Source organism: Lathyrus oleraceus, chromosome 7, assembly GCF_024323335.1.
Source record: "Lathyrus oleraceus cultivar Zhongwan6 chromosome 7, CAAS_Psat_ZW6_1.0, whole genome shotgun sequence".
Classification (NCBI taxonomy): domain Eukaryota; kingdom Viridiplantae; phylum Streptophyta; class Magnoliopsida; order Fabales; family Fabaceae; genus Lathyrus; species Lathyrus oleraceus.
In genome coordinates this window covers 493,094,312-493,166,400 of record NC_066585.1, presented here as the reverse complement: position 1 = coordinate 493,166,400, position 72,089 = coordinate 493,094,312, and the positions used below count along the sequence as shown (strand labels likewise).

Sequence of the window (72,089 nt, the reverse complement as noted above, 5' to 3'; positions counted from 1 at the left end):
TACGCATACACAAATAAGAAATACATCGGTAGCATTGTAATTAACGAGAAAATAAAAAAAATAAAAAAAATAAAAAACGTTGCACAAGTGTTGCCTTATTAAAAATATCAACAGTCCCCGACAACGGCGCCAAAAACTTAATGACTTCTCAACAAGTGTACCGATAATGTCGCAGTAATAAAATAAGATCGAATTTGCATGGAATGCTATTTAACAAGACAAATTTGTGCAATAAGTAGAAAATACTAAATGGAGGGTGGGGAGTTCGAGTTTTAATTGCGAAAAGAAAATAAGGTGTTCTGACAATAATACGAAAGCCGTCAAGTTGTGTATAGAATCTCCTATTTCTCCATTGTTGATGTTCGATGCATTACATGAATGATATTATCACTATAATTCAATGAATAATTAATAAAACCGCTATACCGAATCCCTTGTAATATAGCCCATTAATTTATACTCCGAGTTTTTTATCCCTAGTCCACCAGCATAAGCAAGATTAGAAGATGCAATAAAGTGTTAATTTCTAGGTCACAACTCAGAGTTTTATATTTGTAGTCCATCAGCGTAAGCACAATAATTGCCCTAGGTCCAACACATAGACTAATGGTCAGTATTTCATATGTGCCCAAAATCAAATTAAAATAGTATCTCACATAAAAAGCATTAAGAACAAGGTGCAATTGAATAGAATTATAGATCAAATTACTCATGCAATATCAAACCAAACATATGTCCCAACAATATCAAAATAGGTACATCATACACAACCTAACCTAGAGAGAATTATCTACTCATAATTCAAATTACAATACCAAAATAATATTAAGAGGTTTGCATAAGAATTCCCTTGAAGAATTGGCCTAAAATGGCTTCAAATGTTCTCAAAATATACCTTATGGTGTTGTAAATCATCATTTTTGGTGTAGAAATTTGTAACCCTAAAAAAAGTACCAAAATTCCCCTTAAAAAGCCTTAAGAATGGATCAGAACACGCCAAAAAAATCTCAGAAAAATGGATCATCGCGCGCGTGATGATCTGCGTCGCGTGCGCGATGCAACTTTTACTTCCCTATCGTGTGTGTGATTTTGCGCGTGATTATTCTAGTAATTGCACGTTTTTGCTCTCTTTTCACCCGATTTTCACTAAGTCCCTATATCTCCACACTTAGCTATTTTCCCCCTCTTTCTTTGGTCTTTATTCTTTATTTTTGCTCATCTTTAACTTGTTTTGATCCATTTCTTAGACCAAAGTCATGTAATGACGGAGTGTCATAAGTAGTCTTTGAAGAGTATTGTTGTCATTATGATTGGGTATTAGTTGTTAGGTCTGAGAGTTGACCCTTTTACATTTAGTTCTCTGGTCATAAATCATCTACATCACTAGAATAAATTAACATTTTGATAAAAGTCAAAATTCAACAATTTGACTGCATGGAATTTTCTTAGGACTTTATTTGCATTAGCATTCTCTTTTCTTTTAACTCAGCATTAATATTCGACTTTGACTTTTTATTATTGAGTTGACCTTTATCGCTTTATTCAAAATGCTTGATTCTTAAAAGGTTGAATTTCTTTTCTCTTGACATTCTTGGTTTTATTTACATTATTATCACAAGGATCAATTAGGCATTCATAAAGAATTTTTTAGCATGAAACGATTTTTAATTTTTTATACTAATGTTCATATTTTACAAAATATAACAAGAGTTAGATTAAAATAAAAAATTGTTTTTATTAATGTCAAGAAAAAATACAAAATTAGTGTACAAGTTTAATTATGTTTTTAAAAACAATACAAGATTTTAATAAAATTTGGAAAAATAAAAGGAAATGAGATTTTTTTCAGGTTCCTCTTCTCATGTGCAGTACACGAACAAACTCGGCACCACATCCTCATTCTCCATCATCATGTGTCAACCATGTATCATCAAGAGGTCATCTTACACAAATACCAATATCGCCAATTTATGCACATTCCAAACAGAAAAATGAAATGAAAATTCAAAGCAAAAGTTAAGAAAAATGTGAATCCATCCAAGTATCATACATACATACCACTGCTACAAATATACATGGGGACCACTTATAACAATTTCACTCAATTTGAATCCTTCCACCATCCCACCAAATCAGGGGACCAAAACCTTTTTAACAAAAATACAAATTGTCATTTAATCTTATCTCAAATATTTCCTCACTCTCACGCGTGACATTAACAAATTCTCAAAAAAATATCTCCCCTCACACGAGTTTGAATTCCCTCACACACTCATTACAATTACCTAAAATATTCACTCACTCATGCTATATAAAGGCCCTCACATTTTCTGAAAAAAGGAAGTAAGAAGAAGCACCCTTACTCTACAAAAATTTACCCAGAGTTTCATCTTTATGCTCTGACCTAGTCTGATCTAAACCCATCAACCCACGAACACTCATACACAAGCAAAAAAAGTAAAGAAGCACATAAGCAACACAACAATCACACTCAGAAGAAGAATAAAAAAGGAAAAGGGGAAGAAATGGAAATAGGAAGGAATCAGAACGTACCTTTTAGTAGTTTTTTTGCACTTGATCTTATTTCTGTTTGCTTGATTATTGTGATGTATGATATATTTTTCCCTTCCTGTTGATGTATCTTGTTGATGTAACCTGTGAAAATGATAAACATTATAGAATTTGGTTTAAGGTTTTGCTCGGATGCGGGTTTGTGTTGTTGTTTCAATCTGTTTGATTTGCTGGTTATATGGTGTTATTGTTGCTTATTTCATTTACAACTTAAGGTTTAAATGCGTTTTCATGTAGGGAGTTTCAATTTTTTGTTAATAGTTTATGTTAAGGTTTCGGTGAAGATCAAATCGAGAATTTGGTGGTGATTCAGGAAGATTTGAAGACAGATTTGGAACGAGAAGTGTTTTTTAGGTGGGGGTAGTCTTAGGGTTTTGTTAGTTTAGGGTGAGATCCGCCGGAGAAGATAATGGTACCACCCTTGGTCGTTGTCTGTCTCCTGCGATGTGGCTGGAGATGAAGGTTTAGGGGGGAAAGTAGGTTGCAGAGCAAGGGAGCATTTGAGAGGGTTATAGGTAAGAGAGAGTGAAGAGAGAGAATATGAATTTTCAAATAAACCATATCCCCCTTCTTTTGTTTGTTTAAGCTTTCCATTTGTTTCTTTTGGCTGCGACAATTGGTTATCCTTTCACCACTTGTCCTTCATGCAACCTCCTTTCTACCCTAAATCCCACGTGCATGCCCATTTTGAGTATACCTTGTACCACACGCTTTGACCATGTGATCTTCCTGTTTTTTTTGTATGATCATCAAGTGGCTAGCAGAGAGTCAATCCAATTAACTCTCAAGCCGAGCCTTTCCTCATGTAGACCTCGCCCATAGTGTGTTTTTCACCCTTTCCTTTATTATGATTGTGTTGAAAATTGTCTGTGTGCAGAGAAAAACCCCAAGAACCAAGGTTGGTACTGAAGGTGTCTAACTAAATATTGGCATTGAAGTTACTTTGGATGACCCGTTCATAGTTGCAGTAATTGAAGAAATGTTAGCCTATATGGAGGATCAATCATCTAAAGTCTAGAATCCAACACTTGCCATTGAACAAGTAACCTAAGAGGAGTAGCGATAGGTTGAAAACTCTCTGGAGGTCTAAAAACAATGTTATCCCATGATTAAGTGAATTTGCACCATTGGAGATTGTCGAATCTCATGGTCTCTAGTTTACTATTTTGTAGTAGCTTGTAATGCTTGTAATTCACAATGTTGTGCTAATTTTGGAACAACTTGCAATGCATAATGATGTCATATATTTGGCGCAGATGCATAATGATGTCATATATTTGGAACATATGCATAATATTGTCATATATTTGGAACACATGCACAATGTCTATTTTGTAAAAAAAAACTATTAAACATTTATTTATTGTCAAAGCTTGTAAATTTAATTTCAAAAGTTACATTACACATCTATTTTATAATATATATCTGCACACTTAAAACACTATGCAATTATGCAACATAATGTCAAAATCATGTGATCAAGTTTATGTCCATTTTTGTAACAAAGATACTGTATAGCATACCTGATATGTTTTGAAACATTAGTGTCTAGTTTTTGTCCAATTTTGTGACAATCTCAAATAACATAATTTTGAATTGAAACAAAATTTTGAACCAGAACAATATAATGCCACAATCTTGCTTTTCATTCATTAAAAAAAAATAATGTTACATCGATTTCCATTGTTACATCAACTTAAATTATTACATCAAGTTCTATTCTTACATGCTCCAACAAATATAACAAATTAAATTCAAGAACAAATAGTTACATCTATGAGAAACTTCATCTTCTTCCTTAGGCTCTCAACTCTTTTCTTCATCTCCTTAATTCCTTTTGAACACATATGAGTCCCAAATTCTCTTCCAAAATTCGTTCCCTAAATCCTTTTCAAATTTTCTCAAGTATTATATCACCATGTAACACCTATTGCATCCATAATCCTATTTTGGAGTTGTTTTTCTATCAGTTACACCAAAAAAAATCATCATCCCAGAGAAACAATTCACAACCTTCCTCTTTCTGCACAAAGAAATCAATTATGACATTTTGGAGAGGATAATAGTAAAGAAAACATGTAGAAGAATTAGAGAACTAACCCCCCAATACTTGCGTTTCCGGTATTTCCTCCCTAGATTTGCACTAAACTTTGAAACAAATAACTTCATAGAAAGACCATTCCTAAATTTGGGAGTGATTTTTCTATTTGAAGACATGCTTATGTTGGAACTTATTGCCATTTTCATTTTCGAAGGTGAAATGGTATGAAGCAACGAGAGATGGATTGTGAAGCTTCAACAACAATGGTGAGATAGAGCACACAAAAGAGTGTTGAACTTTCAAAAATTAGGGATTCCAATTGAGTGCGAAGAAAATTGAGTATGAAAAAGAGAGATGAACTTTCACAAATTAGATATTCCAATTTGAATATGGTTAATTAGTAAATAGTTTAAATTAACTTGTTTTATTTCCATGCAATTGATTAATCAATGTCCACGTGGCTTAAAATTAAATGAAAAATGCCAAAATATTACAACATGTCATTGCCACGTAATTATATTTGGTGACTGGATTTAATGATGGGGCAAAATAGAGGAATCTTCATAAGCCATAGGGGAATCTAAACTTTTTTTACAAATATTTTTCAAATAATTTTCATTCAATTAAATTATTTCTTCTATTATTTTTTTTTAATATTGTAAGTATTTATCAAGTGTTTGTTTAGTTTTATAGTCGGGATAATAAAATACTTTTAGATAAATAAAATTAATTTTTACGTTTGAGTGATTTTGAATAAATATGATTTTGTTTTTAACTTAAAAACTAGAATTTAATTTTTATATTTAAATTTACTAATTAATTCATATTTACATAAATATATTTCAACACAAAGCTTCACGTTCAATATACTTTAAATATAAATTAATTTTACAAAAAAATCAAATAAGTTAAAATTAGTTCATGTCAATATAAAAAACACATATTGAATCGGTGAATGTAACAATTTTTTTTGTTACATGAGATAAAAAACAAAAACGTAAAAAGAAAAAGAAACGACATCTTAATAAAAGAGACCCCTCCAACATATTTTATCAAGATTGAATAAAGACAAAACATTGACCCGTGCATATTACAAAAGCTCAATAATGATTAGTATCTAATTTGGCAAGGATATCGACACTAGAGTTTCATTATCTCGGAATATGGTGGATAAAAATGTTTCAATCTTGAACCAGATAACTTTGAATTAGCTCCAAAGGTTAGCTAACATAATGATGAAATTTAAGTGTTTCCTTGGCCACTAACTAAATGACTTATAAGGAGTCATAAAAGTACACAATTTTCCTGAAATCAGTGTCCCGATAAAGAGTAATACTTGTTAACTCAGCTTAAATCTCTACATGTAAGTTCACATTACCATAATAATCAAACTCGAACTAACAATATGAGTTGCCCACTAGACCATCATAACTTATTTGTCTCAGGTTATGTTGTGAAAATAATGTCAGAATTACAAAGTATAATTGGTTTCTTGATCGGTAAGAAACCCACAAGGATAGAAAAGAAGAAAACAATAAGAGCACAATGAAATTGATTATAAATTGCTATTCTTTACTTTCTCTTGATTACAAGTGTTATAGAATAATAAATAACCTCTCTCACCCTAATTAGAATTTGTGTTATTAAATGATGAGAGACTAATATGTTATTTATAAGAAAACTAACATATTAAACTAATGGGCTTTTACACACATGCTCATTACACAAGTTAACTTAAAGAGTTGGTCATAACAATCAGACCCAATTTGATATGCTAACAATCCTAGCATACTTTGACTACAACATGTGAAGACGACATGCTAAGGTCTTGTCGAATTATCGAACCAATAAGCTACCCTTCGACCATACTAGAGTTCGATCCAATATCTCACAAATCTCCATCTTGGAACACACTCTATAACATCAAGGGAACAAACTAGATTTTTTTTCTATGTCCGTTAACGTAACATCCATGACTTCGGCTCCCTTCAACACTTCTAAACAACCTTGCTGAACCAGTAGGGTTTTTATCTTCAAGCGCCACACATCGAAATCATTCACTCCGGTGAAGTTTTCAATCTCATACTTTATTGACGATATCTTCTTCATGCTCACCGCACCAATTTGTTGTGAAAACGGTGATAGAATTATAAAGTATAATTGGTTTCTTGACCGGTAAGAAATCCATAAGGGTAGAAAAGAAGAAAACAATAAGAACACAATAAAATTAGCTATAAACTGTCATTCTTTACTTTCTCTTTGAAACAATATTACAAGTGTTATAGAATAGCAAATAACCTCTCTCACCCTAATTAGGATTTGTATTATTCAATGATGAGATACTAGTATGCTATTTAAAAGAAAATTAACATACTAAACTAATGAACTTTTATACACAAGTCCATTACACAAGTTAACTTAGAGAACAAGCTAACTTAAACAATTGAGCATAACAAACATGCCCAATTCGACATGCTAACAATTCTAGCATACTTCGACTACAACATGTGAACAGACTTCGACGACATGCTAAGATCTTGTCGAATTATCGAACCAAGAAGCTATCCTTTGACCATACTAGAGTTCGATCCAATATCTCACAAGTTCGTTAGCACATTATTATCAAGATTTATTACCCAAATATCATTGTCACCATGTTTAAAACACAATTCTCTTGGACGTCAAAGAGAGGGGTATAATTTCGAGTTACCAAAGGCTTGTATGATATGTGATTCTATGAAAATAAACTGAAGCAATAGTAGACATAAGTGTTGAGTGTTCCTTCAAAGACAAGTTTATTTTTTGTACACTACATGTTCTACATAATCAAAGGAGGCATCTTACCGATCTCGGTAATCATATTTTATATATCATTTAAGATGTTCACATTATTAACTTCAAAATAATCTTATATGGATATATGAAAAACTACACGCATGTCAAATATGCATAACTCATTGGAAAAGTAGTAAGTAGTGGTAATAGTTTTGACATTTCAAACACAAAAAGAACAAGTGGATGAAATATTAACACTTTGATGTTGTAGAACAAACTTAGTTGAAAGAGAGTTATGCCAAATTTTCTAAATAAAAAAATTAAACACTCATTACAATATGTAACATCCACATTCAATTATAGTGATTATTAGAATTATTAGAATTATAAATCTTGATGTATAGTGGAAACTAATAAAACCCGCTTTTGGATAGTATATTTACTATTAAATCTTTTACTCAAGAATCACCAATCTTCAACATAAACAAGGTTGGTTGTAATCTCCAAATCAAATGTAGTAACTTTTGGAGCTAGCGAACGATTTAAGTCTGCAGTGGTATTTTTACTATCAATTCATAGGTATTTGATCTTCAATCCCATAAGTTAATACGAGATACATTGGATATTCTTAAAACGATGATGTTTTGTGAGCTATTGTTGAAATCAAAAATTGATATTTCCATCTCCTGTATTAAAAATAAAACGGTACTTTAACACACTAAGATTCTTGAGAATGGTTTTTCATGTAGGTGAGCAAACTTTTTTTATCAAGTAACATATTACCTTTAAAAAGATACTTATCTTAAAAAAAATAGGACTCAAGAAAAGATAGATATCTTAAAAAAGTTTCATGTTTGATTACAATTAGCTCCCAACAAATTTACCTGACAAAGCATTATTTTGCAAACAAGATAAATGAGTCCCTAAACCACTTAACTTTCCTAGCTTATGATAATCTTGTTCCAACCAATCATATGTATGAAACAATCTCTCGTACCATGGCAAATAAAACTCTTCACTATTTTATCCAAGACCTCGAAAACCTATAGAGGAATCCAATAATTTTTCATACTATATATAAGTAAAGAAGTAAGAATGATCTTGACAAAAGTGATACCGACTTGTTCAAGAATTTACCTTTCAAAAAACAAATTTTAAAACTACCTTATCATAAATTTTTAAAATAAACCCTTTTTCCCTGTGCATCCGTAGTTCATAAAAAATCTCAATTATTTTTTAATCGATCAACAAATCATATACTAATAGATTGCCCGACTTACATCTTTAGAGGTGTAAACTCTTGATTTACCTAAACTAGATCTAAAAATGATTATTGAAAAAATTAGAAATAAAATGTGTTTAAGAATTTTGGGCTTCATAAACATAAAGCCATTAAATATGATGAGGCTCATTTTTCTAATCTAACAATGATCTAAAATTGAAAGAATCTGTCTTGGATTCTCTTTCTCTTTCTCTCTCTAATGCGAAACAATGTAGCATTTTCTGACTCTCACTCGCTTTCTTCAACTTTTCTTCTTCTTCTTCTTCGATTCTTATCACAGATTCAATGAAATCAAAACAAGTTTCAACGATGATAAGACAGGGTTTCATATCAGACCCAACCATCTCTTCATTCTCACCTTCTAGAACCTTCTCTTCCCCATCTCCACCACCATCCACAACTCGCCCGAGTCAACCTCAAACTCAAACTCAAACTCAGTCACTCTTCGACATGATGTCAGACGATCAGAACCGCGACGCCAAACTCTCCGACGAAAAGCGCCGGAAAATGCAAGATCGGGTGAAGAAGCTGCTAGAAGAAGCTTCGTTTAGCGGCGGTGATGTGAAGCTGACGGTGGTCGGAAAGGAAGGGTTGAAGGTTTCGATGGATGTTCAGAAGAGCGTTTTGGCTGACAAGAGTAGATTCTTCGCGGAGAAGCTTCGTTGTGAAGGTGCCGATGGGAATGGGAATGGAATGACGCATTCGGTTGAGATCAGTGATTGCGACGACGTTGACGTTTATGTGGAAGCTGTCGTTTTGATGCATTGTGTGGATCTTAACAAGAGGTTGAGGTTCATTGCTGAAGATGGTGTTTCTAAAGTTTTGAACTTGCTCAAGGTATTTTTCATTTCCTAGCAAATTAGCAATGATGAATGATTAAACTAGGAACTTATTTTGTGTAGCAATGATGAATGATTAATGCTTAATTGGCCTTGTTGTCAATTACACTGAAATGTCTACACTAATAATAATTTGAAAAATATGATAAATTGAGCATAATCACAAGTGTTGGTATTGGTATCAGACACGCATTTTTTCAGAGATGTTGGTGCTACAGTCGTTCTACACCATAACCTTTGTAGAGTATTTTGCTTACCTTCTTTTGCAGGTATCAGCAGCTATCATGTTTGACCTAGGGGTTATGTCTTGTCTAGAATATTTAGAAGCGATTCCATGGACTGAGGATGAACAGGAGGAAGTTATATCTCAACTAGGTCATTTGCAGCTTCATGATTCTGCGACTGAAGTTCTTCTTAGAGTGTCGTCGTCAAGTCCATCTACTGCTGCGAGAGCCGATGACATTTTCACGAGCCTTCTAAGTGGTGTTCTACAAGCTAAAGACGACAAGGCGCGTCGGGAAATGAAATCCCTGTTATCGAAATTACTTAACGAGGATGCGTATAATGATGGCAACAAACTCGATGTTTCTAAAGACACACTCTATCATCTTTGCCAAAGATGTATTGGTTCTCTTGTCCTGTGCCTATCTGAAGCAAACGACTCGCCTGAGAGGCCAGACCGTGGGGTTTTAATGAGCGAAATAGCTCGCGAAGCTGACAACATACAATGGATTGTTGACATTTTGATTTGCAAAAGGATGGGGGATGAGTTTGTGAAAATATGGGCGGAACAGAAAGAACTCGCTGCACTTCATTCGAAAGTTCAAATCATTTATCGTTATGAAATCAGTAGAATCACAGCGCAACTGTGTATTGGGATTGGAAGGGGGCACATATTGGTGCCGAAAGAAATTCGATTTTCGTTGTTGTCGACATGGTTAGAAGCTCTGTATGAAGATTTTGGATGGATGAAGAGAGGTTCTAAATCGGTCGATAAGAAATTGGTTGAAGATGGACTGAGCCAAACTATACTAACATTGCCTTTACTTCAACAGCAAGTTTTGTTGCTTAATTGGTTTGATAGGTTTCTTAATAAAGGAGATGATTGTCCTAACATTCAGAAGGCTTTTGAGATTTGGTGGAGAAGGGCTTTCATCAGAAAGTATTCACCAGAGACTGATAGTTCTCAATTACAAATAACTCTCATGGATTATCCAAAATGAAAAGTATGAAAGGGACCTTTAGATAACAGAAGAGTGTAATTAATTAACATTTGTAAATAATAAGTGGCAATTTGCATTTCCACTTCTGCTTTTGTCAATTTTGGATTTTTTGGGGGGATGGATGAGGGGGAAATATTTATAAGGCTGAAATGTTTTTTATATCTTATTAAATAAATTGAGTTTTTTGTTTTGTTCATGACATTATCATTGTAGTAATTTTATTATTTATTTTATTTATATATTAAATTTTGACTGATTAAGTTTACCATGCATAGTCGGTATCAAGCGCATATAAAATGAGAGAGTTGGGTTAGACAGTCGACAATCAACATGAAATTTTGTCGAATCTTTATGATATGGATTAACTATGAAATAATGTGAATGCTCAATTGTTGATTGTAAGCAATGCGTTGTAGGACTCGAGTACAATACTAAAAGAGCAAGAGTTATTGCATTGTCGTTGAGATTTAGTTAAAAATAATGTCAAAAGAGCAAGGGTCGTTGCATCGTCGTCGGGATTCCGAAAGAGCAAGGTCCGTGAACGTGTGTGGGTAAAGAAGGTAGTTCATGAGAGTAGGATTCGTTTTTGGGCAAGCTTATTGAAAAATCTATGGAAATAGTGGTCATTATGGTTAGGAGGAAAATCAATTTCATGTACCTACAAGAAAACAAGTGGACAGGTGAAAAAACGAATTAGACAATTCGTGTGTGGATAAAGAAGGTAGTTCATGAGAGTAAGATTCGTTTTTGGGCAAGCTTATTGAAAAATCTATGGAAATAGTGGCCATTATGGTTAGGAGGAAAATCAATTTCATGTGCCTACAAGAAAACAAGTGGATAGGTGAAAAAACGAATTAGACAATTCGGGATTTAAGCTTTGGTATACCGAAAATGTTAGATCAAAAAATAAGGTGAAGATTATTGGACAATGAGTGGAAGGAGGATATTGTGGATGTAAAAAGAATAGAAGATCGAATCATAACCTTGAAATTTATAGTGGAACAAGACACACTTAATGTTATTAATTCATGCGCACCTCATGTGGATTAGTAAAATACTTAAAATTTTAGAAGAATTTAAAAGGCTTACTTCATGATATACTTAAAGGAGATAAACTTTTTTTTATGAGAGGATCTAAATGGACATATAGGGAGTATAACAAGAGGTTTTGAGAGTGTGCATGGGGTATGGTCTCGGGGAGGTAAATGTCGAGGGTAAATCAATATTGAAGTTTTTGTTGGCTTTTGATCTTATTATAGCTAATACCTGGTTTAGAAAAAGATATGAGCATCTTATCGCATATAAGAGTGTGTGTGGTGGGGGGGACATGTTCTCAAATAGATTTATTTGTTATTAGGAATTCATATAGGAAGATTTGCTTGGATTGTAAAGTTATTCTGGGAGAGAGCTTGAATATCCGACATAGATTATTGGTTATGGATGTAAGAATCAATAGGAGTCCAAAGAGAAGAAGTAACATGTGAACACCATAGATCAAATGATAGCATTTGAAGGGTGAAAATAAGAAAATTTTCAACACAAGATCTTGGAGGGAGGGATTGGACAACCACAAAGAAGTGCAAATGATATGTGGAATAAGATGGTCCAAAAGATTAGAAAAGTAGCTAAAGAGACGTTGAGAAAATCAAGAGGTTTTGGATTTATGGGTAAAGAATCATGGTGGTGGAAGTGTTAAGAGTAAAGTTAGAGTAAAAAAAATTATTTAGAGAATGATCTAGGTATAAAAATGTCAAAACTTGAGAAAAGTATAAGAAAACTAAGGACAAGACTAAGAAGGTGGTGAGTGAAGCAAGAAACCAAGATTTTATGGATTATACCAATTTTTAGGAATCAAGAAGGTAGAGAATTCTATATATAGACTTGATAAGAGAAGAGAAAGAAAGATAAGAGATTTAGATCAAATGAAGTGTATTAAAGATGAACAAGACAAAGTCTTAGTTTAGGAAAAAAAATATAAAGGATATGTGGAAGATATATTTCTAAAATTTATTTAATAAAGAATATGATATATCACTAGACTCTAGCAAGATCGGTATTAAAGAAGATGATCGAAACTATAACTATTACCGTCAGATTTAGAAACAAGAGGTAAAAGAAGTATTGAAAAGGATGAGTAACAGTAGGGTGGTTGGACCAGACAATGTTCCTATTGAAGTGTGAAAAATTCTTGGAGATAAAGGTATTGAGAGACTCACCAATCTCTTTAATGAAATTATGAGGTCAAAGCAAATGTTAGATGATAGGAGAACAAACATTTTAGTTCCAATCTATAAGAACAAGTGGGTATACAAAATTGTGTAAATTATATGGGATTAAACTTATGAGTCATACCAAGAAGTTATGAGAAAGAGTGATTGAGCGGAGACTAAGAAAAGAGACTCAAGTTGCTAAGAATAATTTTGGTTTTATGCATGGGAGATCTACCATGGAAGCGATCTATCTACTACAACGTATGGTGGAACAATATCAAATGGACCAACAAAACTTGCATATAATTTTTATTTACTTGGAAAAGGTGTACGATAGAGTGCTTATAGATATATTGTGGAAAACCCAAGAGAAAAAAGAGGTTATGATTACACATATTTGAGTTATCCATGATATGTATGAAAGGGCATCGACTAATGTACGAACACAGGGTGGAGGCATAACGATTTCCACATTACAATAAGTTTGCATCAAGATTCAACCCTAAGCCCTTGTATTTTTACTTTAATTTTGGATGTACTCACGAAACACATTCAAGAGCTAGGACTGAGATGCATATTTTTTTGCATATGATATAGTCCTACTTGGAGAGTGGAATGGGGAATTAAATGAGAGGTTGGATACATGGAGGCGAGTATTATAAATGCATGGTTTTTGGCTAAGCAGAAGTAAAACGGAGTATATGGAGTTAAAGTTCAACAAAAAGAAGAAGTGTTTCTAACCTAGAGGTAAAAGTAAAAGACTATATTCCACAAGTCACACTGTTTAAATATCATGAGTTTGTATTACAAAATGATGGAGAAATAAAAGAGGTTGAAAACTATAGAATTCAAGTTGGGCGGATGAAATCGAGAAGGGCTTCAGGAGTTTTATATGACACAAATGTACTTCTCAAGTTGAAGAGAAAATTTTATCATACTATGGTGAGACCTATGGTGTTGTACAATGCAAAATGTTGGGTGGTTAAGAATCAACACTAGAATAAAGTAAGTGCATAAGTGTTGTTCTTATTGAATTGATCCTTTGGATTAGCAGCATTTTAGAAAAACAAAAACTTGGAGAAATGTCCACGTGTTCAAGATTGGTCTAGCTTGCTAAAGCTGTAGAAAGGACATGTGTTGGGCGCGGTGCTTCACCATGTTGGTACGACATTTGAGCCTTGTGCAACAGGCGCCAAAATGTTGCATTTTGGAGTGTGTTTTATAAAATATTTGTTAAAGATTTTATTGTTATTTATTTAATAATATGATTAGGTGAATTGTTTGACAACTAGATGGAGTTTAATTTGGATTTAAATGAATAATTGATTTTAAATTTAAGTTAAAACAAATCATATCTTGTTGGATATATTCAATGAGAAAATCAAATATGCAATAGATTCTGCATTAATTATGGACAAATTTAAAGATATTATCCAAGGAGAAAAGCCCAGGGTTAGTTTTCTATATAAGGAACTCAAACCTACATTGGAAAGCAAGCACTCCAATTGAAGATCTTAGAGTTTTAGGTTTTGTGTAGTGTATTCACACTAATTCCCTAATAGGATTAGTGTTTAATCTTTATGTACACCTCTATGTTTCAGTAACTTGACATAGATGGTTTATCTAGTTGAGTTGTAATTAACATTGTTTATGTACACCTTTATGTTTCAGTAACTTGGCATATAAGGTTTTTCTAGTTGAGTTGTAATATCCAACATTCTTTATCTTGTGAAGATTGAAGTTGATCACTGGGGTTAGTGGTTGTTTGCCCCTGTCACTGGGATTATGGCAGAGAAGAAAGTGAGTAGGTTCCCATATTTAGAGGGAGACTCTAAATAGAAAGTCATTGGGTAGTATTAGGAAAAGACATTAAACAACATAGGGTTTGTTGTTGCTTGTAAGTCTAATTGTACTATACTACTAATAATGAATTTCCTTTCTTGGGTTGTGGACTTATCCCCCAGACGTATGTGTAGTTTCACCGAACTGGGTAAACAATTGATTGTGTTCTTTATTACTTTTCTGATCCATCATCTATTACTAGTTAGAGTATTGGTTCTGATGTGTATTATTGTACCTATTATCGGAGGATCATGTTCGACAATTTTCCTTGAGGAATATAATTTCAATTGGCATCAGAGCAGGCACCCTAGTCTGTTGAGTAAGCTCCAGGGAAGATAAGTTTTACTCAAATGGAGACAATCAAAGATGGATGATTTGTTAATAAACCATCTATTTTGGATGACATAAACTATGACTATTGGAAGGTGGTAATGGTTGCTTTTCTCAAATCCTTAGGAAATAAAGCATGGAAAGTTGTGCCTAAAGGGTGGAAACAACCTATAATTATTACTGAAGATGGCATAACCAGTCGGAAATCAGAAGCAGATTAGACTATTGATGAAGATGAGGAAGCTCTTGGAAATTCCAAGGCCTTGAATGTTATTTTTAATGGTGTGGACAAGAACATATTTAGGTTGATCAACACATGTTCAAAAGCTAAAGAAGCATGGGAGATTCTAAAAATTGCACACAAAGGCACATCAAAAGTTTGAATGTCAAGGCTGCAGCTTTTTACCACCAAGTTTGAGAATTTGAGGATGAATGAATAAGAATCTATATGTGACTTCCACATTAGACTGTGTGATATTGGCAACAATTTTTTGCCTTAGGAGAAAAGATGTTTAAGGAAAAGCTTTCCAGGAAAATTCTCAGGTCATTACCTAAGAGGTTTGATATGAAAATAACAACTATTGAATAAACTCGGGACTTAAGCAGTATAAAGGTTGATAATCGGTTTTCTACAAATCTTTGAGATGGCCTTTAATGATAGATCAGAAAAGAAGAACAAAAACATAACTTTTGTGTCCAACACTGAAGAGGATGGAGATCAAGGTGGAGAAATATTTTCAAAGGCTATAGCCCGTGTTGAAAGAAAATTCAATGATGATTTGAAAAGGTTGGACAGAAAATGAAGGATAAATGTCCCAGACAAGAGATCAGACACCAGTCAACTGAACAAGAACAAAGATGATTTCAAAGATAACAAAGGCAAATGAGCTCAATGTTATGAATGTGAAGGGTTTGGCCACACTATAGCTGCATGTCCCATTTGTATACAGAAATAGAAAAAGTAATTTCCAATCAATCATTTTGAGTCTAATGATGAAACAACTAATAAAGTGATGGATTTTATTGGGAAATATGAATTTTACAGTAAGTATAGTGATGAAGAGATGTCAGCAGAAGATCTTGTTGAAACTTATAGAGAGTTGATCACTGAATGGAATGCATCTTTCTTGAGAGAAGAGAAACAAAATAAAACCATAAGTGTTATACTCCTAGAAAAAGAGAAGCTTGGTTTAACCATTATAATACTGGAAGAAGAAGTCACATTGTTAAAATCCAAACTTGACAACTTGAAAATATATGTTTTGTGTTGAACAGTGGTCCTGATATGTTAGATGAGATATTGGAGATTAGGGATAAGAAGACTATAAGGTTTGACTATAGTTACATGAACAAAAAGGTCGAATTTCCCACTAAGAAGAAGACTAGTTTTCAAATGTTGGACCACATGTCTCAGCATCGTGCTCAACATGTGTACCCTCAACACATGGATTACAAGAACTCTGCAAAGAGATGTCACCAATGTGGTAGATATATGGTCATATAAGACAATTTTGATATAAAATTTATAGATATCCTCAGTATTAAAGTTAGCCAAATTCCAAAGGAAATAAAGGGAAGAAAAATCAAGCTAAGAAAATGTGGAATCCCAAGGAAACTGTCAAATGTCTCTTAGCTCATGTTCCTCTTAGAGTTTCTTCTATAAAGGATTGATATTTTGATAATGAATGTTCACAACATATGGGTGGGGAAAGGAGCTATATTGAAGAGTTAAATCCCTATTCTAATAGGTCTGTCACATTTAGTGATGGAACTAGAGGAAAAATCAAGGGAATAAGCAAGTTGGTGAGTCTAGATTTACCATGTCTTGATGATGTGCTGCTAGTTGAAGGATTAACTACTAACTTGATCGGCATAAGTCAATCATGTGATCAAGGTCTGGATGTTAGCTATAATAAGTCATAATCTATTGTCTCTAGAAAGGATCACGTTGTGTTAATGAAGGGCTTAAGATCCAAAGACAACTGTATATGTGAATTTCTCAGCCCGAATCCAAGATTAAGATCATGTAGGATATCATATCTGAAGATGATGTCAAAGGGTTACCAAAAGTAAATATTGAAGAAGAAATACCACTTATGGGATTTATTAGACTCATGCAAGGAGTTGTCATTGAAAGGAAGGGTAATGGTCATGCTGATGGTCCTCCCAACATTGAACAACCAATAGTGGTTCAGAACAAGGACTGAGATGAGAAGAGAAATTTTGGCATTCATTCTCATATGACTAGAGTTCTGATTAACCAAAATTATGATAATGAATTTGGTGAAGCATGAATTTGTGTTTCTCGTAGTATCTTAGAGTCCAGTCTTAGGTTGTATATCAAGAAATATGTTTCAAATATTGCTCTTCATAACATTCTATTTGTTGAAAAATCTGATATAGCTACTGGTGTAATTGTGATTAATGTCCCTCACATGTTTGAGCCTATGAAGAATCGTCATCTCATTCATATGTCTTTTCATGAAGAAACCCAGAAATCCAATATGGGAATTTAGAATGATGATAATGATGTGCTAGACATCATGTACAACATGTTAACACAGTCTCAAGTACATAAGGAGAATGATGATCATGAAGCTATTGAGGTTGATATTATTGTATCCAATGGAGATGTCATTAATAATCATGAGCATAAAGTAAAATATGTGAAGACATGGGGTGAAGAAGGGAGAAATAAGGATGAAAGTGTACCTCTGGATTGTGATGTTAACAACAAGGAGTATGTATTGTTTACCAATGACACTCAAATTGTAAATGATATGTCTCCCCATAATATCGAAGATGTTGATCTCACGGGTATTGCTATGAAGCAGGTTGTTATTGACAAATCAGGTAACCTGTTGCTACCTACTAGAGAAGATGGGAGTATATGTGATGTTAATACTTTTTGAGCCATCTGTTTGAGACCCAGACTCTCATGTATGAAGCTTAAACTTAACCAGATGGATGATCAAAGTACCTTCCTTAATATGAACTTGAATGTGAAAGTTAAAGACTTACCTTTTGTCATCATGGTGAAAAAGATCATGAAAATCTTGTCCAAGTCTTGTAACGAGGCTAATCATGAAAAGAATCATAAATGGAATGAACATATTGATGATGTTGTAATATGAAAAAGGAAGTTAGTGATAGGTCTTAACCTGACAATGAAGCCCTTGATAGGATGATGTAAAGATAAGCTTTGACATTTAAAGAGGGGGTTCAGTTGCTGGAGGAAGTCATTGTGAAATACAATGAGAGGCTGGAGAGAGATCTCATGTGTGTTGATGTCCTGTCAGACATCATGGTGGAGCATGTGGTTCATCAAATGTAGTTTGACCTTGAGTTGAGCTTGGAAGAAGATGTAAGTTACTTTCCTGTTTCTCATGTGAAGAATTATTCTTGTGGTTCTCAAGGTACGTATGCTAAAATAAGTTGCACTCGACTATTTTAGAGCAACCAAATGATCAATGATGGAGATGTCAAACTGGATGAGCCAGACAACTTGTGTGACATGTTGTTGACTGAGGAGCAAGGTTCCCTGGTTAAGTATAATGTGGATAGAAATTTTGTTCAAACAAGGGATTATGAAGGAAATGTTGAAGCTAAGGTCCAAGATATTGTGTCCACCTTAAGGAGAAAGGTTGAAGCGAAGAGATTTCTTGTGGATGTATACTATGCTCACTTGGATAATGTGTTGTTGCATTCTGGAAAAAAAATCATAAGTGGAAATATGTTCTTCAAAGAAATATTGATGTTGAAGAGAATCTAGGAGAAGAAGCTCTTAATTGGAAAGAAAGCATGAAAGTTGATGTACTAATGAACACTATTATTTATTATAGTCCTATCAATGACAAGTTAATTAAGGAATTTAGAAAGGTTCAAGATAGAAGAAAGTTTATGAAACTTTCATCCAAAACTCTTAATTTACTAGGAAGAATCAAGGTTACCTCTATTTACAAAGGAAATGGGAACTAAGGAAGAAGAAAGATCTGCAAATAAGAATGCATGAGATTTCTTTTGAAACACTGGCGTACAATGAGCTTTTGGTAAGTTTTTGAAGATAGTTGTTCTTTCCATGCCTTTGCTAAATTATGGTAAAAGGGGGGAGTAATGTGGGTTGCTTAGGAAAAATGTTTTTGTTTAGTACTACCCATATGGGAAAGTACTAATGTTGTGCTCAATGCTGGAGCATCAGGCAGAACATTTGGTCCCAGTCCTTGTATTTGTGAAAACAAATTTGTTTGTGTTAGTAGTATTCATTGTATATTGTGATATCAATTACTAACTGATTTTGTGTGCATGATTAAGTATGTGAATGATTGTATAGTGATATATGTTAGTTAGTAGGATTGTATGCTACTAACTATGTGATATTAGATTCATGCATGACTAAGTCTGTGAATGATTACATGATTGTCAGTTTAGTTTGGAGCAACTGAATGGATTATATGTAAACATCTGAATGTTGATGCTTCTGACTTTTGTTGTTGTTGGTTCTTAACTCTTATACATGGAACTTGTCGCTGCTTAAATGCTCTGAAGATCCAGTACATCTACTAGTTGCCACTTGTTCTCATGGAAGAAGTGTTATTTATCTTGAAGAGTTGTTTTGCCATAATTTTCTAAAAGGGTAAGTTGTTGTTCCTATTAGATTGGCCATTTGGATTGATTGTATTTTAGAAAAACAACAACTTGGAGAAGTGTCTAAGTGTTCAAGATTGATATAGATTGCTAAAGGTGTATGAAGTTGCAGAAAGGACATGTGTTGGACATGATGCTTCAGCATGTTGATACAACATATGGCCCTTGTACAATAGGCGCCAAAATGTTGCATTTCAGAGTGTGTTCTGCAGAAGATTTGTTAAAGATTTGATTGTTATTGATTTAATAATATGATTACGTGATTTTTTTGAGAGCTGGATGGAGTTTAATTCGGATTTAAATGAAGATTTAAATTTAAATTTAAATTAAAATAAATCATATCTTATTGGAGATATTAAATGAGCAAATCAAATATCAAATAAATTATGCATTAATTCTAGACGAATTCAAAGATATTATCCAAGGAGAAAAGCTCAGAGTTACTTTGTTATATAAGGAGCTCAAATCTACATTGAAAAGCAAGCACTCCCACTGAAGAGCTTAGTGTGTTAGGTTTTGTGTCGTGTGTTCATGTTAATTCCCTAATAGGATTAGTGTTGAACCTTAATGTACACCTATATGTTTATGTAACTTGACATTGATGGTTTGTCTAGTTGAGTTTTAATCAACATTGTTTAGGTACACCTTTATCTTTCAGTAACTTAGTTTACAATGTTTGTCTAATTGAGTTGTGATATTCAATATTCTTTATCTTGTGAAGATTGAAGTTGATCACTAGGGTTTAATGGTTGTTTGTCTCTGTCACCGGGATTGTGGCAGAGAAGAAAGTGAGTAGGTTCTCATATTTATGGGGAAACTTTAAATAGAAACTTATTGGGTAGTATTAGGAAGAGACATTAAACAACATGGGGGTTTGTTGTTGCTTATAAGTCTAATTATACTATACTACTAATAGTGAATTTTCTTTCTTGGATTGTGGACTCAACCCAACAGACGTACATGTAGTTTCACCAAACTGGATAAATAATTGATTGTGTTCTTTATTGCTTTTATGCTCCATCATTTATTACTAGTTAGCGTATTGGTTGTGGTGTCTATTGTCATACCTATTGTCGTAGCATCGCATTCAACATCTATTCCTTGAGGAATATAATTTCAAGCAGATATAAAGATGTTGCGTTAGATGTATAGTAAGACTAGACATGATAAAATTAGAAATGACAATATTAGAAAAAGTGTTGGGATAACAACTATAAAAGAAAATATGGTGGAAATAGACTTACGTGGTTTTGACATACAGATATAATTGTTAGAACTTGGAACCACAATATTAACGAATAATGGAGAAATTGAGTGTGGAGAGGGAGAGAAAAATTAAGAGAGAAATTGAGGGTTAGAATTATCATTAACATTGAAAAAAATAGCTCCAACCAGTTACACAAAACATGTAAACAATTAAAAATGAAACAAGTTCTAAAAATACAATAGTCGTAACCAGTTACTGCAAATACGTAATCCGTTACACCAACGAGAATTTTCCTTTTAAGCTTTCATGTTACTTTATTTCACACAGCTGTAAACGGTTACACCCTCGTGATAACCGGTTACAACACTTGAATTATGGATTTTCTTATAATAATAATAATAATACCGGTGATTTTATGATAAAGATAGTAGATCGGGTAAAGAGAAGTCAAACAACTAGAAATAAAGAGAGGCCTAGAAAAACTATAATAAAAATCATTTAAAAAGATTTCAAAATTAACAATTTGAACACAAGTTGATCTTATAGCCGACTAGTTATTGTTGTTGTTGTTTATTTATAGATTAAAAATGAATTTAAAAACAAAAAGAACTCCCTTCATCATCAGTACCATTCATACATTAACATTATCTTTTAATTTGATGAACAAAACCTTAAAAAATGTTATTAGAGATAACTCTCACTACCTCAAATAGAACCCTTGAGTTTCCTCGAATATTTGTGATATCTACATTAACTCATCAAAGAACAACAATTAAATTCAAGAGCTCACGCAAATGACCCGTTTGTTTTGATTTTTAAAAAAAATAATTTTTATAGTATTATATAGAGTTTGCTTGTTTTAATTTTTTAAAAAGATGATTTTTATAGTATAACATAATTTTGTATACCAACAATTACAAATAAATTTTCATAAAAGATTCAAATAAAAATTGTGTACAAAAAATTACAAAGAAATTTTTCATAAAAGATTCAAATAATTTTTTTTTTGAATAGTTATTCTTAAAATGTTATTTTAGATATTTCAGAAAAAAAATTTAGACATCAAAATTTTAAAAAATTACTTAATTTTGAAGTTATTTCAAATAATTTTTAATAAAAATCATTTTTAAAATACAACTTTTTTAAAAAATTGTGATTTTAATTATACTTTAATCTTTAATAATATTTATCTATATTATAGAATATTTAATTTTTAATTAATAGAAAAAAGATTTAAAAAATTTATAATATTTAAAAAAACATTTTCACAGAATTCATTTTCAAAAATATAAAGAAAAAAAACCATTTTTTTTAAAACAAAAACTTAACAAAATCCCTATCAACCCTATTACATCTAATATCACCTCAATTTCACATAGCACCGTCTGTATTGATGTTGTTTTGGATATTGACTCTGGAGCATATGACTACATATACAAAAAGTCTCACCAAACGCATTTCGGTTGATCTATACATCTTTTCATCAAAACTTTATCTTAAACATAGTCTTGTATTACTGATACAACTTTTATATTTCATTATCCTACTAATTTTGTTCCTCATACCCATTATGTTAATCCTATACAAATTTATCTAACCATGATTCTCTAGCTAATATTGAACCTGGTAATGCAAGTTTTCCTCTTGTTAATTTTCCTAATTCAAATATCATTGGACTTACAACTCATCATTTTGGAGGTGCCAATGTTCCTAACAATGATGAAAAGGCTAGAGCATATAATGAATCTCACATCATTAACATAACAAATTCTAACATTGTGGTGATTTTACAACTAGTACAAGGAAACTGGCTTAGAAAATATGACTGAATGAATAAATTAAATTCAAATAGGATGGTAGTATAGATCTATATGAGGCTTATTGAATGAACTAAGATGCGCTGAGAAAAATATAGCACAAGATCTTCTTGTGTTTATTAAATTTAGTTCATTATACGCAAGCTATAAAATTGGTTACATGGCAAAGAATTAGTTATTCTAACTAACTACCTTAACCACTTTTTACCGTCATACCATGTCCTTGGAGTCTGTTTTAGGCCATAGATTTCCTTCTTTAACTTGCACAAAAGGGCTGAGTTTGTGTTGTCAAAGCTAGGTGGTTGTTGCATATACATTTATTCTTAGAGATCACCATTGAAAAATGCATTATTGATATCAATTTTGTATGTGAGAGTCAAAGACAAGATGACTCTACTAGTGATAGGCTTTACTACATGTGATACATTTTCATAGGAATCAAAGTCATGTTGTTGGTGAAATACTCTTGCTTCTTGCAGTCTATAGGCTTTTTCTAGAAAGGTTGTGATTATAATTTATAACTAGATGTACTTGTGGCAAATTGAGTACCGATTGGAACATTTGGTGGTTCAAGATTTTGTTCAGTTGGTAAGACATAGTTTGAAGTAGTTGGTTCAATTTTGGATTGGTTTGGACTAGATAACTCAGAAAATGGCATTTGGATGATCAGGTTATTGACTATGTCAATGTGGGAAGTAGGATGAGTTTGTTCAGAAACTATTATGAGACTTTCATGAGCTTTTTGAAGGAGAATTATGAGACATAGAATGTAGGTCATGATAAGGAAACACAGTTTCATTGAATATTACATGTTTTGAGATGAAACTGCTTCCTTCCCAGTTCATGCATTTATAATCATATGTGTAGGAGATACCCAAAAACCTATATTTTGAGCTTCTAAACTCTAATTTATGTTGATTGTGAGGCCTTATAAGTGAAAAGCAGGCACGTCTAAATATCTTGAGTGACTTATAATCAAGTATATTTTTGTGCAAGGAAAAGAAAAGTGAATAGATGTTGTGAAGCTATGATCCCAAAATTCGATTTGTAAATATGTATGAGCAAGTAAGATGAGTGTAGTTGCATGTCTCTAATACATTCAGGGGGAGCACTCCAATACAGGTATTTTGTTGTTTGTCTTATTGTTTTCATTTTGATTTATTTTCGATTATTTGAGTCTCCTTCATGATTGCACCTCTTTGGATCAAGTTTTGAAATGATTCGTTTATTAGTATGCATAAACCATTGGTTAGGTTAGAACTTGATCATGATACTTTTAATCAATTGCATGAGTCAATGGGATAAGAGTCATATATGTTATTGATTCAAGTTAGTTGGAAAGAAAAATCTCAAAGTCTTTTAAAAAAAATTAAAAAATTGGAATTTTGGATGTTTGATTTGAATCAAACACAAATCCTGATTCGAATCATTTTAGACAAAAACAAACTCAAAATTTTCAGACAATTTAATTCAAACCAAATTTAACACATGTTTCGAATCATCAAATTATGGGTCACCTCTGCCATAATTGATTCGAATCAAACTTTGCACATGATTTGAATCATACAATTCTTTACATTTTTTCAATTGACTTAGCTTGTTTGATTCGAATCGAAATTAACACATGATTCGAATCACATGGTCTTTGATTCGAATCATACTTTTCTCTTCGAATCAACTGAAAAATGGGTCAAAACTCTATTTTTCCTTTATTCCAGTTCACTTATTCATTTGATTCAAATCATGAAATGCTCTTGATTTGATCATAACTAACTTTTTAATCCATTTTTAGTGATTAATCTCAAGCACATATAGAATATTTTCGTCATCATATCTCAAGTAACGAATCAACAAATTGATATTCATTTTTGTGCGATTCTGTGAGAAAAATCAATACCCTCTATTTTTTAAAGTTCAAGTTCTTACAACAAAACTCTTACATCTTCAATTTCAATTTGATTCAAATCTTGATAACAGAGATTTATAATTGATTGAAAGAGACACACTCTTGAAGTTAATCGTGTTTGAAGATTTGGTTGAGATTTTCATGTAGTTTGCAAGATTGAGGTGATTGTCAATGGTGTTGACAAATTCCATTAAAAAATAGGTAATTCTCTCCCGATTTTCTTGGTAGTGGATTTGTGGAAGGCTACAGATAAGACGGAGTTCTTTTCAAATATCCGGGCAATTCATCTCTCAAAGAATCGGTAGGATCAAAAGATTGATTGCTACACACGAAGACTTTGAGCAGATTAGTGATATTAGAATATTCAAGAAGCGTTAATCGAGTACGTTGTATGCAAGTCAAGATCCAGATGAGAGATTTTATTATTCTCAGCATTATTGTGGATTGGTGATTGTATGAACTCTTGCAAATATTTGTCAAATAAAAAGGAAAAATACATGTTCCAATGAGAAATCATTGAAGAGTGGATGTAGGAAAAGCATGGACGAACGCCGAAGCAATATAAATCTTAGTGGCGTCTCTCTCTTACTCTTGCATTTAATTTTTGTAATATTTGCATGCTTAGGTATTTCAATTCTAGTGTAGATTATTGTTTATTCAATTCATAGTGATTTATTACGTAAGTTTAGATTTTGTTAGAATTTGATACTTTATTAAGTTGAATTGGTGATTAAATTATGAGAAACAATTGAGGTAATTCACTATATTGAATCGTATAAACACGCCTCATGGATTATACAACTGAATCAATTGAAAATCTTGTGTATCATCATATTCATTATTGGTGTTTGTGAGTTGATTTAGTGTTAACATGATCAAATTTCAAAAAGTATCATTTTCATATTTTCGCAAACCTTCCACCCGCATCTTTTAAAAACTCTCTGATAACTTTTTTTTAAAAGCGGTTGTTTTTTAACAAATATCTATTCACCCTCTTCTAGATAGTTTTTCTACTTTCATATTCGCACTCAACAATTGACATCAAGAGATGGTATTTTGATTATGTCTAATCGATATTCATAATTTGTGAATATGACAAACGATGACGATTCTAAAGAAGAGTATAATATAGCACATATTTTCAAAGGCGAAAATTATATTTAATAAAAAGTGAACATGTATGTACACTTCTTATCGGTTAACAATGGTGTCAATGATGATTTATCCCTACAAGTGATAGCGATGTTGTTAAACATCCTAAGGATGAGACGATTGATGAAACTAAAAAGGTTTCATATGATTTGAAAGTGAAACATACTTATCTCCGCTTTAAGCGCGGAAGTATTCTACTCAATTTCACACCATACGAGTGCTAAAGGTATGTGAGACGCTTTCCAAACACTATGAGAGAAAGAATGACGTCAAGAATTCTAAAATCAATATGTTTACATAGAAGATTGAACTATTTCGTATGGAACCCGGAGAATCCGTGGATTCCATGTAAACTAGATTCCTTCATTTAATCAACAAACTAAATAACTTGGGTAGAAAAGTTTATAACAAAGATTGTACTAACAAAATATTGAAATCGATGCACAGGAAGTGACAACCAAAGATTACCGCTATAAGATGTTAGTACTTTGAATATTTTATTGCAATGATAAAGTACTTTGGATATATAATAAAAAATAAAAAGAAAATTAAACATTCTAAAAGTGGCTAATATATTTATTGCAATAATGAAGTAAATTTTAACAAATACATATTAAAATAAAAAGAATGGGAAGAAGGAGAAGAAAAGCTATATGTTTTTATTTATAAAACTTACTTTTTGCAATTGAGTATAACTTAAACTTGATAAATATTTACTTTTTACAATAGAAGGGATGCATATGGTGTGAATATAGTAAAGAGAGTGAGTAAGGGAGAAAACCACTTAAACATGGAAACACCTGAACCAAAGACTCAACCTATTACTACTACTTCTTCTTTATCGCTTCCTAAACTCTGTAAAAAGACAAATTCTCATAAAATAGAAAATCTTATTGAGTATTATCATGTTCTAGAAGATGCTCAAATTTCTGAAACAATACCTCCTCTATTAAGCTCGTACAACATCTTCAAAAGACAAAGAAGTGTTACTAGATCCATCTGAAACCTTATCTCTGCAAAACGTCCTCATATGAAAGAATACGTCCAGTCGTTTGGACTAGACCAGTGTAGCTTAAGAGCTACGAACCAGGAGCAGTACGTAGATTTGGAGATTCCCTAGTATCTCATAAGTCACTGGAAGACTGAAGGATATACAGCCTTACACTTTGGGGTTGTGAGGCTCATACTTTCCCTACACGAAAGGAAGAACCAACCTGTCTTTTGCAAAATAGCTCTACTGGACTCGAGCTACCTCCACTATGAAAACATTGTGATAGGAATTGTTCTCACCATACTGCATGCAGGGAGTGTCGTCCTCATCATTTTTCCTAATTATAACGTGAGTCTCAATGATAATACTTTATCCACGAGACTAAAAGTACATGTTCAAATAAATGGAACTGACCAAGTACCAGAAGCTATGTCAGCTACACTCCATCACCAGATAATATACCGCTTGTAGAATCACTCGATAGATCTCCCTCTCTCAGGTTGCTCTTCTGATTCACTATTGGTTGTCACCAATAGAGAAGGCATACCCTATATAGTCCAAATTCCGAGAAGAATTACAAGGGAAGAGTTAACTCAGCTAATTCCCCTTGAATGGATAACCAACTACAATAGACTCCATGTTGATAGAAGACCTATCCAATCCCAAGAGGCTACTTTCAGAAGATCTATTGACAAGACGGTCAAGACGATTTCCAAAAAGCTAAACGAAGGGTCGACCTCAATGTCTCCAATCTTCCAGACAATGATGATCAAACTAGTTTTAAAAGAAGACTGGTGTCCTGTCCATACTGTTACAACAGAAGGAAAACTCATCTACACTGATAAAATAGATGGTCACTTCATCTGGGATGTTGATCCTACAAGATGTGACCCAGATTATGACTGTTGGACGCACGACAATGATATTGACCGAGATATCATTCTTTCCAAAACAAAGAAAAAGGGAGGTGTAAACCCTCTCCACCTCCTCAAATAAGATTTGATCCAGACAATGGTACATGGGCAGGAATCCATGGGAAAAAGAAACCCCTCTCTATCTATGAGGAAGGACTAAAAATCCTCAGGAAAGAAGGATTGTTATCACCTGATGATCCAACTCTTATTACATGGTCACGAACAGACCATTGTAAGGCACTACATCCTCCAGCTATTGTCCAACCAATTCCTTGTTTTACGTACTCAGCTGCAACTCTAGAGTACGAGCGAAAATTTCCTTCCCTGGAAAGGAAAATGGATCCAATCATAGGAAGAACATCTAAACCCTTCATTCATCCCAGTGAAGTCCAGCCCGGTGGGAAACTTAAGCCTTTAACTCAAGCTGAAGAAGTGCTAAACTGGAAATCTGAAAACATGGTTTCTCAAAATGAGATTCTCCAAAGCCTTGACAAAAGGGTGGATAAGATTGTTGAGAAAATTGATGAGACGGATGACAATCTCAAGGTTTTATCCCAAAAAATGCAGAAGCATTACAGGAGCTTAAAAGCCCAAGTATCTCAGCTGGATCGTGATTTGCGGCAGATGTTAGAAGAGAGAACTTTTGGCAAAACTTTTGACCAAAAGGAAAGAGAAATCATAAATCTACAAGGTCAGGTAAAAGAGATAAATGATTTCTTAAGAGCCTCTCATGAAAGAAAGCCCAAGCCTGTTGAAAACTCTTTCTTTGACCCTCATGCTTTTCCTACATATTTCAAACAACCATAAAGGTATTCTCCTTTCTACCCTACCTATGTTTCATCACCACCAGATCAGGTTAGATACATACCTATAACTTATAGGCCAAAATCTACTAGAACTGCAACTCCCTCGACCTCCAAGACAAAAGGCAAAGCTTCCTGCCTAAGCGCCTCATCCTCAGACTCTCGGGATATCCCTTAGACACCTCCTCCAAAAATCCAAAAGGAAGAAGAAACTCCTGATAAAGGTTTCCAGGCCATGGCGATCACTAGAAAGTATGAATCTTCCCAGGAAAATCACCATTTTGCTGAAACATCGACACACAAGAAAGATGAGTCCTCGACAGATAGTGACAATAACTCTGATCAGGAAACATCTACTGATGAAACACCAGGATATGTTTCCTCAAAATCAGAATCTGAAGATAACTATATCCCAAGACTCTTCATGGAAAATATAAAAGAGGAAGATTCTTTTTTTGAGGAAGAGTCCGCTGAAGAAACTCTGATCCCTGAAAGGATTAAACCAAATGGCGGTCCTTGGTTCACCGTTGATGATATTCCACCCAGCCTCCGGAGAAAAAGACTACTTGAATTTGGAGCTTGGCTTGACACCCAGATGATGAAAACAAGTGAAAATAACTATAAGATCATTGAAGAATTTTGTTGTAGGATGACAGGCACGATGAAAGAATGGTATCACAATCTTGGAACCTTCAAACAAGATGAGTTACACCGTCTAGAAACTACAGCTAATATTCTTGGTGTGCTTCACCGTGAATTTGTCGGTGATATGGAGATATTTGATAGAAAAAACAGACAAGAATTCTTTGAGATGAAGTGATGTTCCCTCAAAACAAAGGACCTCGACAGACATTATCACATGATGGCACAGAGATATTATGTCCTTAATGGATACAATGACCCTAGTCTCAAGAATACCTATGTCTCCTCTTTACCACAAGAACTCCAGCCAAAAATCCAAGGATGTTAGCCACAACTCAAAGGGATATAAAAACCATGAGTCTTGGACAAATTCACCAGGTGACAATAGAAGCACTTGAAAAGCTTTGCAGTTTTCATCACCAATTTTCGAAAGTTATAGATAAAAAGTCAAAATTCTCCCACGCCTATAGAAAGCCCTACCTGGAGATTAATTGTAAAGACAAAAGTTGTAGCTGTGCAACAAAAAAGAAACACCATCAACAAAAATACACCAAATCTCATAGGACCTTCAAGGGAAAGAAAAGGAAGAATATGAAGTTCTTCAGAAGAAAACCTTTCAGAGGAAAAGAGAAAAATCAGAGATGCTTCATTTGTGGGAAGAAGGGACATTTCTCTAAATAATGTCCTAATAATACTCATAAATCCGCAAAACTGATCAACTCTCTTCAACCTCTAGAAGGAGACTTAGAATCTTTGTATTATGAGCAAAGCTCTGCTGACGAAGAAACGATTTTTGCCCTCCAAGACTCTTCGCCTGATGAAGCATCATCTTCAGAGTCGGAAGATGGCAGATATCTCCCTATTTACTCCTTCAAAGAGATATGAAGTTATCTTCCTACTCCACCTCTCCCTTGTGTTGAAGTTCATGTCCTCGCAACAAAGTTTTCACGTCCAAAGAAAGTTATAGCTTATATGGACACTGGAGCCCAGATCACAATGATGAACCCTATCATTCTCCCAGCAGAATCGTGGGTAACACATGCTCCATACTTTGTAGCAGCAGATGAGAAGGTTTTTAAGACAAATCTAATGACCAAAGAGAAAATAGGAATTAAATTCTTCTCGGACTGCATCGTCTGGACCAAGGTCATTGGCATGAATCTTCCAAACAAAGATGTTGTAGTAGGAATGGATGTCTATTCAGCAGCAAGCAGACTTCAAATTCTCCCCACAAGAATCAAATTCAAAAGAGAATTCAAGCCTTATTCCGGAATATTGAAACTATATTCCTTGTCTAAGATCCCTGTTGGTTATGAAGAAATCAAGTCCAACCTACTCAAACGCTGCGTAAACAACCATGAAGAACTCCGGCATCTGAAACCCCTATGGAAAAATAAGGACTTTTTTGTTCAACTTCCTTTTAAGCTAAATGAAGATATTAATCCAACCAAAGCCACTCATCCAGGAATGAGTCCATCATATTATTCATTGGCTAGGGAGGAATGCAACCAGTTGCTCAAGCAAGGTCTGATAGAGCCCACCAAATCAGAATGGGCTTGTCAAGCATTTTATGTGGAGAAAAGATCTGAAAAGTTAAGAGGGAAAACGAGGCTAGTAATTGATTACAAACCTCTAAATTATTTTCTCAAAGATGATAAATTTCCCATTCCAAAGGCCTCGTCCTTAAATGTTTTCATCAAAGATGCCCAGATATATTCTAAGTTTGATCTTAAGTTAGGATTTTGGCAATTGGGTATCAACCCAGAGGATCGTTACAAAACAGCATTTTGTATTCCTAACGCCCAGTACCAATGGACTGTGTTACCATTTGGGCTTAAAGTTGCTCCGTCACTCTTTCAAAAGGCCATGACAAGAATTTTTGAACTCATTCTCAATAGTATCCTCATCTATATTGATGATGTGTTATTGTTCTCAAAAGATGAAAAGACCCATAAACAATTATTGGATCGATTCCTTCAAATAGCCCAACAACATGGAATGATGCTCTCTAAAAAGAAAAGTCAATTGGGCCAAACAGAGATTGAGTTTTTAGGGATGCATTTCTCCCAAGGGAAATATCAACCCCAACCTCATATTGCCTAAGAACTGTTAAACTTTTCTGATGAAAATCTCACTGCCAAACAAATCCAACAATTTCTTGGTATAATTAATTATGTCAGAGATTTCCTTCCAAGACTGGCGAAATACACAAGCCCTCTATCACAAATGTTAAAGAAAAAAACCACACTATGAGGAACAATGCAAACTGAAGCAGTAAAAGCCTTGAAGAAGATAGCACAAACTCCACCTGCCCTAAAAATCCCTGGAAATGGGAAAAGAATCCTGCAGAGCTATGTCAGTGATCACTATTGGGGAGCAGTTTTGATAGAGGAACTTGAAGGGAAAAGATACTATTGTGGTCATGCCAGCGGCCAATTTAAATAAGTTGAAAAACACTACCACACCACTTACAAAGAAGCTCTCGCTGTAAAATTGGGAATTCAAAAGTTTGACTTCCACCTAAGAGGCTACCAGTTTGAAGTCCAGATGGATAATTCATCTTTTCCCAAGATCCTTGAATTCAAAAATAAGATGTCACCCGATCCTCAAACCCTTCGCCTCAAAGATTGGTTTTCCAGGTATGATTTCTCGATAAAACATATCAAAGGAACCCAAAATGTGATTCCGGATCTACTATCCCGACCTATGAAACTTGTCCAGATCATCACAGTCAAACACACTTTCCCTTTGATTCTTATGGTCAGACCATTACCAGCTCATGCATCCACAACCATAAATCTTCCTCCAGGAATAACAGTCTCCTCTTCACCATCTCAGCTCAAACAGTATGTCAGGAACAATCTCTTTTATTACATGACAAAAATCATAAGGAATAAACTCTCGGATCATACTCCTTATTTCCCTGACACGCCTTTCCTCCTACCAATTTTAATAAACCCAAATGTCAAATTCACAAAAAACCATTTATGGTATATCTGGTGTGCCACAGTATTATATTTTATGCCTGTTCTTATTCCCACTGAAGCCATGTATCAACACCTGATGAATCCCGAAAATCACAAGTCCTTGATTTGGACTACTCTTGAATGGTATTCTCCATTACAATGGTGGAGGAATCAATTAAAATCAGTCATAGACGTGGTCAAAGAGAGAAGATTAGCCTTAGAAGCTATTAACAAGCTCAAGTCTGTTTTCTTTCTACACATGCCTTATCAGATAGATCCCGAGACAAAGTTACTAGATTGTAAGAGTTATGTTCACTTATGGGAAACAATTGATGATTATCCTCCCAGTCTAAAAATCACAAGGGAATTAATGGAATATGTCAACTGCATCAATCTTTATGACCCAAAGAACCTTGATGATAGTACAACTTGTATAAGTCATGGAAAATTCAGAAGACCAGAAGTTGGAGAAAGCTCAGCTCAAACCACACAACAGAATCCAGATTCTCCAATGGAAGCTGAATTCTCAGAAGGACAAGTGGAAGAAGCTAATAGAAAAATGATGGATCACACTTACATGATGGATGACATCTGGCAACATGAGTCATCACGATATAGAGATTGCTTTTCTGATGAGAACTTATCCGATCAGAACATGTCCCCATCTCATGAACACATTTTCAAAGACTAGATGACAAGTGTCCCTTATAAGTCATTAGCATGCTTATGAATAGTATTTTCTCGTCTTTCTGTGTAAAAGTAATTCCATTATGTATGCTTTAGAGATAAGGGTGTCGGACTTTTGAAAAAGGCATTTCTATAATGACATGCTTGTAAATAGTGTTTCTTTTGTCCTTTATGCTCCTCCTTGCCTATAAAAGGAGAGCTCTTGTAAAACTCTTTGTGTGTTCAAGGACAACTATGTTCTAAATATCCTTTCTCTCTCCCTAAAAGCTTTAGTTACTGTATTCATATCATAATTCCCCACATAGATGCAAGTATGCTCTGCCTCAAATGAGGATTTTGTGTATCATAAAACATCTGACATTCGATCCATACTACGGTCCTCACTATTATGGAATATCAATTTTAATTGATAGTCTATGTTATGCCTATGATTGGTTGTTTGATGACGATTCAGTTGAGACTAGTTCCATGGTATGTGAGGCTCCCAGCCAGTATGGTATCAGAGCCTCGTTAAGAAGAAAGGGTGCATATGGTGTGAATATAGTTTAAGTTTTTGCAATGTGATTTTATGAAAACATCATATGTCAAAGTTGTAATTGATATTATGTTTAATATATTTTCATATTTGTCAAAGTTTGAACATGTGACCTCCAATAAAAAAAATAAACATAAAATTTTAACCTTTGAATGTGTTGTAGAAGTATGGGTGACTTGACACAATGAAGTAACTGAGAATGAGAATATGTGTTTTTGATTTAATTATATCATAAATAGAATAAATGTAGAGTGACATGTATGAAACCGTACTCGAGGTGAAAAACAATGATCAAATTCTTTTGAAACAAAAACCGAATACGGCAGAGGTGGCTAAATAAAGTCAGATCTAAGTAAATTTAACAATCTCCAATGCAATCCTTGCTGTATGAATCACACTCTTGCTGCTAATACCATCCATCTTCAAACTCCAGATAGAATAGGAACAGCTCCCCGAGGCAACACAGGAGGTTCCAACCTATGAAAGAGGGGTTAGCTTAAGTCTGATGTAATGACAATAATAATCAAAGAAAAGAGGTAAAGGCCTATTGGTGTATGATGCATGTTAAACAAATGGCCCTACCTTGAAAATGCAATTCTATAACTTTACATAAACATAGATTGTATTTTATTCTAACCTTTGTTGGACCTCGATCATTCCGGTGCCTATATGAATCGGTTTACCCATGATTATGCAATCACTCACTCCATCAATTGGGTCACCCTTCCCACGTAAGGCTGCGTCGAAAAGATAGTCCGTTGAACTCTCAAATGATGCAAGCATCAGTGCACTTCTGCCCATCTTCTGAATTCCGTGTCTTGTCATTCCGAGGACTTGACCCTAGTTTGATAAATCACATAAATTAGTAGAAACCTACATATTTATCACAAACACATATGGGACGTTTTGTTTAAACTTTTTTGCTTAGTAATAATTTCCAAATAACTCACCCTGACAGTCATCATATCTGCTAGAAGCATAATATGACGAACGTCTATACTCATTCCATGATTTTTCATCGTATACTGTATCTGTTCAATGATGCAATATCTGGCAGCTTCAATTCCCAGAATGTTCATCATTTCAATGATATGATTACTGACCGTTCTATGTCCATTAACCCCTTCAATTCCCATAACCTCTTTAAGGCCCTTGCTGATAGGAAAAAATGAATACACGAGGTTAGAAAACGATGTTTAATGCTGTTGCCAATTATCAAGCAGCAATACAAAGGAATACTGTGAAAGCAAAATACTACTTCAGAGCAACAACAGTTTACTATGTTCATTGCTATTCATTGAAAGCATACACAGAAAACTACATAATAATTAGAAGTCCTCCTGGTTTTCACTAACCCCAGTCCACCTAACTTTTACAACACCAGACTGTCCCCTGTGATGCTTTTTTTTGGGTCCAGCAGGATATTCTCTATGATCAATTCCTGATTGAATATATGGTGATTTTCTTACTTCTGCTGGCCACCCATCACTTTATATTATGAATGAAAATGAAGTTCTTCATACACATTTAATGAAAGCTAAAACAGAAACAGTGATGAAGCAACAATAACATTCCCAGTCAATATCATTCTGCATATCAAGCACACTTCTGCATTCCTTACATGCAACGCTAATTCCCTCAATTAAGAGAAACTAATGCAATAATATAGTCCAATAATAAGGTATATACGGGGTATTGGAGGAAACGCATGCCACCGTGAAAATTAAAAGTATATAACAAAATACAGAGGATGTACTAACCCTTCCACCAGCAAATTGTAAGTCTCAGCTTTTTCATCTTTTTTTATTTCTAGGACAGCCCTTTCGACAGTTTTAACTCCCTGCAAAGAGAAAAAAATAGGTGTTTTCACATCTGAATATAAAATACAAAGCCAGACAAAACCAACACTGTATCAACTATCAAGAAAGTAAAACATATCATACATACACATAAATATACCTTCACTACAACTGATGGAAGCAAATTTTTGAGATTGTTAAGTTGAAAAAGGATTTCACTTCGGTTAGCAACACGGGCATCCACTTGAAGCTTTTTCATATCCAAAACCTTAATATTCTGCATAACAAAAGTCTTGAATATTAGAGGCATGAATGGGAAAAAAAATCCTTATACAATATTTAATTTTCACCTCTGACTTTAACTTCAGATTTCCAGATCGCAAAATTGATTGTTTTACAGTATTAGCATCTATATTCAGATGTGCATCTTCGATTATTTTCATGTCCAGCGAGATTAAAATTGCCGCTGATCTTGAAGTGTAAACAACTTGAATATTCTTTGCAACCTGTATAGATTGGAACAAAGTGGTAGAGTTTGAGATTAGATATTTCAAGAATATACTAGAAGATGGTTGGTCCAGCACTGGGGCCTAACAAAGGCGTTGTTTTATAACCAAAGTTGGCATGTCAAAGCATCATTAGACACCCTGCTATGTTGGCACCTCAACATGATTAACAAAAGGATAGGAATAATAGTTTAACAATAATATATATGCATATGCATGATTGATAACTAATATTTTGTTGGAAAAATAATGGTTGATAACTGAAAGATATGATTAAGTTAGCAAACTGATTACAATGCTTAAGAAAATTTACCTGATAAAAGAATCCAATAAAAGAAACATAAACTTAATTATAAAGAATGAAGTTGGAAAAGTACACTAATTATCAAACAGTTTTTTCTAGCATTTGTTTTGGGAAAAGTCCATTTTTAGAGGCATAACTTCACTTGTTTCATCTTCCTACCAAGCAGTTTCACATTAGCCACTTTTATACTGCTTGGATCTCAACCTCAAAAGTTAGTTCAAAAGGTGAGGTTTCCCTTACATATTTATACACCCAACAACCTGAGAACCTATGTAATGTAGAACTTCAAACAAACTCCAACATCACAACTATCAACTTCAACACCCATCCTCACGCATAGTGTGGGCCTGGGGTCAATTGCCCACATTGCAATCCTTAATCTGGCTCTGATACCACGTTAAACATGTTTGGATCTCAACACTAAAAGCTAACACAAAGGGTGAGGTTGCCCTTACATATTTATACACCCAAAAGCCCGGGAACCTATGCAATGTGAGACTTCAAACAAACTCCAACATCACAACTACCAACTTCAACATATACAATTCATGATCGTGCTTAGAATTTAAAACAGCTCTTTCATTTACTAGATATCAATGAAAGAGAAAGTGGTGCATAATCATTACCTTATGATGACGGTTATGATTTAGGCCCAACCTAAATTTGAAGATGAAATCAAAATCTATCCTAGATATGTGGGGTTACCCATTACCGAGCCACCAAGATCATACTCCAGACACAAGTGTGGGGAGAGTGGAGTGTTGAAAGTACCACATTGGATAATGATGCTTTGAATAGTGGTCATAATTGGTGGACATCTCTTAACTTAAACTATTTTGGGAGGGAGAAGTTGGGCCCGTCGTTTTACTAATTTGTGGCGTGATCTTGATACTCTAACGGATCTATGACAAACTTTGTTATCATATTGGAATTTGGGTTTAGCTAACTCAACCCCCCAAAATCAACATGTAAGAACTTCCACTTATGAGCACTCTTTCATACCATATCACATTCAATGTGAGACTCAACAAACTCCAACACACGCAGAGTTGGACATCTTATTAAAGTAGTAGTTTAGTTATTCTAGCTCAAGCTCATGACAGCTTGCAATAGGCCTTCCTTCATGTTAGCAAATCCCTATAACTAACTGTCTAAGACAGTTATAACAGTTGTAATTGCTGTAACAAACTAAATGACATGTTTAGTTCAGATTTCACTTAGTATCCTGCTAGCAATGTCAATAGACTTGGTAACCTGCAGTCTATCTATCTCTTTCTAATATGGTATCAGAGCTTGAACAATCTTCAACCATGTCTGAAGGCGATTCGACGCAAACTGCGCTCAGCATCAACTCGAAGAACATCTTCAAGACGTTCACACAACAAATCACACTCAAACTCGATGAAGACAACTTCCTTTTTTTTGTGGCTCACTGGAATAACTATTGCTTCCTTTTTTGGCACCGCTCAATTCAATGTTTTTCATTGACAAATTTTAGCTCAACTCTATTAAAACTATTAGGTTGTTCTAGTTCTTCTCACCTCTCTTAGCAAGCCTTCTAAATATTGTTATCGGGGAATGAGTGGTAAAAAGTCTTGTTTCCGATCCTTTAGTGCTGCTGATATTTTCCATCAAAAAGCATGTATTCTTGACTCAAGTGCCACTGATCACATAACATTCCACACAAAGTTTTTTCTTCTTATGCATCCCCTTCCAATATTCATCATATTACCCTTGTTGATGGTTCTCATGCTCATGTTGGTTGAGAATATTGACTTTCAACATTCATTTAAATTGAAAATTGTGCTGCATGTTCCAAAACTTCAAATTCATAAAAGCATACTCGAGACCAGGGCTATGCAGTAAAAATGTTCCCTTATAATTGTGTAAAGCTCTTGACTACACTATACACTATCAAATTGGCCTAAATAAAGCTCTGAATATAATCGCTACTAGTGATAAAATATATGGCTCATAACTACATATACAAAAATATTACACAACACTACCAAAATAAGAACAATATATACAGTAATTTTTGGAGGAAAAAACACCTCGTGAAATCTGAACAAATGAATTGAATAATTGGGTAGAATTGATAAGCATCGAAATAAACATATAACTGACAAATAATATGGGGATAGCTTAGTGAGACTTTTTTGCTACAGCTGCATACCTGGCCTAAATTTGTTTTTTCTATGCGACCTTTCACCACCCTTGCAATATTTGCATTATCATCCCTCTCAAGTATCGCAGTGATGATCGGTGTTTTTATATTTGGTGCTCCGTTTATTATTTCTATGATGCGAGGAACTCCAAGAGTAACATCTAATGACAGGTTAAGGAACAACATTCAAAACCAATCAGCATACAACAGAATGCCAAAATTCCAGCAAAACGTTTTTTCAAAACTCGATCTCCTGCCTAAAGACAGATTGATCTTGGGGGACCAATCACACTGTTAGTGGGGGACCCACTTATAGTCAGATAAAACCCTGTATAGACTGGCCCAACACATGAATTGTTGGCATTTGAGGGATTTGAACCTGAAAGGTTTAGAGAGGAGCACACTCTTAGGTCCCAAGCTTTCATCATCAGGCCAATCCTTGGGTTTTCCAGTAACGCATTTGACAGAACATTAATGATTAACATAGTAGACAACAAAGTCAAATAAAGGATACTCATGCTTGCAACCCCAGCAAAGTGAAAAGTTTTCAAAGTCATCTGAGTCCCAGGTTCTCCAATACTATGAGCCCCAATTGCACCAATTGGAGTTCCAGCCTCAATTTTTTTGAAACGATAACGTGATAGACAAATATCTAGAAAAACCTGAATATAAAGAGCATATGTGAGGGAATTTTAACCAGACCAATAAAAACAAACAAGTGAAACTTTAGGAAAATATGGAGGCAAAACCTTAAATTCAATTGTATTTGTTGTGACCAAACAACTACATCGGTGCACAAGAATTGCCAATGAGACCAACAGCTTACAACACAAAACAATAAGTCCCACCCCTTTAGCTTCTCCAAACCATTTGCAAATAAGAATGTTAACAGCCCCATCAACAAGACCAAAATTAACAAAAAAAAACATGTTTTCCCGTTGAGAAGCAAAAAAAGTAAGTTCACCTGACTAATTTCTTAACTTTCTAACCCTTTGTTCACTATGTTTTAATGAATTTTTCTATAAAAAATTAAAGTCTATTTTTTTAACTATTATTGGTTATACTAACCTGGGCTACATTATCATATTAGTTTCAGTATAAATATTTTACTAAAATCGGAATTGCCAAATTCTTGCTAACTGTCCATCATTGAAACAAAAACAAATTAGAACTCTTTAAACTGTTTAGATATTCCTTTCAATTCTTAAAACACTTCCACAATATAGAGAACGCAGTATCAAAAGGAAAATAACAAATATATTTAGCATACGCAAATCAGATTGCTAAGACTTGCCCATGAAACAGCAATACTAAAATGACCAAATGAAAGCAAAAATGAATAACCAAGAAGAAATATTATTCCAAGACCATATATACCTCTAGTTGTCTGCGACTGATACCAGATATTTTCGGAATAAAGTTACTCAGGTTCTTTAGATTTGTAGAATCGCCCTCGGTGATAGTTTCTGTTAATTTTGTATTTTTTTCAACAAAGGATTGTAGAGATTTAATGAAATCCGCCGAGAAGCCCACCTCTGACATTATATCATTTTCTGAAGCATCCTTCTCCACTAAATTAGACATACCAACTTCAGAAAGCTTCTCTTGAAGTAGTTTACTCACATCTGAAGAAGATAAGATTACATCTCCCTCAGGAGGACATATGGCCTACAATTAATAGACAGTAGAATTCAGAGAGAAATAGAAGAATTTAACAAGAACCAGTTTTTTCAGGAAATTGCAAACGCCATGAAAATCTTAAAGAAACTCAATAAAACAACAAAGGAAGCTTTTAAACCTTGCTTCTGAGAAATAACCGATCAAAATTTAATGGTTTTCCATTTTTTCCTTCCATGCCTGCTGGATCCATGCCATCATCTCCATAACAAAACTGAACAATACTACCATTGGTATCTCTTACAGTGTAATCATAATGTAAAAATAAGTCCTCTAGAGCTTTCATTAATCTACGAGACATATATCCAGTGTCTGCAGTTTTGACCTACAAAACCACAAGCAGCAAAGAAACTATAAAATTGACTCCAATGTTTTTTCATCCCAGGAAATGATTAAAAAAATTAACTAAAATGCCCAACAACCCAAGTTGAATGCACCCTGCTTTACCACTATCAGTGGCTGTTGAAATCCATAATATCTGACTTAATCATTTTTGTTAGAATCGAAGAGTCAAAGCCAAATAAATCTTAGCATTAGAAGTAGCAAGTAATATCAATTAGTATTATTACTATTATATTCAAAATATGAACCCTACCGCTGTATCAACGAGCCCCTCTCTCCCTCCCATTGTATGGAAGAAAAACTCAGTAGCTGACAATCCAGAGTAGAAGGAATTACGAACAAAACCTTTAGCCTGCATCAAAAGGAATATAACAGTTTAAAAAGTGTAGGAAAGAGCAACAAACAGTAATGCATAATGAAGAAAACAACCAAAAACAACTGGTGAATAAATACCAACTATGTTGGCACCCCTTCAAGCTGGTGAATAAACACCTATCATTCCCAGCTTGGAAACAAATTCTTTCAAAATTATTGTTGTTCAGTCACTTATTTAGAAATTCTGCAAGGTTGTCTTGGGACGAGACATATGGAGTACAAATAAGACCGCTATCTTGATAATAGGTTTTCTAATATTTGGCTTAGTCACAAATCAAAATCCTCTCACCACTTCTCTCTGTGAAATCCCAAACCCTCTCTTTGTCAAACCACTGCTCTCTACAAGCTCATGCCTCACCTTCATCCTCTCTCTAGTGTGACTGCAAACTCTAGTGCTCTCTATTGACACCCTAATCTCTATTAGTGCGAAGCCGAAGCACTAACTCTTAGTATGCAGCCCTCTCCTTCTGTAGTTGTTTTGATGATGAAGGAATTCCCAAACCCTTTTTATTATTGTGTATCCTTATTTTGTATTTACGTAAGATCTTATCATCCTTGTTATCTGGCAACATCAGTGACATTTGGTCGAACCATTTTTCACATAACATATCACAACTTTCAACAAAAAAAATTAAAAATTAAAAATTGTAAGAGAACTAAGCAGTCTTTCTAGATAGATATGATGTCTAAGAAATATTTTCTTCCCGTTAGCTACCTATTATTTGTCAAGTTACTGATGATATTATATACCTATTAAATGCAATATGGAAAAGGTATAGAAGTTGATGAGGATAATAAGCAATAAAGAATGAGTTGGGATTGGGTTTTACATAAACATTAAATAATAGAGTTGCAAAATCACAAGAACTAAACATACAGCAGGGGTTTTTGCTTTTTTAGGGAAATGTGGAAGACTCCGATCTAAGAACCCATTAGCAGCACGACAACCTCCAACTGACTGTTGACCAACACAGGCAACCATTTGACAGATGTTGATAGGAGATCCTTTGGAGCCACACTGTGACATGATCAATGGACTATTTCTCCAGTGTAATGTTTGCATGCAAACCTGAGAAATATAGGAAATTATAGACAAGGAGAATCAAAATAAAGTTGTTTTTCTGCCCACAGGGCTCAGAGGGTCCTCAAACAAATAAAATAGACATGTCATAATAAAAGACATCATACTTAATGAAAAATAATGGATACCTTTCCTGTTGCCTCACGTAAATTATTTAATGTACGAAATATACTAGACTCTAATGTTTGAGCAGCATCACAACCAGCTGCTAGTTTTAGCTTTCCTTTATCGAAATCTTCTATGAAACGATCACAGTCATCATAACCCTTGTCAATCGTTTCATTTTTCCGGTGGATCAGTATCACTTTAGGTTGCACGTCATCAATGCCTATGGAGAACCCATGGTTACCTATCCACCGAGCACTGCATCAGAGCAAAATTGATCATATACTTTATGAAACTTGTAAATCAATCCATCTAACAGATTCCAACTGCAACATCAAAAGGTGTAGACTGGCAGCTGTTTATCAACAGATATTATACTTAAATAGCATTGTTTTTGGTCTCATAAATTCAGCTATATTTAATACCTTTATTTCAAAAATACCTTTTCTTTCAAATTCAACTAACATATAATAGTCATATTCTAATACACTTCTAGTTGGACAATAGAGTTTTGGGCCCATTTGTTTTGACTTTTTTTTAAATGATTTTTATAGTGTAACATAATTTTGTGTAAAAAAAACTTATAAAGAAACTTTTCATAAAAATTTCAAATGAAAATTTGGTTTGAATAGTTATTCTTAAAATGTTATTTTAGATATTTCATTATTTTATTGAAAATTCTTTTGGATATCATATTTTCAAAAAATCACTTAATTTTGAAACTATTTCAAATAGCTTTTCATTAAAATCATTTTTAAAATACAACTTTTTGAAAAAATTACAATTTCGACTATGTATTGATCTTCAATAATATATGTTTATGTTATAGGATGTCAAATTTAGTCTTTTAATTTAGAAAAAACGAATATAAAAAAACTTGTAATATTAAACGGTTTTATAAAATCCATTTTTAAAAATACAAAGAAAAAATCAATTTTATTAAAGCTAATACAAGGGCCCTTTGTCTCCCGAGAATAATCAACAATTCGCATATGAATCAATCTCTATTTTTTTTCTTCTGCTTTTTCTTCTGACCAATGTTGTTTCAATTTTGCTCAATTAGCTTGTAAACAATTATAAAAATTAAAACACAAAGAAAAGTTGGTTGTTTTATTAATAGATTTCGGTGTTGATTTTGATCTTAAATTTATAGATAAATTGGTTATTTTATTTTCAAATTTTGGTATTGGCTATAATTTTAGAACTATTGAAGAATAAGAAGAGAACATGAAACTAAAACCAAGAAATATCATCATTTAAAATTCTCAATTTCAAAATGTGAATTATCACCCAAATTTCATAAAAATATGTAAAGTCATAACAAAATTGCAAGAGTACTAGTGTTTAGCTCTTAATCTCAATGCCAAAATTTAAATAGGATACGGATGAAATTTCAAATTAAATTAATAAATATTGAATCTCATATTAAATGCTAGAAGCATTTCTTGCCTGAATAATATTGATTAGCAAAAATAACATGTGTAAGTGCAATTCCTACTTTTAATTGGTATTTCATTTAATACTGATAATTGGAGTGATATGTATGACCTTTCAATTACAAAGGGTGGTGGTTTGGGGTATTTTAGTACATGCCACTAAACTTTTTCATAAAATTAGGCTTTCTTAATAAGTGTGAAAATAGAGAAAGTTGCTTATAAATCAGGCCGGAGGGAGTACCATTCCTTTGTATTTAAACTATCATTTTCTAATTAACTCAAACATAATTACCTTAATTTAGCAAGACGATTCATGCTAGAAGCAGCAGCATCAGATTTATAGTCTCTTAGTAACACAGAGAAAAGTCCATCCTTATTGCCATTTCCTGCATCCATGCAAAAGAATGAATCCATCAAGGGTAAAAAGAATTTGAACAATTAAAACTACAACAACTTATTATAACAACCTAAGTTTGCATAAGTATAAAAAATTAGCTAGATCACTCAATCGGACTCATTTTAAAAAAATAATTAAAGTAAATTAATGGTTAGTTGACAAATCACAAAACTCAGGGAAATTTATTGTTAGGAGACCTACATTGGGTGAAATCTGACCTGAACATGTTTTTAGGTATAGAAGCTGCTTTAAGCTTAAAAGAATCCTTTAAAAGGTGTTCGACAATATATTCTAAACCAAGTCACATAAAAGCTTAGGCAAGTCGGACAAAGCATGTATCAAAGAAATGAGAGACTCAAATTAGTAATTGTTCAAAAGCTTTAAGTTCATACTCCATCCATCCTAAAATGAGTGACCCAGTTGACTTTTTCACACAAATTAAAAAAAAATTAAATGAAAGAGAGAAAATGATATTTTTAATAAAGTACCCCTTGTCAAGTATTGAGAATGATGAAAGTAATATTACTTACAGGATAGAATTGGAAAAGATGCATTGAAAATTGAAAAAGATCATTCATTTTGGAATACACTTTTATTCCAAATGGATCACTCATTGTGGAACGGATGGAGTAGTATGTGGTGCATCAAAATCATTTTAAAAAGGGAACATGTAAAGTGGCCAATACTACACAGAATAACAGAATTTCGAGAGATGTGGAAATATTTGCGAAAACACTTGAAGAAGCTTCAGCTTTACAATACTGAAAACAGGGACTAAAACATGGAAACTAAAATCCTATCTGGAAAAATATGTAAGTATAATTATTAATTAAACATATGCATATATGCATTTAAAATAAGATAGATAAAAAAACATGACCTTAAAACATCCTCGGAAAATTTAACAACTCAATATATAAAGGCATAACCCTGATGCCTGATGTTAGAATCATTAACCCCACTTGCATTAGCAACTCCAAACCAAGTCAAGTAAGTCCTCTAGAGACCAAGAAAAGTAGCCACGTGGCCACTAATGGTTAAATAACAATAAAAAATGCTCCAATTATTATTTTACCTAATTGTTGAAACTTTCACCAATCCACTCATTTAAGGAAAGCTCAAGCGTGTTTAGTAGATTGTTTCTTGACAAATATATACTAGTAATATAAGTTAATCATGTATATTTGAGTTCATTGATATTCATTCAGTCTTCTTGAGAATACAAATATGAAATAGCAAAAGGTTAAAAGTAAATTTAGAATGACCAACCTAAAGTCACCTTTCCAAGTTGCCCGGAGATTAACTCACTATTGCGAAAGTAAACAAATCCATCATTCGGGCACATTGTTTTCATTTCTCTTTTCCTGTCATCTAGCTTTGAGCTGTGTGTTTTCTCCTTTACAGTGAGGTTCACATACACCCTCACATTCGCATGTGGGCGCAATAAAATGCTAAATAACTGCTTACCACTCCAGAGTTCAACTGGCTGCAAAAAAGTAATTTGCATGCGTAAAGATCCTGACAAATATATGCATACTCTGTATAAACTAGCAAAATATAAAGTCTTTATAATAAATTACTAATAAGATTACTACTAAACATTCTTATTACTTAGACATCCTACGATTACTAAAAACACCTCACTAGTAACTTAGTCACTAGCAGTCTCTTTGAATCCGACTTCTCATCTTGGGTCCTATTAGTATCTAACTATCCTCCACTTGTTCTACCCTCCTTACAAATACTTAGGCAGGTGATTGATAGGGACATGGGTATTATGGGCTTCCCAAATCCCACATCAAGTAGTATGGAACGCTCGGTGGAGTACTTTAAGTGGCTTGGTTCTTCCTCCTTGATAGCTAGCTTTTAAGGGATGGTTCCCTAAATATTAAGATACTTACTAGTAGACTCCACACATATTATTCAACAACTGTTATTAGTCAAATTTGCATGTTACAAACAAGTTTTAAAAATAATATCATATTTATAATATAAGATTCTCACCTTAATAATTGCAGGAGTTGGCAAATCGATAAGATCCATGCCGTCCCCCATGTATGAACAAATAAGTGAAAATGTTGAACGGTCATAAAAAGTATCTTTCCTAGTTATGAGAAAGGAAGAGGTTAAGAAGTCTTGTGTAGAGGCAACCAGAATTTCCCCATTTTTTGGGGTACACAAATTGTTTTGCACCTGAAATTAAGCAAAATATCAGTATCGCCTACTTGAAATTTACAAAATCAAGAACTGAATAAGACTTGGTCAAATATCTACAATTACTGAGCATCAAAATCTTTATTGAACAAATCACAGAATATATGAAGATGTAAATAATGTTAGTTATAGAATATTTTACAAAATTCTTCTAACGATAGTACATCTTGGGATTTGCTTAGTTTGTTCAAAGAAACTTTCAATCAAAAAGTTGGAGAGGAAGCAGTTAGCTGAAAAGGTTATTTTGGATAAGCAAAATCAAATGGAACTGTAGTTAGATCTATAAATATGCAGTAAAAATAGGACCTATAAGCATTAAAAATAGCAAATCTTGCAATCCATATAATACGGGATCCATAGATTTTACCGTCATCAATAAAAGAGCCTCTGTTCGAGCCTCCTCGGTCTGTGGAACGTGTAGGTTCATCTCATCGCCATCAAAATCAGCATTATATGGATTACATACTGATTCATTAAATCTCAAAGTTCTCCATGGCATGATCCTTGCCTGCATATGCAAAAAGAGATTAACATAATGCGATCCAAATTAACAGGTATCTAGATTCATTTTTTGATAAATTACCCTATGAGACATCATAGACATCCGATGCAAGCTTGGCTGTCTGTTGAAAAGAACAATGTCTCCATCTTCTAAATGGCGATCAACAATATCACCAAATTTCAGTTCATCGGCAAGGCGCTTCCTAGAAGAAAGTTTTAAATTCCTGCAAGAAAAAAAAAACAATTGGATCTGAGTAAAAGATAATTGGCAAAATAGATAAGTCTCGCTTGACATAAGTTTGTATAGGGGAAAACGGAACAACACAAACCATGAGGTACCACCGGCTTTTTTAAGAAGCCTTGCACCAGGATACTTATCAGGACCATTTCTCATGCATTGTCTCAACTTCTCTATGTTGTGATGTGTAACACGTTCGGGATAAGTCAAAATGCAAGCCATATGGATGGGTATTGCAACCTAAAGAGAATAAGTTAGGAGGCATAAACTTGATCCTTGAAAGATATTTATATTCTATTACTTATAGGCTAGTGCTTCATACAAGGACAGAAATTACATTTGGCAACAATTTAAATGTCTAACCTCGGTAATCTTTAGATTAGGATCGGGTGAAATAACTGTCCTACCAGTATATTCAGCACGTTTTCCAGACAAATTGCTACGGAAACGTCCCTGCTTCCCTTTAATGCGTTGAATAAAACCGGTTAAAGGCTTGCTCGTTTGATTTAAGTTTGGCCCACCTTTAACATCACTATTTATGTATTGAGCAACATGGAACTGAAGCATAAGCCAATTCTCCTAAAACAAAACCACCAACAGAAAAGAAACAAAACAAATTACAACCTAGAAAAACTGAAAAGAGAGCAGATAAATATACAACTCCAAGAAAACTGCAAAAGCAGTGTTTAAACAGTATATAATAGGAATAAATTCTATAGTTCAATAATTTAACAGTAACAATCAAAGCCTTTTCCTTCTATATGGGGTCGGGAACATGAATCAAACATCAGCAATATGTCCAGTCAAAGTTATTAATAGAAGCCCCAATTGTGGTGTTGCATAGCAGAGGCTCTGCATTATGGACATGGTCATTGGTGTTGCTGTCAAATCAACTTCGCAAACAATACTTTTTTTCACAAAAATTGATTTGACAGCATAGCATTCCATTTGTGTGAGATAACATGTTCCTCCAACCTCCTAAAGCAAGTGTTAGCTATAAATCAATTGAAAGGCTAGAGCAAAATCCAAACTGATTTTACCCGGTATTTGCTTTCATATACTGTACCCTTAACACACCCCATATCCCCTCTAAAAGACTTCCCAGATGACCTTTGAGACTCCCTTCTAAGAAAACATTCTTACTTAAGGTATTTATTGAACTAGACCTACAAATTCGCCCCATAACATTACCACATGGTATTCTTCCGCACTTGCTTGTGGTGCATATATTTACCGACAACATTAAATGTTTCCCTTCCTCTACAAACTTTTACACAAGAAAAGTATCCCTAACTTCTTGACATCAACAATGTTGTTCCTTCAATGTTTATCTTCAAAGAAGCCTACAATTAAATAATTAGTTTATAGTAGTATCTAGCAAGTAAGCTCATGTGAGCTTACTGTAGATGCATTGTATAATACCCTAGCCCTGTAACTAACTGCAAATAACTGTCTCACACAGTTAGAAGTGGTTGCAACAGGTATAACAAACTAACTGACACGTGCCAATCAATCTTAGGAATTAGCTGCTACCGCAGGTCATCAAAAGGATCTACAAATAGATCCAATTAAGTGTAATCACAATCAATTTAATAAAAATTCAGACTCACTCTCAGATTCCAAAGAGAATCGTGGCTAATATTCAACATTCTAACAACTACGCCATTTCTAAATCTATCACCTCATGTTTACCAAAGCTTGAATCCTGAAGTACTGATATCCTTAACATTTTCCACTACCTACTTAGTTTATTCAAGGCACATAAAATTCATCTTCTTCCTGATTATAGTATCTAGTGTCTACTATTTTCATTTATTTTAAATTCAAAAGTAAATCTTAAACTAATGTGCTAGCTCCTTACCACACTAGTTAACCAAAATATGTGAACCCTTGCTTATTGTTCAAAACTAACTGGCATTGATGCCATAGGTCTTGTCACTTGACACAATACTCGAGACATTAAGTGCTTTGCCCACAGGCAAACAACTTGGTAGCAAACAACTTGCTTATTGTTCAAAACTAACTAGCATTGGTGTCATGAAGGTTCGAGATAATTTTACATTGTTGATGATTGTTTAACATGACAATCCTCTTCTAATCCAGCGTTGGGATTGGTTATGTGATGCACATATGCAAAGTTATATTCAGAAAAATGATAAAATGGAAACATCAAGGAATCAATCACCACGAGGCTCAATCAGTAATTTGAGTGTTGTGTCAGTTGACTGAAATTGGGTGCATGGTTCCAAATTTCACCAAACGTGGCGCCTTTTGGTCAAGGAAGAGATGTCCAATGTCCATGCCAAACAAAAACTAGTCCCACAACTTCCTTATGTGACACAACCAAGATAAGTATAAATTCCAAAAAGCTAAAATATATCCATGTAGTGATAATGTGATTTCAATAACCAAAGGGAAGCCAGGGGAAGTATTGTTATGTTTAGAGTACAACCGGAATCAGTAACTACATTATAAAATTTAAAATCTATTATGATTATGATTATGATTATGTTGTATACATAGTTAGACAGTAACTCTTAAATCTCACCAACTGATTCTGCCAATATAGACAGTTGTCAGTTTAGAGATGAGATGTAACAGAAACAATCTGAGGGCAGAGACACATGTTCTACTGAACAGCCATACTCACTCATTCTAACCTAAATTGTAATATTAAAATACTAATGAAAAAGGTTGCAACGAGTTTAAAATATAGACAAAGATCTGTCTTTTTATATGCAAAAAGGGAACAACTCATAATATCAACAAACAAATAATTAAACTATTTAACTGCATTGAGCCTTTCTAAGTTTTGATCACTTAAAGTGTCTTACTATACCTGAAATTTGGATGATTCTTCAGATTCTTGCTGCAAATTAGCATTTGCCTGGATTATTTTCTTTAGCTTCTCTGTTATGTCATTTTCATTGCTGCACAAATCAAGAGTAAAATCATAAGCATCATTTATACTTTTTTAAACAAAAACTGAATGAAGCAAAGAAAACAGAACAGGTCAGATTTGGAATCCTCCAAGTCCAAGCCATCAAATCATTTTCTCCTAGTGCAATTCCTCCTTGACACCAATGCACCCTCCATTGTCTCTCCTATTGTGACTCTTAGAATTAGAGTTTGGCAACTCAACCCTATAAAACCAACTTGTAAGGTGAGGATTGACCCCACTTATAAACCTATGTTTATACCACACATTGTCCAATGCGGGACTCTTAACACCCCCTCACGCATCTCAGAATTGTGGTTTAGGCCTAACTCAACTCTATGTAAGGTGGGGGTTGCCAAAGCTTTATAAACACTACCCAAGTCATATCTTTAAGCAATGAGGAACTAAATCAACCCCTTCAAACCCAACACAAAATATGTGTTGGAGGCTGCAATGAAGGTGGAATTTTCAACACACACCCCTCACGCTCGGGCCTCAATAAGCCTGAATCGTGGATGATGCGAGAAGCCCAACAACAAATCTAGGATACGCTCTGATACCATCTTAGAATTGTGGTGTAGACCTAATTCAACCTTACAAAACCGACTTGTAAGTTGAGGATTATCCCTATTTATAAACACATATTCAAATCATCTATTGTCCTATGTTGCCCGATGTGGGACTCTTAAAAGTGACTATTGCATAGTTTACCTTCCCATCTCAACTTCACATTTAGAATGGCCCTAATGTATTCTATTAACAAAAATCACATTAACTACTCAAACGTTTAGACCAGGAATTCCACCCAACAGCTTCCAATAGGCTATCCAAGCCAATGTTGTCTAATTTGTGATTTAACTTGTAATATTGCATGACTTCACAAACTTACTTGCTTGGAACAATCTGAATTGTGTGCAAGATAGCTTTTGGGTAAGATCAATATAGGATCACATTGCAGATTGTAAAAAAGCATGTTTTTGGTGATTTCGCCCATTTTTATGTTCCAGATCCAAGCCAGGTTTGTGCGACCAAGTTAATTAAAATCCCTCAAAACCCTAAAACACAGTCGATGAACGCACCCACGTGTTGTTTCTCTCATCTCTCTTGCACAGCCCAATGCTCTCTTGCAGTTGCACCCAACTCTCTGCCGCTCATGTCTTTCTTGTAGTTGTACACAACTTTCAACCTCTCACTGTGTCTGTTATAGTTTTTGTCTATCTATTAGAGTATTCAATCCCGGATAGCGGCGCAGAGAGCCGACCCCGAAAATGGAATAGCAGGATAACCGCTTTTTAATAATTTTTGGATAAATTTACATGAATAATATTTTAAGTATAAACATACATTTACTGTAAAATTAAACAAATAACTCAACCCATACAACACTCATAAATCAAAACACAAACCTTAATAAAAAACACTCAAAAGAGACAAAAAAATAGAGGGGAAAGAGCAAAAAAACAGAACAAAAAATAGGAGTAAGATTAACAAATAATTAAGACAAGAAAGAGTTAAAAAAGAAGAATGAAGAAAATGAAATAAAAAAACAGAGGGGAAAGAAAGAAGGAAAAGAAATGACGGAAAAAATAAAAAATAAATAGAGAAGGGAAAAAGAAATGTGTTAAAGAAAGAAGAAAAAGAAAGATAATAGGAAATGATTGATAAGATTGAAGAAAGATGAATGACTGAAAAAACATGTTTGAAACGGCACATCATATGGAAGAGGAAGGACAGCTAGGTTAAACAATTTTACCACTAAAAAAGAAAGCAAAAAAGCCAAATTTCGATGTTTTAATTTTAAAGGGTAATTTTGACTTTTTAAGTGGAAAAAAGTAAAATTGTCCAGAGACAGCTCTGGGCCGCGACCCGCAAAAACCCTAGAAGCGGACGCAATCCTATTCTGCCCTGCTACACGCCTTCCCTCCGCGGAGAGCCTCCGCTCTGCCCCCAAACTGCCATGATACCGGCACTCCAGACTGCTATTGACTTCTCTGCTACCTCTGCCTCTCTCACAGCTCTCTCCGTCCCTCTCGCATCTCTATGTCTATTGCCTCTCTCTTTTGCAAACCTTGGCTGGTGACAGTTAGTAAGGGGATACTAGCAGTGAAGCCCCCGGTTTCAACAGGAGGATCGAATGCAAGTGTGAGGAGTATAAGACGCATAAATCATCAATAAGTTCTTCAAGGAAGAGACCGGATGTAGGATGGCAACATGGTAATTTGGATATTAATGCCAAGGAAAATGAAGTATAAATATTGTGAAAAAGTGTATATTGAAAGTGTCATCTCATAAATCAACCTGAATGAGAAAGAGCTTCCTGCAGAGTTTATGAATAGTGATAGAAGAAATAGTAGAGATAAAGGCATAATGGAAGGTGACAAGCGGTGATAACTGAGAAAATTATAAATGGGATAAGGATTCCAAGAAGAACGTGTACCTCTACGTAGTGCTAGGAGAGTCATCTAACATGAGTCACTCGGACCTTCTATATTGGGTGGATCGGCAGGAAGGACATGTGCATGATGCTGATAGGTGTGTATGGGAGGAGGACTAGGTAACTCCAGAGAAGATGAATTTGACTAGTTAATAACAAGCATGGATGGGATTATTGAAACGGGTAAACGAATAGGTAATACCTGAGAGATAGATTCGGACGCAGTGGGCGGTGAAAAGAAAGATCCATCCTCAAAGAAAATGACATCAACAAACATGTAGAAGCGATGTATGGAGGGACACTTAATTGCACAAGCAGACAACTTATCAAGTCCTGGAGTAAGATCATGAACCGAACAAGTTATCCAAATACTCGAGGAGAGATCCGGAACAATGGTTCATTAGAGAACAACATGAACAATGGTTCATTAGGGAACAACATAGAGTGGCGGATCTTATTTTGGATTACGGAAGATGGAAATATATTAATTAAGTACCCTATGGTGAGGATAGGATCTATTAGAATGAACAACGTCAAAAAGAGGATCGGACTTGTGATTGAATACGGCTAGGGAAGGAAGACCAGACATGGTTTCCAGCTGACAAGATTCACAATCTAGAGACTGCAACTGCAACTGAGACATGGTTATAGAGTATCGTGCGATGAGAATCCCTTGATTAAAGGGTGTAGCAATCAATACACAATCAATCCCTAATGGATACAAATCAATTCTAAATTTCTAATGAATACATAATACATAATTATATACAAATCAATTCACATCTCAACAATAATCATCAAAAAATATATATAAATTGTTACATATATAGAAAAATATAGTAGTTTGTTCCATGAAAAAATATTGAGAAACTATAAGTATTTATTGAAACAAATTATGCTAAAATGAAATTAGAGACTAATAAAATAAAATATTTGTTGGTTAGAATCAAAATTAGATATTTAGTGTATGTTTAGATGTTTATGAAAGATATATATATATATATATATATATATATATATATATATATATATATATAAAAAAATTTATCTTACTCCAACTCATAGCTTTAAATTGATTCTCATCTAATGTTTAATTAAGTAATATATATATATATATATATATATATATATATATATATAAGATTTGTAAAAAAATAAAATTGTTAATGTGGGAGTGAATGTATGCATAAAAAATAAAATAAAAATATTTAAATTATTTTTAGAAATTTTCAAAAATATAATTATATAATTAAATTATTAAAACAAATTATGTTAAAATAAAATTATAAATAAATATATCAAAAACGAATGAAATATTTTCTGAATAGAAACAAAGTTGAATTGTATGGCTTATTGAAATATTTGTGCTTGATAAAATAAATAAGTTTTGTAAAATGCTAAACTCTCATGTGAAAATCAATTAGTGATTGAAAAATAAAATATTTTTTAAAATATCAAAATATAATTATATAATTAACTTTATTGAAACAAACTATGCTAAACAAAATTAGAAACTAATACAAAAAGGGAAATGAAATATTTAGTAGATATAATCAAATTAGATTCGTATAATTTGTTGAAATATTTATGATAGATAAAATATTCAATTTTAAATATAAAAAGTTTTGTGGAGGTGACACTTGTGCAATTATTTTTATATTAAAAAATTACTGCAATTTATTAAACAAATTATTTAAAATAAAACTAAAAATTAACAACATAAAAAATAAAAAATAAATCTCCGATGGGATGGATGGAACGTAAGTAGATTTAAAAATAGTTTTGTAAAAATAACTGTAAATTTGTGAATGACACATCTGCATAATAAACAAAATAAAATATTTAAGTTATTATTTCTAACATTTGAAGAAAAAAATAATGTTACAATAAAATTGGAAATTCAATCAAAAGTAAAAAATGGAAATTAAGTAAAAATATTTCTGCTAAAAAACTCAATTTTACTTGTTATATTTTTGCTGCCCCATCCTATTCCTTGGTAGTTATTTTATTATAGTCTTGCGATCCTTGTTACAATCCTATTACGTGTTACAATTTTGTTACCCCTCCAGTTCTTAGGCAAGTCCTCACTCTTGACAATATTGCTCGAGGCAGTACCTATAGCCACCCAAGGGTCAGTAGCTCCTACGCCAAATTGCTAATGACCAGAAATAATATGAAAGGATTGAGCTCAAAGAGGATTCACAAGGAAAGGGTACTTAATAAATAAAACACATCTTAAACTGAGGAAATTCAGTTAAAATAGCAATGAGATGTGATTATTAGAGCTCATAAACCGGTTCTACCCTACCTGAGCTAAGCATTTTAAATTGTTGATTCACTGCCGAAGATGGCTTAGAACTAGTAGTTCATTATCAAATTGATTTTTCCACTCTGATACCCTATCTGATAGTTATCAATACTTATATCAAATATGCTCCTATGGAACGGAGCACTATTGGATCAAATAACAAAGACGGTGTTGAGACAAAGATGGCTTTTCACATACAAGATGGTTGGCATCCGATTCTCTCCAAATTCAGTTATTTGTCTTCTCTATTTCCCACCCCAAGGTCCTTGTTCACATCATTTCCTGTCATTTCATTATACGATAGTCCTCTCAAATATCTTGTTGCACATGTTTATATTTTGTTACACTCTTCCACAATTATATCCTCCTTACTCCTAGCAGCATTTATATTTTCCTCGCATAATTCCCCGTGGCCCAAAACTCTAGCCCGCTCCCCATGTTTTCTTCTATTATATGTGTGTAAGAGGCCCAGTAGAAATCATATCACAATAAAGGGAAGGAAAGACATAAATACATTCAAACTGGCATTTACCTTTGCCCATCCATTATAACTGAAGGTCGAATAACTATCGGTGGCACAGCAATGTTTGTTATTATCAGCTTCTCTGGTTTTTCAATATAAAGTAGGTCGCAATCCTACAACAAAGAGTAACAAATTTGTTCAGCTTGAGGGAAAAATAAACTTCTGCAGTCTTAAAAAACAACAATCCTTCTTCAAAATGAAAAGATAAGGAAAAGCAACCCAAAAACAATCAACTTTAGTGTAAATGTTTACCTCAACAAGCATCGCTTTAAACAAGTAATGGACCCTGAGAGGGTCAAGAACTCGAGAAGTCAAGTCATTGCATGCCCTATTATTGTTTATATCAGAAAGAGCTGATTGGAGCTCTGCAACAACTTCATTGTTGCAGTCATGAACAATGCTCATGGTAGACTTATTGTGCTTTACTGAACCTGCATCACAATATTCATCACCAAAATCACCATACAGATACAAAGAAATGAACATCTCAACATTAATTAAGCCATAAAATAATATTTTATCATCACTACTATATTGGGGCTATGAATTAGGGCTCATTTATATAAATTTTTTAATAAACGACTTTTTAAAACATTTAAAAAAACATATTTTTATATTATTACAAATCATTTAACTAAAAAGGCACAATTTAAATGGCCAAAGAAACAGACCTTGGTTCAAATATTCAGCTCTTATAACATAATTGTAAGTTTTTATTGATAGAGGGAGAAAAGAGCCTAGCCTAATATCATGGAACCCTTAGAAAAAAAATTGTTCAGCCTTAAGCAATGCATTAACATGGAAGCTTACTACATGTTGGGCCTCTGTTAGCTACTTGCTTACATGTTGATTCCTTTAAGATGGAAACTGCTCCAAAATAGTGGAAGCAAGTATGTTCCTACTGAATAAGGAAATTATGTCGCTAAAATACCACCTTTGTAAACAAACTACAATATTGAAGTCATTAGAATAAAGCATAAAATGTACCATTGATATATCCACATCTTGGGCACGTTATGGCTTTAACAGATTTATATTTTTTTATTATAGATTCAAGCAATTGCATCTTCTGCAGCCCATCCAATTTGGGGTTTCTCATTTTCACCAAATGTTTTTTCCGGGAATCATCATCAAGGAAAACACAAGCACAGCGCTGGAAAAAATATCAAACATATAGTTCAAGCAAGGTATAAGAAAAACAAAATTAAGACAACTACATAATGAAATCTGAGAAGCATATATACAAAATTTCATATTACACAAAAATAGCATAGAAGAGAAAGAAAGAATACAACAACAACAACAACCAAGTCTTATCCCACTAAGTGGGGTCGACTACATGGATTAACTTTTGCCATAATGTTCTATCTAGAACCGTGATTCTATCCAAATCGTTAATCTCGAGATCTTTCTTAATAACTTCTCTAATAGTCTGTCTATGTCTTCCTAGAAAGACTACATGGATAAAATAGAATTTCCAATGGCAATGTGAATGAAACACTCTTTTAAATGCATTTTTACGCATTACAACCAAATTTGAATGAACTGTAACCTATGTTTTTCTTATTTTCCTTTTGTCCGAAGTCCTACGTATTTCAATCATTTTTCAGAGAAAGTAACAATTGTGTTTAGTCACTCAACTTTTTTTTATAAGTTGATGAAAGCAACAGATCACAAAAGTGTGAACAAAACAAGGCTCAAATTGAAATCCAGAGAGCAATATTAACATCCATATAAATTTGAGCTCTTTTACTGGTGCAAACGGAGACTCGGATCTCAAACCTCGAACAAGGAAAATTTACACTTATCACCAAGTGAGTGACCACCAAACCAAAGGTCTAATTGTGCTTAAGGTAGAAAACTTAACAGCTCTTCAAAAGACTAATTCCTAAGACTAACCAAACAGAAATAGTGTCATCCATCTATGCATGTTATGTAAGTACTTATAAGTAAAGTTAAGTAAAGTTAAGTAAAGTTAATAGAAATGAGAAATTATTACGCTGATGAAAATAAAGAAAGAAAAAAAAAACATAATGCAAAAAAAGTAGGAGTGAATAAGGAACATCTGACGATATTGATACCTTACAAATGCACTTCAGTATTTTCACAATTGTACTTAAGAATCCAACATTGAAAACAGGTCGGACAAGTGGTAAGTATCCGTAGTGCCCTTGACAGTCAGCATATTGCCCGTGGCATGTTGCACAGGAAAGACTCTTATTAGCAGGGCCCTGAATTGCATGAAAATAATGCTTTAGTATTTTAGCATTCTATTCTATACAGAAAAAGACATCAGCATTATATGAAAGAAAAATATATGATCAAACTGATGGAAAGACAAAACAATAAATCTCATCAACCTAACTTCTTCAATAAATGGAAGAAGAAAAACACAAAAGTTGATACAAGTTATATATGAGTAATGAATATGTTTTTAATCATTTTTTTTAGTTAAGAGTCCAAAAATCTAAAGTACACCAAACATTGGCTTATTTGAGCTTATCTACTACGTAAGTACCTGCAAGTTGTTACGGACACCGGAAACATGACAGCATCACTGACACGTTGACACCGATAATAATTTTAAAAAATGAATAAATTATACGTAGTCACTTAGTGACAGTGTCAACACTGACATGGACACACTTTTCTCAGAGGTATCACAAAAAGTTATTTTCATAAGCTTTTCAGAATAGATTATGAAAACAATCTATAGGTTATATAAAAATAGTTCAACTATATTTCCTCTTTTGTTGTACAAATAGCTTATACATAAGCACTTGTATGATTAGCCCTAAGAGTAGACAATTTATATAACTCAACAAGGTCCCAAAAAGTGAGGAAATAGGCAAATAGATGGTGGTACCAGGCGGGAATCCAACAAGCCACCAGGAACAGGCTTTTTGAATGGATCATAGTAAGCATCTTTCCACACTTGAACTTCACCAATTTTCATGATTTCTGTATCAGATAGCGTGGAAAATGAAATACCCGCTCTGCAATAAACAAACAGAAAAACGAAATTAACAATGCTTTATTCGAATGATGAAGAGATTGACATGAATAATTTGCTCACATTTTGCGTGGTCCTGTATCCTCGATGTAAGGTTCCTTCGTGAAGGTTATGCCCTCGCTTTTCGGCCTATTCATCACTTCCGATTGTTGTTTCTGAGAACGAAGAAGTTAGGGTTTAAGGTTTATTTGACGCGCAAATGAACGGAATGGGGGCTAGGCGACGGTGGTTACGGTAGGGAGAGAGCGTGAGAATTATAGAGAACTGCAGTGATCAGTGACGGCGCTGTGAAGCAGTTACTCTGTTTGCCGCTAGACGTGTTTCAGGGTTTATGCATTTGTATGTCCTCACCAAAGTATAGAATAGATATATACAGCAAATCCACCAAGTTTATAAGAAGCCCAATTGGTAAATCATATTTCCTTTTTAATATAACGACTAGGGTTCGATACCCATTATGTTCTTTTTGATTTCTTCTATTCATTTTATAAATAAAATGCCAACATTAAATTATTTTGTTAATTTTTTTTATCTGTACATATAATTAATTTAATATATATTTGTTTATGTTATTGAACTATAATGTTTAGTGACACAATGAGAGATGAGATGTTGGACCACTAGAGTAAGTTTTTATACGGTAGAGGAATCGGTTTGAATATATAAAATGGTGTGTTTTACCTTTATATACTAAGAGGAGATTGTTTGTGTATGATGTAGTATGTTGTGCGGACAATTGTCAAATTGGATCGAACGATGGTTGACTTGCTCAAGGCGGACTTGCATGCTTCTAGTTAGAATAGAGGTCTACTTACAATATGTGTCTTTTAGTCAATATTTGTTATGGACATTTCTTATGGACCTTGCGAATATTCCAACTCTCAAACCCTGAGAATTTTTTATGAAAATAATCCAATTTTTCAAGAAAATTCCCAAAATAACCCTAATTTCAAAAAAAATCCCAAAGTACCCCCCTTTTAGGAGAAGACGCCAATCCAATTGGCGACTCCTCTTAAAAATTGAATGGAGACGCCAATTGGATTGGCTAAGGCACAAGATGCAGCCAATCCAATTGGCGCCCATGTGTATTTTTACAAAGGAGGCGCCAATTGGATTGGCACCTCAGTGTAAAATGCAATTTTTTTGTTATAAATAGATGTGTTGTGTGAATCATTGTTCCACGTCTTATTTCATCATTTGACAATCATGTTTGGTGTTCGTCGTCGATACGGAAAGGTGACTTATGCGAGAGACAAACCTCAGATGCTGATGTTGTTCTGGAACATCACTATGTTCGATCAACTAAAGAGGGAGTTGGTTCGTTGGTTAGATGGGAAAATACCAGAAGGGGAAAAATTATAAGTATTGAGAGACTCGGCAGTATCTTTGGTTGGGTGCGAACGAAAACTGATAAGGATGCTAGGGAAATGATGTTTGGTCGAGATGACATCAATTTGATTGTTGTAATCAGTTAGAATTTATTTCTGTTTTCAGTTAGCTTATTTTATACTGATGTTTGTTGTGAACCTCGTCGTAACAAAAACTTTATGATATATAACGATTGAAGGTTACAGAAATACAATGTTACAAAAAGCTTATGACCCAGATGATGCTTCTCGATTGGGACAGTTGTTCTTGTTGTGTCCTGGTTGACGACAGATACTACATAATCTTATCATTTTATCTGTCGAATCCATTTTTGTCCTGATACGTGTGTTGTTTGATCTTCCTTTTTTCTTTCTATGCATCTCATCGTTGTGCCAAACTATATCACCTTCGTATGGAGGCCAGTATTCCTCCATTGGTAGTACCGAGAAGCTTTTATTATATACATTCATGACGATTACGGCCTTGTACACATCAGATAAATGGTTGTAAGCGTCTTGACGAGTATATGCGCATGCTACAATGACATGGGAGCAAGGAATGCAGAAGGCCTGGAATTTTCCACAGTCGCACCAACTTCTGTTTAGTCTAACAGCATCGGCTAAATTTGGTATCCCCTCATTGTGGTCCATTGTTTCCTGGACGCTGAAATTTTGCCTATGACGGTCAAAGATTGTTACAGTGTGTGTGCTAGCTTGGATGCTCTCCTCTTTCATGACTTTCATGCAACACTCACTGAATACTTACCCAGACATTAACACCGCACTCCATCTTTCACCTCTGGTTGCGAACGTAGAAGTCAACCTATAATAGGTTGATCTTACCAAGGCGGTTATTGGCAGATTTCTAATTCCTTTGAATACCCCGTTCATGCATTCCACAAGGTTTGTTGTCATGTGGCCCCATCGACAACCTCCGTCAAATGCCCTTGTCCACTGCTCTACTGGTATGTTATTCAACCATCTTCCTGCGTCTTCATTAGACAGTCTAATTTCATCACGATAATATTGAAATGACGGATGAGTTAGAGCATACCCAGCATTTACCACCTGTTGGTGTAAGCCCTAGAGGCCAATACTTTTGGTACTTGTATCGAATTATTTATTAATAATAAAAGGCTTTTTCTTTATTATGTTTGATTAATAAAGTCCCTAGAATAGCTAGTCCGTTTAATGTATCAAGTATGACTTAATCATGAGATCACATTAAACATAAGGACATTATTCTTAAAGTATCCGTAGTCGAGCTTTATTGTGAAGTGGGATAACATTAAAGCATTGAGACTATTATGTTTGTAGATTGATGATCACATCTCATGGATCATGGATAAAGAGTTATCAAGTCTTAAACATAGGTATGAATATTAAGAGTAATATTTATACCAGATTGACCCGCAATGAGAATACTATATAGAAAGTTATGCAAAGTGTCATAAGTTATTCTCATGGTGATAATGGTGTATACCACTCTTCGACCTGAAACCACTATGGATCCTAGATGTAGAGTCGAGTGCTTTGTTGCTGATCCAACATTGTCCGTAACTGGATAACCATAAAGACAGTTGATGGGTACTCCACGAAGCATGCTAAGGGACATGAGTGTCCTAGATGGAATTTGCCAATCCTGCGTAACAGGATAAATGTCTATGGGCCCAATATTGAACTGGACAAGGATGACACGGTCTATACCTTGTGTTCAATATAGACATAAGGGCAAAGGGGTAACATAATTATTATCACAGGAGCTTTTGTCAGATCACATGGCATTTTCGTGTCTTGGGTAGCAGTGATGTATTGCTAGATACCGCTCACTGTTTATTATGTTAAATGCGTGATTTAATATAATTGCCAACGTCGCGAAAACCTACAGGGTCACACACAAAGGACGGATTGATGAGAGATAGAGTAACTAAGGAACACCGTAAGGTACGGTGCACTAAAGTGGAATACGAAATATGGTAAGGTACCAAATACTTAAGTGATTTTGGCATATTATGAGATATGGGCCAAAATACACTTAAGTGAGCTTTTTAGCTTGAAGCCCACACAAGTGGTTCTATAAATAGAACCCTTGGGTAGAAGCATTGTCACTCAGACTAAAACTCAAGTGAAGACTTGGAATTTCGTTTCCCTCTCTCTCTCACTCAAAGCCTTCATTCGTACCAGCTAGCACTGAGATTGAAGGAATCCGTTCGTGTGGACTGAGTAGAGACGTTGTCATCGTTCAACGTTCGTGATCGCCCTGTGGATCTGTATCCAAGGTTTTGATCGTTACAAGAGATCTGCACCAAAGGTTTGAATCGCCACAAGAAGTAACGATTCTATCACTGATCATGCCCATTCGTAAGGATCATTAAAGGAGAAAATTTTAAATTTCGCTGCGCCTTAGATGGCAATTCTCCTTCAGTGGTATCAGAGCCACTTACGAAACCATGAATCTGATAACTATTTTTGTTTTGTATTAATATGATTAAAGACAGAATGAATCAAAGATTAGATTGAGATCGATCAAGTTATATATATGATATATATAATCCTGATGTAAAATACATTATATATGATATAGTGTTCTTGTTTCGTTCATTCAAATACTCAATGGTTGTTTTCCTTTGAGCGATCAATGGTCGTTTTCTTCTTGATCCGACATTAGTATGGTGAAGCAATGACGTGTTGATCAATCATACTGAATCAACAATCGAGATGTGTTTGGCGGTCTGAAATTGGTGCATCAGGGTTAGTGACGACACAAGGGTTGTGTTGTCAGAGAGTTATGCGATTGGGGTACTGCACAAGAGTTGTGTTTTCTAAACACTTTTTGGAACAGTGTTAACCGGTTAACGCATATGGTTAACCGGTTAACGCAATACGGAATAAAATTTTTAAGGTTTTCAAACAGTGTTAACCGGTTAACGCATTTGGTTAACCGGTTAACGCAAGACGGAAAACAGTTTTCCAAGAGATTTTCAAACAGTGTTAACCGGTTAACGCATTTGGTTAACCGGTTAACACAAGGCAGAAAACAATTTTTTGAACAGATTTCAAACAGTGTTTACCGGTTAACGCATTTGGTTAACCGGTTAACGCAAGGCAAAATTCACTCGTTCGGCTAACTAAGTGCTTTAAAAGTATCAAGTGTTGATGCGAAAAACGACGTCGATTTTAAATGAATTATTCATTAAAAATTTCGGCCAGGGGCGCTGCCCCCTTGACCCCCGCCCGCTGAACGGTCAGCGGACCCCCGGCTAACTCTGCGTAGTATGATCGGTCGTCGAAATTTAATTTGGTTTTAATTAAATTAAAAGAATTAAAATTGATAATAATAATAATGTGTTTATTATTGTCTTGTGGTGATCGGTTATGGCCTTAGTTTTCCTTTATTTTGTTTTGGGTTTTAAAATACGACCTGCGTGTCATGCCTCTCTCTTAATCTCCCAAATGTAACTTCTTTTCTCACCTCACCCACTCGTATGTAAAACGAGTTTCTTTATGTAATGTAATGTTATGAAGAAAGCAAAGGAGTCAGTGCCAAAGGAGGACAACCTTGAAGATCTTGCTTGGAGAAGCTTAGATCGTTATTAGGTTAGCTTAGGTTCTCTCATTGGCTTGGGAGAACAATTGCGCTAGGGGCCATAACTGTTTCATTATGTATGAATGTATGTTGATGCATGTGAATGTGTGTTGATGCATGTGAGAGGCGATTTATATGATAAATAAGCCGGTGAGATCAGAAAAATTGCAATTCCCTCAAATTAAATATTAAGTTTATGTTTTCCAAGTTTTAACACTCATCAAGACTAGTATCGAATAATGTAGGTTTCGCCTACGCGAGGTGCATGTTCTATATTAGTAAGGTGCGATGGGATAATTGTAATATCCAACTGTTAAAACAATGGGTCAAACTTAACTAAACAAATTATAATAATATTATATGTGTTTGCTTTCCGAGTTTTAGCACTCATCAAGACTAGTATCGGACAATGTAGGTTTCGCCTACGCGAGGTGCATTTTCTATATTGGTAAGGTGCGATGGGATAATTGTAATATCCAACTGCTAAAACAATGGGTCAAACTTAATTATAATAATATTATATATGTTTAGAAGCAAGAGTTGGGAATGATCCATATAATGGATTGGAATAAGGAGTTATTCACCCAACTGAAATTTTTGAGAGTTGTATGAGATACAACTGGAATGAGTTCCTACCTAAATAACCTAGTTTTGTGTAATCCGCCTACGCGGACTTAGAACGAAGTGAAATATGGATCTTGACCCACTAGAAAATCTTCCAACGGGATTTTCCGAATCAGATGATGAGGGTCATTTATTTTGAGTAAAATAGTGGGAGCATATTTAATTAAAGGCCTAATTAAATATGTCAATGATACTTATATTTTAATTAATCCTTATGTAGATTACCATGACAGCAAACACCTCTAACAACATCCTGCGATTAATCCTTGATAAGGAAAAATTGTCTGGGACAAATTTTCTGGATTGGCACCGAAACCTGAGGATTGGCCTCAAACATGATAAAAAGTTGTATGTCTTGGAGACACCTGTTCCTGAAGAGGAACCTCCTAGTTCTGCACCTAAGGCAGAAAGAGATGCTTATAAGAAGCATGTCGATGATGCCAATGAAACTGCTTGTCTCATACTAGCTACCATGAACTCATAATTGCAAAAGCAACATGAGAACATGTCAGCATTCGATATGATCGAACACCTGAAAATGCTCTATCAAGAGCAAGCAAGGCATGAGAGGTTTGAAGTTTCAAAAGTACTTTTTCAAGGCAAGTTAGCTGAGGGAGCCCCTGTAGGTCCCCATGTGCTCAAGATGATTGGGTATGTGGAAAACCTTGAGAGATTGGGTTTTCCCCTCGAAAAGGAACTTGCGACTGATTTAATCTTGCAATCGTTGCCGGATAGTTTCAGTCAATTTGTCCTAAATTTCAATATGAATAATATGGACAAATCTCTTCCTGAACTGCTCGCCATGTTAAGAACTGCTGAGCAGAATCTGAAGTCAAAAGGGAAGTCCATTCTGATGATCGGAAATGGAAAGAGACAGAACAAAAGGCCCACTAAGCAGGGTGATAAAGGGAAAGGCAAGGAAGTTGCCAAACCTAAACCCACCGTTGCTTCTTTAAAGCCTAGTGGAGGCATAGCAAAAGAAGGCACCTGCTTCCATTGCGGTAAGACCGAACACTGGAAGAGAAACTGCCCAAAGTACCTGGAAGATAAGAAGAATGGAGTAGAGACTTCAACTTCAGGTATTTTTGTTATTAAAATTAATTTATCTACTTCTGCATCATGGGTATTAGATACTGGATGCGGTTCTCACATTTATACAAATGTGCAGGGGCTGAAAAGAAGTAGAGATTTGACAAAAGGTGAAGTTGACCTACGAGTTGGCAATGGAGCAAAGGTTGCTGCTTTAGCCGTAGGAACTTATGTATTGACTTTACCTAGTGGTTTAATAATTCAGTTAGAGAACTGTTATTATGTACCTGCAATTAGCAGAAATATTATTTCCGTTTCTTATTTGGACAAGTTTGGTTTTTTCATTTATAATAAAGAACAATTGTTGCTCAATTTATTTGAATGATATATTCTATGCTACTGCATAAATGAACAATGGACTATATGTCCTTGATCTTGAAATGCATATTTATAACATTAATACTAAAAGGATGAAACCTAATGAGTTAAATCCAACTTACCTTTGGCATTGTCGATTAGGCCACATAAATGAGAAACGCATTTCCAAACTCCATAAAGATGGACTCTTGGACTCTTTTGATTATGAATCATATGAGACATGCAGATCTTGTTTAATTGGAAAGATGACAAAGTCTCCATTCACAGGAAAAAGGTGAAAGAGCTAATGATCTTTTGGCCCTCATACATACTGATGTATGTGGACCACTAAACATACCAGTCAGAGGAGGTTTTCAGTACTTCATCACATTCACTTATGATTTCAGTAGATATGGTTATGTGTATTTAATGAAACACAAATCAGAGTCCTTTGAAAAGTTCAAGGAATTCAAGAATGAAGTACAAAACCAACTAGGTAAGAATATTAAAACTCTTCGATCAGATCGAGGTGGTGAGTATTTGAGCCTAGAGTTTGATGACCATCTGAAAGAGTGTGAGATCCTAACCCAACTTACTCCTCCTGGAACACCCCAATGGAATGGTGTATCTGAGAGAAGAAATCGAACCCTGTTGGACATGGTCCGATCCATGATGAGTCACGCCGATCTTCCAAACTCCTTTTGAGGACATGCACTATTGACATCAACTTACACACTTAACCGTGTTCCATCCAAAAAGGTTGAGAAGACACCATATGAGATATGGAGTGGTAAGAAACCACATATGTCTTACATGAAGATTTGGGGTTGCGAAGTTTATGTGAAACGACAAATTTCAACTAAGCTTGAGCCCAAATCTGAAAAATGCTTATTTGTGGGGTATCCTAAAGAAAAAAGAGGGTATTACTTCTACAATCCTTCTGAGGGCAAAGTGTTTGTCGCTCGAACTGGATTTTTCCTAGAAAAGGATTTTATTTCCAAAGGAACCAGTGAGAGGAAAGTAGAGCTTGAAGAAATTCAAGAATCACAAAGCATCGATACACCTATGGAGGAATTAGAGCAGGAAACACAAATAGTTGTGTAAAGAGCAACCTGCTCAAGTAGAACAAGACCAGCGTAGGTCAGGCAGGATACGTCACTGTCGCATCCGCGAAAGACAACCGGCGGGAAAACAAAACAAACAGAGTCGCCACCGTGCGTTATTTATCCCAAAAGAGGGAAAGGAAACGCTCAAAGTAAACCTGGAAAAGACATGGTCTTGCGACCAAAGAGAGATGGGATCGGGAGTCGGTTATGCGAAGGGAAGGTATTAGCACCCCTACGCATCCGTCGTACTCGACGGGATCCACGCTCAAAAGAATAGAAGAAAGGTTGCTAAAAGAAACTGCTCAAAAGAATGCACACACACACTGGAATAAAACACAGATGGAAAAAGAGGGGGAAACGGGCTCGCTAGGATATCGCATCCTATGCCTACGTATCTCATCTGGAATGAGAATCAGAGCTACCGTAGTTCGGCTCACGCACGCCAAACAAAACACAAACAGGAAACCGACTGCCAATCGCTGGACTTATGTCAGACTCCACACAAACAGGCAAACATGGAAACCGAATGCCAATCGCTGGACTTACATCAGACTCCAAACCAACAAACACACCCAGGAAACCGACTGCCAATCGCTGGACTTACGTCAGACTCCACACAAACAGGCAAACCTGGAAACCGAATGCCAATCGCTGGACTTACATCAGACTCCACACAAACAAGAGGTTAACCGGACGCTGAGTCGTCAAAAGCAACAAAAAGGTTGAACAAACAAGCTAACAGGGAGTCTGGTACTCGAGCCTGCTAGCTGTCAAGCAAACACACACAAAAAGGAAAAGGGTGCCCAGAGAGATCTCGCATGATCTCCTACCTACGTACCTCATCTGGTATGAGGATCAGGGCGACGTAGTTCCCCTGAACAGGGAAAGAACTTCTAACCTAACCAGAGACAGGGAAATGACAAACTAAAAGGGAGACTGACTCGAGCCTAATAGTTATCATGCAATCCACAATGGTCCTAGGTTGAGGTTTCTATCTAACTTGCACAGGCAGCAAGCTATCCTAAACAGCACAAGCAAACAACACAATCACAATAAACAATCACACACACTATATGCAATCAATTGGGCTCATACATGGTTAGGCTGTGAAACACAAGCCAACTAGAATCGGGTGTAGTTAGCTCTTAACCCTAACATTGAGAGTTAGGGTGAAGCAGATGAAATGGGAAGTGAGGATAAGACCTCACAGCTCTTATCCCTGGCCTGGGAGAGCTTGACTCAAATAGAAAATGTGGGAGTTCAGAATGTAGGAACTCTTCTCCACATATGACTGACACAACAAAGATCTTGGGTTAATATCCACAATGCATCAACACAAGGTGTGTGAGCAAGGTGGATGACACACTGAGTAGCAGGAGATGGATTACACATCTCTTTTATCTGCCAATTTCCTCTTAAGAGGTCTTTACCTGCTTGGCACAAAGATAAACAAACACAAGCATTGCCTCTTAAGGAGGGCTTCAGACAGGTGCCTGCCCACATAACAGGACAGGTCTTCCAGACTACATGAAGTCAGAGAGTTATACCTCAGTGGTTAAGCAACCAAGCAAAGCAAAGTTCAAAGTGAACTTAAAGCAACTAATGTACCTGTGGAAACATCAAACAAATCAGTACAAAGTTCAGACGACCAAACAACAGTCAATCACACAATCAGACAAATAAGACATTAGGCAACAATGTGCAAGCCATAAGCCAATAGGCACAACACAAATAACTTGGCATCAACCTACAAAACAACTCAATATTAGCCAACATCAACCAACTAATCAACTCAAATGAGTGAGCAACTCCACCATGGTAATGTGCTTCTTAACCTGAAATCCACAATCCAAACAGTGAGTCCAAACCACTAGGTCAAAGCCTAGGGTCAAAAGAGGGTCAAACATTCAAAACAGAACATGAAATTTAACATGAATCATCCTCATCCAATCAAGAACACATTCCAAAATGTCCCATATCAATATCATTAGCCAAAAGCATTTAATGAACCAAACATGGCAAGGTATGCAAATTGTGACCACATTGTGACATCAGAAGAAACAAATGCACATTAAATCAAAAATGATTCAAATAACCTTGGCAAAATTCATGAGTAAACAGGACATACAACATGATCATCACACAAAAAATTAGAGGCATTGGACATCGTTAGGCATGGCAATCACATAGCATAAGTCAAGACAAGCACAACAAGCACATGTGTGACACAAATTGTCACACCAAGTTAGCATAGGCATAAAATAGAAATGGTAATTGATAAAAACCTCAAACCAAATCCAAAACAACACTCAACATGTCTAGAAATAGTGTGCAAAAATTCAGAAGCATTGGATAAGCCATAAGCATTTTGTGATCAAATGAAGTTCAAGGCCATTTAAAAGCTCAAATGTAATCAACCAGAATGAAAAATCTCAATTAAATCAGAAATGATCCAAAAAATTCCAAGAAAATTCATGAGCCACCACAACATCCATATCAAGCATCACACAAAAAATCAGAACATTTGAAGATCATTTGGCATGGTAAACTCATCATACAAGTTGAACAAGCAAAGGTGTGACACAAATTGTCACACCAACATAACATGATCATAAAACAGAGATGATAAATGGTAAAAATACCAAGTCAACACCAAAAGGTCAAGCAAAGTGTCTAGTTTCACAATACAAATTTTCAGATTCATTGGATCAAAAGCCAGCATTTCACAAATGATATAGCAAGGCAAGGTACAAAATGGATACATGTTCAATCATCCTAGCACCAAAAAATATTCAGCCAAGCACAATTTGTGGAAATATGATCAAAAAATAATAGACCAAATGAGGAACACAATGCAAAAAACCTCATAATTTTTGGATGATTTTTTAATTATATATGAATTTTTAAAGATGGAGAAAAAATAAAAAAAACATATGAAGCATGGTATGAATACATGGAGGGAAAAGGAAAATCATAAAAAGCATTTGAATAATTGGAACCGGCCGGAATCGAACACAAGCCAAATTCAAATAGTGGCGCGCCTTGGCTGAATGAAACTCAGCGTTTCATTTAAACGCTGGCAGGTCAACATGCATGGTCAACAAAACAGACCAATCAGACTACAGCATGGCCATTTGAAACAACCAATCACAAGCGAGCCCTAAACTAACATACTGGAACGGATTTGCGTTGCAGAAAGTGAATCAAAAGCGTTGCCAAAAGATGAACATCATCATCTTCATCATGAATCATGAACAGTGCATATGCAGCAAGAACAAAATCTCCAGATCTTAAAATCAAGGCCATCATCATGTAGCATATTCATCATAGATCACAAATCAACTAACAACTAAGCACAACTCCTCATATTAAGATCAAATTGAGCAAATCAAGTTTCATGCATGGATCTTTAACCTACCATAACTAACTCAATTTTGCATGGAGTTTCATGGTTTAAAGCTCAGAGTAACCAGCATCACAAGATCTACAACTATAACACAAGAATTTTAAGAATTAGAGAGATCGAATTGGAACCTCTTTGGAGAGCAGAACTGGATTTTATGTTGTCCAAGCCTTGCAATGCCCAAAAACTCCTCTATGATGCTTGTGAAGTTGATTGGATGAGAGAAGGAGGTTCAACTGCACACGAATCCACCAGAATTTTGATTCACCGTGGATGCCTTCAAGCTTCTAGCATGAACAGAACAAGCACGATTTGCTATGATTCCACCTCCAAACTTGCTCAGTGATACTTCAAGATGATGAATCAAGCAATGGAATGTGATTTGTTTGAAGAAATTGCAAGAAAAATTGAGAGAATTTTTTTGATGAATTGAGATCTAGATCTGAAATTATGAGAATCTAACTGAAAAACAGTTATGGTTTAGGCTTATATAGGTTCCACTAATCAAGCTTTAATCAAGTTTAAGCCAATGCAAAGTGTAATTAGTAAGAATGAGGTGTAAGTGCAAAATGTGACTTTTCACCCTATGCATGAAATGCATGGTGAATAGTGCACGAATTTGCTTTCAAATTCACTTCAAATTTCATTTTGGAGCCAATGGTAGTGGAAAAAAAGATCAAGCCATGCACCAATTTTAAACTTCATATTTTCCCTCCAAAAATCAAGTGAATTTCCAAATGTTCATGTGATGATAAATGGTGCAATGCAATCCATGATTTGGAATTTAGAGGTTAAGAGAAGAACAATGCAAAAAGAGCCATCCAATTTGGAGTTATGGTTGAGAAGTTATGCTCATTTGAATCTTCAAGTACACTTGGTCAAGTTTTGATCATATCTCCTTAACCATATATGAGAAATTGATGATCTTGAACTTTTTAGAAATGGGAGAGAAAGATCTACAACTTTCATGTTCAACAAAATTTCATTTGAAGCTTTCTTGATGATGTAATCTTGAGTTGAAAACCTTTCCATTTTTGGCAAGTTTGAATTATGGGTCACTTTCTATTTTTGGAAAGCTTTGACCTGACCTCAAATTCTTCAATGTTGATGTTTGAAATGTCAAATTAGACTTGTTTGAACATGAATGAAGTATTTCTAATCACTTCCCACCTCCAAATCCAACAGTTGACTTGGCAGTTGACTTTTGTAGTTGACAGATGACTTGAACATACACTGATGATTCTGAGCCTCAACCACTTGATGAAATGGCACCAAAATGAAACCCTAGCTTATAAAAGCTCAATAAAATCACATGATGATCTCCATCTCATTAAAGACCTCATCTCCTTGCAGAACCCTGACTGATAGAATGCAACTAATTAGGGTTGACCAGAGGTCAAAACCCTAATCCCAAGGAACCTGATCAGGAATAATGAACCATGATGATGATGGTGTACCATTTCAACCAAGATAATACCCAACCTCCTTGAGGAACCAAAAAACCCTAATTGAAGCACAAACCTCAGATGATTAATGATCAATTCATGAGACCCTCAGGCTTGAATCTTTTAACCTCTTCATCTTCTGAGAAAGACCTAGGAGGATGACTTGCTCATTGTTTCCACATGATATGCAAAGATGTAATGCCTAATGTCCTACAAAATGAAATGCAATATGCTAAGCTAGTCCCAAGAGAGGAGGGAAAATTTTGAGGTGTTACAGTCACCTACCTGAGATATATGGATATCTGATCAAGGTGATGTATTACTCATGGATTCATCAAAAACGAAGATGAGCCTTGTGTCTACAAGAAGGTTAGTGGGAGCATGATCATTTTCCTGATATTATATGTAGATGACATATTACTCATTGGAAACGATGTCCCTACCTTGCAACGAGTAAAGTCTTGGTTGGGGAAATGCTTTTCTATGAAGGACCTAGGTGAAACAGCCTATAAATTAGGAATCGGAATCTATAGAGATAGATCACAAAATGCTTGGCCTAAGTCAGAGTACATAGACAAAGTGCTGAGACGCTTTAATATGAATGATTCCAATGGTTATGTGTTTTACTTAAATGGTGGCGTTGTAAGCTAGAAAAGTTCAAAGCAAGATACAGTTGCTGATTCTACAACCGAGGCCGAGTATATTGCTGCCTTAAGTGCAGCAAAGGAAGTTGTTTGGATCAGAAGTTCCTTAGTGAACTTGGCATAGTTCCTGGAATTGTGGATCCCATTGGTCTCTATTGTGATAACAATGGTGCTATCACACAAGCTAAGGAGCCTAGATCTCACCAACGATCCAAACACATACTTAGGCGTTATCACCTCATTCGAGAGATAATAGATAGAGGAGATGTGAAAATATGTAGAGTACCTACACTCGACAATATTGTTGACCCACTAATAAAGCCTCTTGCGCAGCAGAAGCATGATGGTCATACTAGATCTATGGGCATTAGGGGTATGCCTGATTGGCTCTAGTGCTAGTGGGAGATTGTTGGTGTAAGCCCTAGAGGCCAATACTTTTGGTACTTGTATCGAATTATTTATTAATAATAAAAGGCTTTTTCTTTATTATGTTTGATTAATAAAGTCCCTAGAATAGCTAGTCCGTTTAATGTATCAAGTATGACTTAATCATGAGATCACATTAAACATAAGGATACTATTCTTAAAGTATCCGTAGTCGAGCTTTAGTGTGAAGTGGGATAACATTAAAGCATTGAGACTATTATGTTTGTAGATTGATGATCACATCTCATGGATCATGGATAAAGAGTTATCAAGTCTTAAACATAGGTATGAATATTAAGAGTAATATTTATACCGGATTGACCCGCTATGAGAATACTATATAGAAAGTTATGCAAAGTATCATAAG

The 72,089-nt window shown here is 34.6% G+C and overlaps 2 protein-coding genes across 2 annotated transcripts; one reads left to right on the top strand and one right to left on the bottom strand.

Annotated features, from left to right (window-relative positions):
• Positions 1 to 8,793: 8,793 nt before the first annotated feature.
• LOC127103952 (BTB/POZ domain-containing protein At5g60050) lies at positions 8,794 to 10,932 on the top strand. The gene is made up of 2 exons (XM_051041180.1): positions 8,794 to 9,506; positions 9,778 to 10,932. The coding sequence occupies exons 1-2, from the start codon at positions 8,955 to 8,957 to the stop codon at positions 10,729 to 10,731; spliced, it is 1,506 nt and encodes a 501-aa protein (XP_050897137.1). The 5' UTR covers positions 8,794 to 8,954; the 3' UTR covers positions 10,732 to 10,932.
• A 22,635-nt stretch (positions 10,933 to 33,567) lies between these two features.
• LOC127101056 (DNA-directed RNA polymerase III subunit 1) lies at positions 33,568 to 58,094 on the bottom strand. The gene is made up of 27 exons (XM_051038372.1): positions 57,799 to 58,094; positions 57,589 to 57,718; positions 56,804 to 56,953; positions 55,710 to 55,875; positions 54,975 to 55,153; positions 54,732 to 54,835; positions 49,359 to 49,449; positions 46,883 to 47,098; positions 46,611 to 46,759; positions 46,364 to 46,505; positions 46,148 to 46,288; positions 45,571 to 45,759; positions 44,836 to 45,052; positions 43,462 to 43,555; positions 41,757 to 41,991; positions 41,425 to 41,616; positions 40,426 to 40,524; positions 39,952 to 40,155; positions 39,531 to 39,821; positions 38,668 to 38,815; positions 38,163 to 38,314; positions 35,527 to 35,682; positions 35,337 to 35,453; positions 35,138 to 35,217; positions 34,328 to 34,532; positions 34,015 to 34,217; positions 33,568 to 33,854 (listed from the first exon to the last, which is right to left on the bottom strand). The coding sequence occupies exons 1-27, from the start codon at positions 57,870 to 57,872 to the stop codon at positions 33,800 to 33,802; spliced, it is 4,179 nt and encodes a 1,392-aa protein (XP_050894329.1). The 5' UTR covers positions 57,873 to 58,094; the 3' UTR covers positions 33,568 to 33,799.
• Positions 58,095 to 72,089: the final 13,995 nt, after the last annotated feature.

Excerpts from the sequence above, each read along its gene's own strand:
- LOC127103952 (XM_051041180.1), top strand. The coding sequence starts at position 8,955 with ATGAAATCAAAACAAGTTTCAACGATGATAAGACAGGGTTTCATATCA. Across the intron at positions 9,507-9,777 it reads AAGTTTTGAACTTGCTCAAG|GTATCAGCAGCTATCATGTT; the intron begins GTATTTTTCATT and ends CTTCTTTTGCAG.
- LOC127101056 (XM_051038372.1), bottom strand. The coding sequence starts at position 57,872 with ATGAATAGGCCGAAAAGCGAGGGCATAACCTTCACGAAGGAACCTTAC. Across the intron at positions 46,760-46,882 it reads CTAATCTAAAGATTACCGAG|GTTGCAATACCCATCCATAT; the intron begins GTTAGACATTTA and ends TATTCTCTTTAG. Across the intron at positions 35,218-35,336 it reads TTCCATCAGTTGTAGTGAAG|GGAGTTAAAACTGTCGAAAG; the intron begins GTATATTTATGT and ends TTCTCTTTGCAG.